This window comes from Centruroides vittatus, unplaced genomic scaffold, assembly GCF_030686945.1.
Source record: "Centruroides vittatus isolate TY-2023 unplaced genomic scaffold, ASM3068694v2 contig_794, whole genome shotgun sequence".
In the NCBI taxonomy this organism is placed as follows: domain Eukaryota; kingdom Metazoa; phylum Arthropoda; class Arachnida; order Scorpiones; family Buthidae; genus Centruroides; species Centruroides vittatus.
In genome coordinates this window covers 464,465-536,553 of record NW_027122512.1, presented here as the reverse complement: position 1 = coordinate 536,553, position 72,089 = coordinate 464,465, and the positions used below count along the sequence as shown (strand labels likewise).

General features: G+C 33.3%; 5 protein-coding genes across 6 annotated transcripts in view; 1 reads left to right on the top strand and 4 right to left on the bottom strand.

Annotated features, from left to right (window-relative positions):
• Positions 1–13,925: 13,925 nt before the first annotated feature.
• On the bottom strand, positions 13,926–28,560 carry LOC136981788 (glycine receptor subunit alpha-4-like). Its single transcript, XM_067278162.1, has 8 exons — positions 28,512–28,560; positions 26,134–26,207; positions 22,317–22,384; positions 22,011–22,237; positions 19,799–19,881; positions 14,279–14,400; positions 14,114–14,164; positions 13,926–14,044 (listed from the first exon to the last, which is right to left on the bottom strand). Exons 1-7 carry the CDS (start codon positions 28,520–28,522, stop codon positions 14,117–14,119), a joined length of 633 nt encoding a protein of 210 aa, XP_067134263.1. The 5' UTR covers positions 28,523–28,560; the 3' UTR covers positions 13,926–14,044; positions 14,114–14,116.
• Positions 28,561–33,755: 5,195 nt separating this feature from the next.
• LOC136981806 (46 kDa FK506-binding nuclear protein-like) lies at positions 33,756–46,678 on the bottom strand. Its single transcript, XM_067278180.1, has 11 exons — positions 46,586–46,678; positions 44,213–44,302; positions 43,980–44,135; positions 41,351–41,470; positions 38,250–38,321; positions 36,881–37,039; positions 36,456–36,811; positions 35,546–35,626; positions 35,338–35,464; positions 34,188–34,236; positions 33,756–34,103 (listed from the first exon to the last, which is right to left on the bottom strand). Exons 1-11 carry the CDS (start codon positions 46,593–46,595, stop codon positions 34,025–34,027), a joined length of 1,299 nt encoding a protein of 432 aa, XP_067134281.1. The 5' UTR covers positions 46,596–46,678; the 3' UTR covers positions 33,756–34,024.
• A 1,665-nt stretch (positions 46,679–48,343) lies between these two features.
• On the top strand, positions 48,344–54,535 carry LOC136981804 (synaptotagmin-4-like). The gene is made up of 5 exons (XM_067278178.1): positions 48,344–48,429; positions 48,733–48,837; positions 52,267–53,057; positions 53,156–53,297; positions 54,149–54,535. The coding sequence occupies exons 2-5, from the start codon at positions 48,831–48,833 to the stop codon at positions 54,460–54,462; spliced, it is 1,254 nt and encodes a 417-aa protein (XP_067134279.1). The 5' UTR covers positions 48,344–48,429; positions 48,733–48,830; the 3' UTR covers positions 54,463–54,535.
• Positions 54,536–56,174: 1,639 nt separating this feature from the next.
• Positions 56,175–62,558, bottom strand: LOC136981803 (programmed cell death protein 7-like). The gene is made up of 9 exons (XM_067278176.1): positions 62,459–62,558; positions 59,071–59,661; positions 58,863–59,006; positions 58,709–58,798; positions 58,511–58,642; positions 57,113–57,251; positions 56,742–56,978; positions 56,589–56,676; positions 56,175–56,403 (listed from the first exon to the last, which is right to left on the bottom strand). Exons 2-9 carry the CDS (start codon positions 59,632–59,634, stop codon positions 56,271–56,273), a joined length of 1,527 nt encoding a protein of 508 aa, XP_067134277.1. The 5' UTR covers positions 59,635–59,661; positions 62,459–62,558; the 3' UTR covers positions 56,175–56,270.
• Positions 62,559–66,444: 3,886 nt separating this feature from the next.
• temp (protein prenyltransferase alpha subunit repeat-containing protein tempura) overlaps positions 66,445–72,089 on the bottom strand; it is a 12,849-nt gene continuing 7,204 nt past the window's right edge. For both annotated transcript variants that reach the window (XM_067278174.1, XM_067278175.1), the window contains exons 4-7: positions 69,333–69,408; positions 69,141–69,245; positions 67,285–67,450; positions 66,445–67,201 (exon numbers count right to left, since the gene is read on the bottom strand). In XM_067278174.1, coding sequence (XP_067134275.1) covers positions 66,635–67,201; positions 67,285–67,450; positions 69,141–69,245; positions 69,333–69,408 — 914 coding nt within the window. In that variant the 3' untranslated portion in view covers positions 66,445–66,634. The remainder of the gene's footprint in view (positions 67,202–67,284; positions 67,451–69,140; positions 69,246–69,332; positions 69,409–72,089) is intronic.

Genomic DNA, 72,089 nt, shown 5'->3' with positions numbered 1-72,089 from the left:
CTTCATTTATATCCAAACAAAGATCAGTTCACGCTAATTGTCAAAAATAAATTATTTTCCAACTTTTCTTTCTTTTCTTTAATACATAATAAATAAATCTGTTTAATAAAGATTAATAATTTTCCATTATAATTATGCAAATTAGATATAAAAAATTCTCCCGCAAACCATGGATGACTCTTACGTCACCTGGATTGAAATTTTCCTGAAAAATACTAAAAATTTTATATCATTATTTTACTAATCCAGTCAAATTTAAATAATATAAAATGTCTAGGTCTGTTTAATAAAGATTAGTAATGTACTATCACTAATATGCAAATTAGATACGACAAAGATCACTGTGGGAAAATTCCCGCCAAGATAAAAATAGCTTTCGGTCACGTGATCACCAAGAAATACGAAGAAATATGTCTACAGTTTAATATTTGTGTACAAATTAATAAATTTTAACTAATGTCATCGTTTAAAATTTAATGTTTCTGTAAAAATTAGTAAACTGTAACAACTTTCATCAAAGACGACAGAATAATTTTCAGCTTATAAAAACTCTACAATAAATGATTATTTCTTCGAAAGAAGTCGATATGCACGAATAAATAATAAATATGTAATAATGCTTTTATCCATTTTAAGTGGATATTGTAAAAATTAAGCTATTTAATTTGTTTGGCTTTTATAATTTAGTTTCCGAATATTTTACTGTGAAATTCCATTTAGTAAACTGAAACAAAGACAAGCTATTAATTATAAACAGGACAATAGAATAATTTTTACGTAAATTGAGTGTAAATACAGAAAAAACGAATTATATCAAAGATGGGACGAATAAGATGACATCCCTCGAACACAGCTCATATACTCATTGTCATTTTCAGCCTGGTTCCCACTTCGACTGTTTTATGTTGGTAAAAAGTTAATTTTTTTAAATAAAAGTACTTTGTTCTTAGTGAAGAAAGATAAAAGTATCAAAATATAATATTCAGAAATAAAAATATTGATGCATGTCCATATTAGAAATGTATATTTTTTCCGATATTAGAAGTAATATCACGAGTAAAATATTAGATATATGAAATACGGCCATAAACAATTTCTTTCTGTCAAATAAATTACGGATTAAACGGGTTTATTTAGAAAAATTCAATCGCGAATAACTGACTTTAAATATACAGAGGATAGAGTACGCTTGTTATGTGATAGTATCTGCGTTTATAAATTAACAGAATTTTCCGTTTTTTTACACATTATTATGCTATAATCTAGGAAACTATGTTCAATACACAAGACATAGTACAGAAAGGGTAAGAAAGGAACGTCAGTCATTGTAACTAATGTATTATTGAAAGTTTCATTCATATAGATAATTAATTTTATCAAGATACATTTTTCCGGAAGAAAATTGTCGATATTTCTCGTAAATATAAGTAAATTTTATTATAATTTAGATAGAAACACATTTTTTTCCCACGCATGGCTTCTGTCTCCTCCCTCTTACTCTTATACTTGGAACATTCCATTTTATAATTTGATGTAATAATAACGTTTAAAATGATTCTAAATAAAATATTGACACTTAAAGTAGGTTAATATATATTGTCACGAGTCTCAGGTGTATTCATAAAAATGTAATAATCGATACAATAATATTTTCTCACATGCTTCATGTGTTAAAGTTTGCAGCTGTAATTGAAGGTAATATATAACACTGCTATAGTCGCGTGATTATTCTACTCCCCCCCTCTTTGTCGCGCAGCGTCTGACAGAATCCATTTTTTATCTTTAAATTGTAAAATTTTTGGCTTCGCTTCAAAAATTATTACATCTTTGTTTTCTTTATTTTTTCTACTTTTAAACGGTGTAAAATATTTTCTTATTGACACAAATGCTTTATTTGTGTCGAATTTAATGCAATTTGACACGTAAAACGCAAAAAATAAACATATCAAATTTCAACTCGCCGTAATTTCTCTCAAGTTTCACCGATCGCCATCGGGTTTGTTTGTAAATGCGGAAGAAATATGACACTTTCGAGTGAAGTCAGTAAAAATTTCGTACTACTGCGAAAAAATTTGTCAATATACCTCGCTATACCCCCTATCGCGAAAGTCAATAAACGTTGATTGTTTTATGACCCTATTTTCAAATGCTTCTTTCTGACTTGTAAATCGACCAATTGACAAAGTTATTATTTTGTTTTACTCATATGAATGTCGTATTTAAAATTTAACAGATATTTTCTTTATATTTCTACACATGAATTTTATTTTTAATTTTGAATATGATATAGTCGTGTGTTAGGCTTAACTCGATTATCTAATATAAAACTTGACATCGCTTAAAATATTATTCAATCTATCAAAATTCTTTGTTGGTAGTATAGATATAAATGTTTTCTGTGCATGAAATGAAGCAATCAAAGAGCCTTTTTATTTTTTTTTGTTTGATGTCACAACTTGATGAAACAAAAATCGATGAATCTTGCCAAGTGTCTTTAAATTCACCAAGTTGTGACATCAAACAAAACAAGTAATAGAAGACACGGTTTCAACAAAATTACGAGACTTTTTAATTGAAAAGGGGTGTGGCGTTTTTGTTTACATTTACTATCTTCGCTTAGTTTTATTGCTTTGATAGTTAAAAACACGGAATAACGGCTTATATGAATGCGTTGCGGTACTAAATTTGTGCTATATAAATAAACAACCCTATTAAATAAAGGTTAACAAAATTTATTTAAATCATTTACGTGAAACAGAAAATATAAAATGAAAAGAATTTAAGTACATACATGAAACATTACCGTCCATAACTGCTAATACAAAAATGCAGTCTAAAAGGAAGAAAAATTAAAAATATATAGAAACATGAAAAGTGCGGTACAATCTGTAACGATATTTTCAACGCAGGATTTGCATTGAAAAAAAAAATAAATAGAAATTCAGTTTTCTTCGGTGCAGTTTTCGCACATAGGTATTACATGTGACAAACATAAAAATTGTTTACATTTCTTACATTTAAACCTTGTATATCGGTTTTTTGCCCTTCCACATAATGCACATCTTCCTCTTTTATTCTGTTTCTACTGAAGTTGTAGATGAGCTGGGTGATGGACATATCCTTTCGGCGCCTTCTAATTTTTCATCTATCGTACAGTATTCTGATATACAATAATTTTGCTAGCAAGATTTAACAAATATGTCCATCATATCCCTCACCGCAGCCAACCTGTCACTTTTAATTCGCCCCTTTCTTAAATTTTTATCGTCGAATCGTAAATTGTACAGTAAAAATCTAAATCTTTTTTCACTCATTACGGTTCTAACAATTTCAAGGCCAGTTCCATCCATTGTCCACAATTCATCGCAATTGCAGCGATTTAGTTTTTTGTAACCTGCAAAGTATAAAATTCCGATAAATGCTTTTATTTCAATTAAATCAGTTAGGTTTGCGTCTCTTTCTCTTCCGTAATTTGGTTGTATTTTTTTAATTTGTTCGTTTCTAAATTTTACTAACATTTCTAAAATATCCTTTCCTATAAATAAATTCCAACAATCCATAATGGAAGTTGCTTTAGCGGCATCGCCTATGGGACCAGGAAGATGCGTTATTATGTCATGCTGCTTTGTTTTTCCTAGTTGCGATGTTGGAAATTTATTCCAGCGGGTATTACAATCACGCCCTATATAATACGCGCTTTCACCTTGTTCAGAAGTTGATGGTATCATAGTCTGTTCCTCATCAAGCTCTTCTTCCTGTTCTGTATCAGTGTCTTCCTCTCTTGTTTCACAGATATCGGATTCACCTTCAGACGATTCGTCATCATATAGAATTCTTTCCGTATCCGTGTCTGAAAGTAAAAAGCGTGCTTGCTCCATATTGATGCAGTCGAAAGCAACGTTGTTTGAACCCTTTCGCTGTTCTAACAAAAGTATAAATGCAAACGAAGTACGCAGTCTTCTATACAAATTTTTAACCACCACGTGACTAAGAGAAATGGTGCTTAAAGAAATCCGACACTGTCGTAAATAAAATGAACAATACAAGCGGCAGCTAGAAGAGGGAGAAGTTATTGCCATTATTTAGACTATATCTCTAATTACTCAGCTGGGAGAGGCGTCTATTGTTATTGTAAAGCTATAGGTTAAAATTTATCAACATATATTACTGCTTGAAACAGTGAATATTTGACACTTTTTTATATTTTTCAATGCTTTATACAATAATAGACTCTCCTTTTCCAGGCTGGCGTCTACAGAACATTTTTGAGTGGAATTCGTCATGCAGCGCATTTTTTTGCATTTTTTGGATAATTTTTTAAATCGCGCTATGTTTAATCTGTTTTTTGTGTTTGATTAACATCATATTACAGTTTACGATTGTTTAATTTATAGTTTGATACATATTTAAAATAATATTAAAATTTTACGTTTACGATCAAAAGAAAAAAAAATTAATTTACAGAAATTCGCGTAAATTTTTGGAAGAATTTTTAAAGATTTACGAGAGCGAACCATGCCTTTGGCATGTAAAAAATAAAGAGTACCAAGATACAAGCAAGAAAGAAGCTGCTTATTTACGTTTAATCGAAAAACTAAAAGAAATACAGCCAAACGCTAATAAAGAAAGTGTTATAAAAAAATAAACACCAGAAGCACATACAGAAAAGAAATTTAAAAAATTAAAGCGTCAATTAAATCAGGAGCAGGAACAGCAGTGAAATTGCTGCTCGCATTACAGTATCTTGTTTTTTTTTATAATTGGTGTAACCAATGATAATAGATTTAAATACGTTTATTCGTCCATTCTTAAATAGTGCCAATCTGTAGGTACTAACTTCAATTCTGAGATCAGGTTTACATGAGAATACGATCCTCTTTTTTTAAACCACTCTTTACACCATAGACTTCTAAGCACATGTTTATTCCTGCGAGTATAATACAATTCGTTGCTAATAAGCGTCCAAGAATAGCCAGTACGTCATCAGATGCAATGGCCGACTGACGAACTGAGAGATTTTTCTCCTCTTCACTTGTTATTTGCCTCAAAATTAACTCGAGACTAAATGTAGAGCTTATTAATTATGTAATGAATTTTCAAATGAGCTAATTTTAAAAGTAAATTAAAAAATAACTTTATTAATGTATACTTTTTATTATATATTTCAATCGAAATTCTGCATTATTTACAGCTAAAATATAACAATTTTCGTTGTCATTGTTTCCAATCTTCCATAAATTGAGGTTAATTAGTATAAAGCCTGGACTCCACATTACCTGAAAACAGAAACTCAGAAACAGAATTCAAACATACAGAGTTTTCGTTTTAACTTGACTCCACTAGCACGTTACGTGGAACTGCGCCATCTGTTGATCAGTTTTGTAATTGTCGTACAGTCAAACATGGACGACGCTATGGATTTTGCCTCGCTTTCTCCGCATTTAATAACAATTTCATATCTTTGAATTATTTACATTTTTTGTCGTATTTCCGAACTTCTTCGATGAATACTGAATAACTGCGATGGATACAAGTGTCGTACTGTACGACACTTGTATGATTGACAGAATACACATCACGTGTCGTAGATGAAACTCTGATTGGCTATGTGTGATATTTATCGATGCTTACTGCACTGTGCCGGCACGTCACTGTTGTGTGTAAATCGACCCTTAACCTCCTTACTTTTATTTTTTGCTTCTATATATACTTACTTTTATTCAGCTGTGTAGTATAGTTTATCCTATTTAGCTCTTGTGCCAATGAAAATAAACGTTGTACACGATCTAATCGAAATTGTTTAAAAGCATTATTGTAGTATTATACTGTCCTAACAGATGGCGCTACTTAATGGCTCAAGATTAATGTATCAATCTGCAGTGAATATCGTGTGTTACAAAAATTTTACACGTCTTTTAAGTATTTTTTACAAAACTGAAATCTATGTTGAAGTTTATATTGCATATAAATAAAAGATTTAATATGTAAATATCTACAGGCCATTCATTGTAATAATTCCAATTTAAAACAAAAAAAAAAAGGCTGACATTTTTAATTAATCAAAACAGAAAATTTGTCACCATTATTTCTAAGATTTACGTCAATCTTCATTGTTTCCAGATATATACTTTATGATATATCCAGACCCAGATCCAGTTATACTTTACGATACAACTATTCATTAAGAGCCGAGTAAATGATATCACTAGGCACTACTAGTTGATTGCTAGTTCTGTCCTTACCGACGAGCTAGTCACGTGGCGTTGTCCTGACTTTCTTTACATGTCTAACGCTTAAACAACAGGCAGTTTGCCATAAATATTCTTCTTGGTGGTTGCAGATTACCCTCCTCTTACATTGCCATAGCCCATTCATTCTTAATCCTACTATACAAGTACAGTACGTACAGTACAACAATACTCTACTGAATACATTCAGCAATCCACCGATCCGAAAATCATGAAGGCTGCCTTCAGAAAACGCAGAACTGACTTATAGTTAAAATCTTATATCACTTTTTAAAATATTTCACTGTATTTGATACAGACATTGTTAAGATTACATGAAAACTAATCCAAATTTCAAGATTTCAGAAACGTTTTCTTTTCTTTCAGTAAAAAATTTAAATTTAAAACATATAAAAGCAGAAAGAGATAAACCACTTGCTGCTTCCTGAGATTCTCTCTTTGCTAATTATATATAAAACCGCTAAAGTGTAAAAATTGTCAAATACAATTTCATTTTATAAATCGAGTTATAGCGACACACAGTTGCTATAACGTTTAAACTTATTTTCTGTATTCGGGAAATTTTTATAGAAATTATCATCATAATACAGATGAAATATTGTTGATCAATTCTTTGTTTACACTACATTTTCCCAACAGACACTTATAGAATGGCATCAACAAACAGTATAATAAATATGTATAGAAATGTCACTGAGAATTGCCAGACATGGATTTCTGGATTGCGGGAACGTACGAGTTGTTAGAACTTTTGTGACATTTTTAAAATAAAAATGTTGATTCACCTTTGTACCCTGCATATATAAATTAACAAATAAAATTGATTTCATGTAAAATAGATCAATTTTCATGTCTTTGTTCATTTTTTAATAAAATTAATATTAAAATTTATTATTCAAAAGTAATAATAACAAAAATTATTTTAAATTATACATATTTTAATTAAAAATAACAACTTTTACATAGAATTCCGATGAGAAATTCACAAAAGAATATCTCAGTACTATTACATTCATTTATAACAATAAGTAGTACCACATAAGTTATGATTACAATCCTAATGCAAACTATTTACATTTAAAAAGGTATCATAAATCGAAAGAAGTATATATGTTACAGTCAAAACCCGTTTTTAGTTAGAACGCGTTTTAACTAGTTGAAACTAGTTTATACTGGATGTCTTTGTTAAAACCCGTTTTGTCTAGTTCAAACTAGTTTTAACTCATTCATTTTCGACTAGCAGCAAATTCTAGTTTTAACTAGACAAAACGAGTTTTAACGAAGACATCCAGTATAAACTAGTTTCAACTAGTTAAAACGCATCCAAACTAAAAACTGGTTTTGACTGCAACATATAGAGTGATTCGGAGTGGGATGGTAAGCGGGGAAAGATGCCTACTTTTTGATACTTTCAAACGGTGACGTCAAATATTGTCATGTGTTTGCAGTGGTGACATTCGAAATAGTTAACAAAGGGTTCGCTAGCAGAAAATTTTTCCCTGACAATCACCGACAAACAAAATGGAAGTTTTGGCTAGAAATAAATACAATACCTTTTCTTGCGATATATCTAATAATCAGTGGCGTATTTGAAACGTAAGGGGCCCTGGGCGAAGACCAGGTAACAATAGTATGTTAGTGCTGTCGACCTTGCTTTTTTTCTTCTTCTTTAGAGAAATTTTTCACCCCGAATGGCACTGCTGATAATAGACAGATGTCATGATCTCTCGAAATACAATATTCTTTTTATTTCGCTGTCCATAGCCCGACACGTGTTCCACAGCCATCTTGTATCATCTCGCGCGCGTGGGATTGTGGGATCTCTCTTATGACTGAATCTAGTTTCGAGAACTCTCTCGAATCGATCGCGATTAAACCTCCTTTCGGTCGAGATTGAAACGGTCGAGAGAGATCGCGCCAAGGCACAGTCCCCGACCTTGCTCACAATCTAGATGGAAATGCTCGGTGCGAACAGGCTAATGGCATTTGGCATCTTACCCGGATAATTAGGGTGAGATGCCTAAAATGCCAGACAGTAAACAAGTCGTCATTGCAAACACAATACACAATTATTTTTCATATACTCCAAAGTTTTATTTGAAAAACATGCTCAAGAATATGATATTTTCGTTAGAGGCCTCCGAAACCAAATTATCGTTATAATTTTCTTCATAAGCAAAAATGTTAGGCATCTTTCCCCTAATCACTACACATAACTTTATTTATTTCCCCCAAACATATTTATGTAACTAAAATTAGTTTTAACTAATGTTAAAAGTTAAAACTAGTTTTATCTAAAATCAAAACATGTACAGCAGTAAATTAACTAGACAAAACGGGTTTTGTCTAGTTAAAACTAGAATTTACTGCTACGGGTTTTAACAAAGACGTCCAGTATAAACTAGTTTCAACTAGTTAAAACGCGTTCTAACTAAAAACGGGTTTTGACTGTAACATATATTAGTGCATGCACATCATTGTCATCCATAATTTTTATTAGTTTACTTTGTTCATGCGAGGTATTAGTGAAAATTGATCAGGACTATTCCATGAAGTTGGCAGGAATAAATGGAAATGAGATCGATAATGGTTAATTGCCGGAATTGCCATAAAAATTAAGATCCGTGAAGAATTCGAATCCGGTTTCTTCCGGATTTTAAATTCATCTGACTTTCCTCGCTTGTATGAATATAAAATTGCTACAAGGTATCCTGGAAGTCATGCACCATAAGCAAATTGTAATGCAATGGGAATTTTTATTTCAGACAATGTCCACATAAGAGAAATACACTACTCGTTGCATGAAGACATACTTCGATGTACGGTTTTCTGAATGACTTGCACCTGTAGAATGGACCGCACGTTGTCCAATCTCACACCGCTGGAGATGGAGATCACTTGAAGTATTTCATTTATAAACATCACTTACTCACTTAAGGACTACAATCATTGGCGTGTCAGGCCGTGGCACATGTCATTTTGGAAGATGTGTGACGTAATTAAATCATCCGCCCAAATTTCTGTGTGCAATAAGACAGCAATCGCATGAACATATCATCTGAATAGTTGTTTAGTGACTTGCGGAAAACCTTTTTTATTCTACGATCTGTACATAATTATAGAAGGTTTATAAAGAATGGCAATTCAAGAATCAGAAATAATTAGAACAATGCGAAATCATTATTGATTCGTCAATGAAAACAACGATTTCAATGGTTTAACACTTTACCGCGGAAACTCAAATAATGCCACCAATAATTGGAAGAAAAGAATAAAAAAACCGTTGGAAATAAGAATCGAGAAAAATAATCAGGAGCATTCAGTGTGGTTTGCAACTTGAAGATTTTCCAAATACCACAAAGTTTTCCTTTCATTTTTTCAATTTTCTCTTCAGAATTTTTTCGTTTTCCTGCCCATTTTTCATTTTTCGTAACTGGACATGGGGAATTACACTGAAAATAATTTTTTAACGAAATTAATTCATATATTTTAAATTAATATACATTTAAAGTGGCCTAAAATTAAGCTGAATAGCGTATTTAAATCTGTACTGAACCTATGTATTTATTTAAAGCACTAATGTAAATTGTTCATAATGGGTTGACAGATAGAGCAACTATTGTAGTTTATATTAATACAGTCGATTTTTCTAATTTGTATTTTATTAATGATAAATTTTTGAAAGTTCTTCCTATGGCATAAAAAATCTGTATTAAGGGCCAAGTAGGCGATAATAGAAGCCACATTTATCGGGTTCATTGTAATTTATTTTAATAATGGAAGAGAAAATCACAATACAACAGAGCAGACAGACTACATTTCAATTATCTATCGTTTACTAATGAGAGTTGACTCTTGTTTATTGTTTTCAGTGAGAATTGGTTATTATAAAATTTACGGAATTAGCTCATATTAGTTAACAACTTAAATATAATGCTGCTATGCTATCGACTAGTTAAAATTAATTTATTTATTATACAATAATTCGAAAAATGCAAAGAAATAAGAAATGTTGACATTATAGAACACAAAAATTTTATTCACATAAAATAATTAATAATTGCCAGCAGAAATTAACGAAATGTAAGTCGATGTTCGGCTTCTCTGCAAGATTCTCCCGCTGAGCGATCAGTTCAAAAAAATTAGTGTTTGCTCCTGGGATTGTGTCAATGATGCAAATTGAGTTTTAATGATGCGAAGTTATTACATGTAATTGTTAGTTTTTTATTTTAGTGTAAATTAATACTATAAATATATTAAACAAAAAATTTAACTTTCATCAAATTCGGGTCTATATTGTTTCTAGGAGTCTGTCGTCTGCAGATGCTCTCCTTAAACAAAAATATTCACGGAGAGGTAAAATGAATAATTGCCCTTTTAGCCTCTCTATTATGCATTCTTGTAAGCAGAAATAAAACAAATTAAAAAGCAATTCCATCTTATAAGTTGCTTTATTTTTTCGTTTTTCTTTGTTGCCGATAAAACAAAGACATTTCTGTAAGTCCGCCTGTGACAAAATGGGTCTTCTATTTTTTCTTCAAGACCTTTGCATTGTATCATTTGCAAGACTTTATAGTGTAGCCAACTTAAAGATAAATTTTTGACGGCTTTTGTTCATGAAGCTGTACGCCATATTTTCATGCCTTGTCTTTATATTTTGTGTAAATTTATTTCTTTATCTTCATCCCAACGTCTGAGGCCATTTATTCTAATAGATTCTTGTATTAGGAAACACCTAACCTAACTGAAATCGATTGATAAGTAATATATTATGCTAACAGATGGCGCTAGATGTATCAATCGATTTGAAAATTATATGAGGTTGAGAATCCATTGATTATTTTTGCAACTTTTGTATGTATCACACACAAAAATATATTCTGTTCTTAACTTCCGAAACCGTGTTTTTATTTTTTCGGATTCACAAACACAAGTCGTGTTACCTATTTCAACACTTGGCGATATTCATCTTTATTTAGTTATCTTCTCTTTCATTTTTATGCACTTTAAATTACATTGATTGAAATTAAATTATATTTTATTAACTTAAATTAAAATTTTATTATATAATTTCTCGCTCGGGTATGGGTCCTACTCAGGCACAGATTGCAAGGCTCAGACAGGAAATATATATGCCCTCCCTCTTGTCAGCCTTGACTGTGACTGAAAACGTCCTCACAGTGAAGAATCCATCTATAAGTTTATTTATATTGTCTGTTATCACATCGTTACTCTAAACGATTTCGAGTGTTTGTAGTGTTTCTGAAGCACTTTGCAATTTAAATGTGAATTTGAAACCCGCTCTTCACCAAAATAGTGAGATCGCGACAAATAGCACAGGCATTTTTATTTTACCTCATTATTAGCAGGGTACAATGAGAACGTACATTAGTGGACAGTTACAAAAAACCCTTAAACTCCGTATGGATAATAACAGAATTAAACAGGTGAAAGTTTTGAAATACCTTGGAACATTTTTCGACCCAAAACTCAGTTGGCACCATCACGTGAATGAAATTAGCAAGAAAACCAGTCAAAGAGCTAACCTACTCAATTAGATTGTTGGAAAACACTGGGGATTAAACTTTACAAACAGCAAATTAATTTATAAGATGGCAATTGAGCCAGCTATTTTATACGCTGTCCCAGTATCGCAAGATGCACTTAATGACACACATGTTTGCAAAAAATGACTGTCGGTACAGAGAAGGGCAGCAATAAAGATTACTCGTGCTTATCGAACAGTCCCTACAGATGCAATACTGGTACTGGCTAGACTAATGCCAATACATATCACAGCAAGAAAAAAATTCTGGAATTGGTTCTGCACTAATATTCGACTACACAGTTATACACAGGAGGGTATTGAAAACGTATTAAAAATAAAATGATTCCAAACAGCTACTCGAATATACCTGATATTATTAAAAAAATATGAGAATTGATAGAACTAGTAATGATATATGCCTCGAACTACACCCAGCAGACATGCACAGCTACGAAATTAGTTTTGATTACAATCCCGAAACAAACAGATACTTTCAGTGAATAGTGTACACGGATGGCTCTAAGCAAGAGTGCGGAGTGGGAGCCGGTGTGTGCATTCATAACAACAGCAATAAGACAATATATCAGGCCAGATTAAAACTTGCTAAACGTTGTAGCATTACGCAAGCCACGTACAAAGCAATTACCCAAATAAAAGATAACTTAAATAAATACAAAGGTAACATAAAACTCCTTATTGACAATAAGGTGGTTCTTCGTGTCTTGGCAAAAACTGAAAACATTACGCTACAGGGCAAAGAAGTTATTAAAGTAGCGCAATATCTCAGTACTACCCGCAATATCCAACCCAGTTGGATACCAGCTCATAATGGGCATAAAGGAAACGAACTGGCCGATTCTTTGGCCAAGATGGCTAGTACTCTCAAGACGCAGGATACATATACCAGGTTACCAAAATCAACACTGAAAAATTCCTTACATGAATGGGCAACTAATTGAATGGCGAGAAGATTGGAATAATTCAACAGCAGGGAGACTTTGCCACCAGTTTACTCCCTCTATTACTACTCGCATCAAGGCTAATTACTGCAAACCTAGATCCGAAACCACCCAATGTTTAACGGGGCAGAGCAATTTTATGGCCTACTTCTACCGCTTTAAGAAGAGAAACACTAATAAATGCCGATGTGACAATAATAGCGTAGGAGATGCCCTACATTTTATATTCCACTGTGAAAAATATGAAAGTCATCTCCTAAGCTATTATTGTAGGTCGGTGGTCAAAATTAGCCACCGACACTACAAAACATTTTTGATAAGAAAAATTTGTGGAAGTGTTTTGAAAGGTTTATTGAAAGCACCAGGGCTCTTCTGCCAGACTTCTACAGGAAAGAAAAAATTCCTGCAGAATGAAAACAAGAACAAGCAAGATGACCAGGAAGACAGTAAAACAACGGAATCGGCCGTGTAAAATTCTTCTGTACATAGTTTACCTGTCTAGTATTAGTTTAGTTTTAGATTCTAGATTTAAAAAAAAAAATGGTATTCCCATTAATTTGTATCGAGTCCTCAGGACGTACCATGTATTCAGTATTATTATATTAATATCATATTAAGCTGATATTTTCATTCTCTCTGCGTATTAAAATTGTAACCAGTTCTTAATATTATTGTAACATTGCAGTGTTCAAGGTTACTTTCTACCTACCCATATGTGATGTAACCGGGCCATTTCTTGTAATTGTTAATATTGAATATCGGTATTGTCAACTTTAGTAATTATAGTTATTAATAATTTCCGATCTAGCGCTCTGAGGTCCTAAGAACTTTTTTCACCTTTAGTTTTCCCCCCTCTTACTTTATACCTCTCCCTTCAGAACCCTTCCTTCAACCTTTTCTTCACCCCTTTCTCTTCCTAGTGGGCTAAGTTTGCAAAAGAAGGCAGCTCCTCCACCTTCTTTATTGTTATTGTTATTATTATTAGCCTTGATTTTCTTTACTCGTACACAAATGTCAGTAATTTGTGCCCATTTCATAATCATTTTGATATACCTCGAAAATAATCAATACATTTTAACTTACTTTATTTTTAATTTCCACAGATTGGTGAGCAAATGCGTATTCTATCAACGAAGCTGTGACGAAAAACAAACAAGCGAAGAGCCAAATATCCACAGCTTTTACATAGTCCACCGGTGGAGTGTACGATCTAGACTGCAGCATTTGAGTGACGATGGTAAGAAGAGAGGTAACCCCGAGTGTAATACGAGCGGGAACTGCATTCACATCTAACCAGAATGATAGCCAGGACAGGGTTACTACTACAGTACTAGGCAAGTAGACGTTGATTATACTACCCGTTAATCGCCGAATGAAAGTAAAGTCCGCATACAGATAACTGTAATTACCTGTAAGCAAAAAGAATTATCTTTGTAAAACTAATAATAATACAGTTTCGTAAGAGATTTGTAAGAAAACTTTCCAGTCGTCCAAACTTCGATTTTGCTACGAGGTTTGGGTACCTTCATCTCGTGTTTCAATGGCTGTATGTCTTCCATTAGTGCAATACCTGGCCCCAAGTCCTTGCATGGACTATCGTCGACATCGCACCATTCCAGACGTACCTTTTCTGCCGTATTTTTTACTAAAAATTGCATAAAAGTGCTTCAATATACAACACAAATATCGTATTTTAAAGTAAAATTTTATGCTATAAATATATTATTGTACTAATTCAACTACATTCTACTATAAAATATTCAATTTGTTGACTTGGTAAGTTTAAATGTATTTTGCCAGGCTTCTGACTTTTCGTGTATTCAAACATAAAACTTTAACAGTAAAAAGTGTACATAAATTCGAAATTATAGTAAAATATACAACTAAATAACAGAATATAATGTAGAAAACTTAAAATAAGTAAGATTAATGGTTTTAAAATAATACTTGACTTTTTCGTATGAAACAAAGAGCTAAATTCGTTTATTAGGCTATTAATATTAAATAATTATTAAGCGATTTGGGAAAAGGTATATCTCCGAGCCGCCATCTCTTGTTGAATATAATACAGCAATTATAAAAAATTAACTAATTCATACAGATAGCAACGTTTCTGCACTGTAAGCAGGAGTTACGGGTTCGATTCGCTCTCCAGGCAGACCTTTTCTTCCAGAATATTTGAAAATTAATTTATTTATAATTGTTATCTTTCAAAAAAGAGATGGAGGTCTCGAGGTCCTAGAATATAAGGTTACCTCATACAGCCGGTTTAGCCACTTCCTGTCAGATTCCGGAAATAAGTCATCGGTAGTCGAGAAATCGCTTTACAACAGTTAGCGAGGGAAGAAAATTTTGGAATTTCACCTATTTTCATTACTTTGTTGAGAGTTTTAGAGTCTTGACCTCTCTACTCTTTTTACCATTATTAAAATAACTTTTTCGAATGCCCACCCCTTATTATTATTGAAAAATATTATTCATTTGAATTGAAAAAAAGTTGTTTTTTCGATTTTTTTTAATTTGTAAAAATTGGTTCCTAAATGGCACCTTTTCCTATGGATAGCCAACTTTACAGGGGCCTCAGGGCCTGAAACGGTGGCTTCTTTGCATAATGTCTCTGTCATGCTGGAAAGCTGCCATTCGTCGTTTAGCTTAAAAATAATTAAACGAAAACATGACAAAACATAAAATGAAAATAAATTTATTGACAAAGACATATTTTAAATAATTACAAATAATAAAAAGAATAAAAAATAATTATAAAATACAATATTATACTATCAAACGTGAATGTACTCTGTATATTTACTGAATGTAGCAAACAATAATAAAATACATTATTATAAATTGGCTATGAATATATACCAAACATAGAAAAAAATAATAAAATACAATATTATTTATATATTTGCTGTGATTATATACCAAATATAAAAAACAATAATGCGACATAAAGTGATACATTTGCACAAATAAATAATATAAAAAAGTGAATAAAAGTCATATAATTACGAATAAAAGTATATATCTTATTATTATTTACAATATCTACAAAATTATTTACAATGATAATAATGAAAGCTTTCAAAAAATACTGTGATATAAGACGTAAGAAAATTTATGGTATAAAAAAGAGTAAATTTTGTTTAAAATTTTTCCACTGTATGGTATATTTTAAAACAGGGTGCTGGACACAAAGGCACATCACAAATTTGACAGTAATACCGGGTTTCCTTTCTTATTCTTTTCCCTGCACCGTCATGCTTAGTTTTACATACGGCACAGCGTCTAGCGGGAAATTTTTTTTGTCGGTCGCCGGAAGAAGATCCGGGAAATGTCTTTCCGTCAGTCTAATCGGACCTGGAGTTCTCGGCTGACCATGTCTGGTAACCCTCGTTTCGGTGTGATATTCCTGTATAATTCTTTCAACGATATTCATTCGAAATTGTAAATGTTCCATTCTGCCACCATTTTTTTATATAATATAAAAGAATTAAAGATACTAATATCTAATAAGTGAAAAAATACTTTTTTGTAAAATTTCTTCCCTCTTTTTCTTGCCACTGGATAATCTCGAAGATGCTGATCCAAAAGGTCAACACCTCCCATTGTGTCGTTATAGTCGACAACAACCTGTGGCTTTATAACTATTTTACCGGCATGAGTTTCTTTGCTAACCACGGCTGGATTGTGGACCGTAGAGAGTAAAATGACGGCTCTTTTGTCTTGCCACTTCATAATCATAACTTTACCTCTCTGCATCGCTACTGTTTCTCTCTTTTTCAATTTTTTATTTTGAATCTCAGCCGGGACCTGTTGTCTGTTCGTCCGCACAGTTCCAAAGAAATCTGTTTGGCAAGTTACCAGATAATCAGCTAGCTAAATGTGGGGAAGAATAAAAATTATCTTGGAGTTAAACTTGGAGTTGAAAGTGGTCCAATACATCCTCTCATCCGGTTTATGAATTATACCTTGCAGTATTATCACACTAAAGAACATATATATTTCCTCTATTGACACAGGGTGCCACTGGCTCCTGGATGTCTGTGGCTTCGTAAGTGCGTATCGATTAGTTTCCGTTGTTACGTGGTTCACCAGTTCGTTATCAAAAATAATTTAAAATAATCTAAAGGTTCTATCACTTGTGTTGTAGAGAACAGACATCCAGGAGTCCCAGTGAACGAAAACCGTGGAGGAGGCGTTGGCTTCGCGCCAATTTCTAGCGGTACCTATATCATATCCATCAGAGCTGCTGGAGTCGTCGATGCTCCGTGTGTAACTCTCTGAACCACCTTCAGACAGTGCCATGTATTCAACGTCACTATCAGACATTCTGCCAATGAGAAAAATCATCTAAAAACCCGTCTTATTCGTCTATGTTACGCGCTAACAATTAGATAATATTCTCCGGAATAAATGGAATTATCATAAACTTACTGGATGAAACAGAAGAATTTGCTGACAGATATCCAAAAAAGGAAACAAAACTGCAGGCACAAAATTGAAACACAACTTGACAGAGCAAGATCAAGACTAAGAGTGAGATATTCTACAATTATTCAAACGAAAAACACAGTAATAAATTTCTTACTTTCTACTTACCTTACAATAAACATTTACAACGGGCAAAGTTTTATTACATGTTTCCCACCTGAGAAATGGTAATTACATGCAGGTGTTCAAAAGTTCTTTTTAAATGCTTTTATACGTGAATAAATTTATAGAAATATAAATAACATATTAGCGTGTGTGATTATTCACTGTAAAATATTTTGTATGTATACAAAAATTTATACATTTCAAGATTTTATAACTTAAAAACAACTTTTTGTGTAAAAATTCAACCAATCTGTTATATGTTACATAGACAGGTCTATTTTCTCACAAAGAAAAAACTGCAGCTTTCTAAACCGACCTAGAGATATAATATGGCTTATTGTTTACAACTTTATTAGCTTGGGAAATTGAATTTTGTAAATCTAGGTCAACACACTTTTGTGCATCGATGATGTATATTTGATTTTGTTCATATGTTATACTGTTATAATAACAGAGCACTATAATAAGCAATTATTACCTTCTTATATGAACGAGTATACATGTATATTTTTTACCTATTACGAAAGTACCATAATATTCCGGAAGTACTTTGTTTTTTAGGAAATCTTATGGCTGGATGATTCTGAAAAAACGTTTATAAACGTAAAACAGTATGAATATACATATAAATTTAGTAAACTCGGGTAAAAATAAATAAGAATAATGATTTATGATTGTTTGTATATGTTTCTAGCTGACGAAGTATCTCCGAGAAGGCGTGGCTTTTTGCATGAAAATTCCCACCCCACAAACCCAAGTCGATGCTTATTCGTTGAAGGATAGTCAATTAGCTGTAATATACCAATTACAGCTCAACAAGCGTGTAAACGAAGGTTTGTTTCATCCAATGAACAAAAGAAGGTTGTTCTATAGCTATAACATGGGAAGGAGGAGTATCGTACAAACTGTAATCAAGTCTGTAGCGATCTAAACTTTGATTTGCTTTTTTGTATGTGTCTTTTGACTGTCTTGATAAATGTTTTGTCACCACCTCCGAACCATAAATATTTCGCGAAATACCGTCCTCTTCCATTGTAAAGCAATTAGAGGGTGAGGAGGCAGATTATTGGCTGATAAAATCGATAGTCAACTTCTTTACACTGTAGTCGGTTACTTTCTGTCTATGTTGATATTAGATCAACGAATCATCCACCTGTGAAAACGGTAGAGCTCAAATTTCCACTAAGTACCATCCCTCTCAGGCTATAGTCTTGGAAATATGTAAACAATCGTTATAAAATTGCTTGTTTCTATCGTTTTTTAGCTCTAATTAGCTAATTTATTGTTCTTAGAGAGTATTTAGATGAGTGAACATTATTTTAGAACTGTGAAGATATAAATTATTTGTAAAAGTGAACATTTCCCCTGGCTGTTACATAATATGAGAAAATATGTAAACAATTGCATGCAAAATTGCGTAGTATAGTCGATTATTGTAAAAATTGCCGAAATAATATAAAAATAATGTTTCTTATACATTATCACTAAGAAAACATTGTGTTGACTTCGACCCTCAGATAACTCATCCACTCCCCTCCTAGCAGAGTAATTAGAAAAGTAGTGTGAAAAATGACAATAACTTCTCACTTGGTGTAGCTAGCAGGCTGTGGTTTGTTTTCTTTTCAAACGAAAGATATGTGTGGCTAATAAATCTACGATATTTTAGCGAATTTCTATAAATAAATACATTTTGTTTCTGTTTAGTTCGGAAATTTAAAATTTTATTATAATTTTAAATTCGTCAATAACAAAATACAAAACTACGGTAAACTGTAGTATGACTTTGCTAGAAAACGAAAAAAAACAGACTGAATGTAGCGCGAATTTGAAGCGAAATACCACATTTGTAACGACACTTGCATCTGTAAACATGCTTTTCTTGCAAAACATCGTGTTTTTGAAAAATCTGTATATGAATATTTTTCATTATCTTATTATCAGAGAAAGATTTTTATCTGTCCTCCATTGCTTGAGCAACACTATCCCCTGGAGTTTGTAATGAAGAGAGAAATAGTATATTGTAAACAATGACATTTCACACCACGAGGCTACACAAGGGTGCAGTTCGTTTAGTACAAAAAAGAATTTTTACACAAGTACAGAACAAACAATTTCTTACATGTAAAAATAGTAATTAATGAAATATTAGCGTGTAATTAAAGCTACGAGCCTCCGGTCGGTAATGTTTTTACCGTAAGGACGTAGTAAGATGTTTCGTTTTCGACTACGAGCGACGTCAAATAAGCAACCAATGAGAAGCGTTTCTTCTCTATGAGGCAACCTTATAATCTAGGATCTTGATGGAGGTCTAGCGGACTATCACCTGCCAAATTGCTTATTAATTATTTCATTTTAATAGTAAATAAAGGAATAGGACTGTTCGTTTGCCATATTAGCACGATTCATAGTCAGTACGTGTTAAATTAATTATTAAATTTACTTACACAAACCAATTTTAAATACACAATCTTGAATATCGACGGGATAACGATGTAAATCCATAGGGCATGCCACACGAAAACTGTACCTATTGGAACAAAAATTATGTACTTATCATTCTGAATAAAACATTTGTTACTTGTTTTTACGTGAAACTTCTTCAAAAGCATTCAAATCGGCCTACTTTTTAGAACAATTTCTCCTCCATTTATAATTTTACATTTGTTAAGACTTCATCTTAGGTGTACAACTCCTAGACAAAAAATTAGAATATTCACCTAACTGAAAGTTTAATACACATTTCCTCGTGAACAATACAGAGTACGAAAATTATTTTCGACACTACATAAACAATATCTATTTATATTTATTATACCCATTAATCAGACAAATTAAATCAAAGGATTTTTGTTACAAATGGAAATGTAATGACGAAAAATAGAATAACAGTTTAACCGTAACAAGAAATTAAGTATTTGTTAAATATGGGTTAAATATAGAAAATACACCAAAATAAACTTAATATTTCGTGGCATTGACGTTCGCCATAATTACTGCTCGCAATCTGTCGGGCACTGTGCGGATTAATGCTTCGCATTCGTTTCTGGTGATGAAGTTCCAATTGTGTCGAATGCACGTCACTTGTTTCTCTTTAGAAATTGATCATCGTTCATTGAGTCGTCGTTTCAAGACTGCCCACAAATTTTCAACGGGGTGTAAATCTAGGAAATTGCTTGGTCAAGGCAGGATTGCAATCTGTCGTTCTTGTAACCAACGTATTGTTGACTTCGCTGTATGAGAGGATGCTCTGGCCTCTTTGGTTCTTCTTTATACACATGGGCCTTGGTCGCCACAGAAGACACAAAACAGGGATTCGTCACCGAAGAGAACGTTATTCCAGTCGGCTACTACCGTTCGCTCCAGTTGCTCTCCATTGTGCATGCAAGTGTTTAACGCTCTTAAAGCGGTTTCGCACGACAATCCTTCTAGAGTTTCTCTCATCGTGCGCAGTCGTTGCTCGTTTATGTCCACATTTTTGGCGTTTATTACTTAAAACTTGAACACGGTTTTGTTGTTTCAGTGCTCTGGAGACTGTTGGCTGCAATCACTTTACATAATTCGCAATTTCTTTTTGTGTTCTTCTTGCTTTGTGCGAGGCTATGATAGTATCTTTAGTTCTGTCACTGATGTCGCGCTTACACTCCGCATTATACTGTTATACTGTGCTGTCCAGCAATATGCAAATTTGCATTACAATTTAATTATTTATGACTGTTTGTCTGGCAGTTTTTGCTAATATTCTAATTTTTTGTCACGGTTAAACTTTTATACTATTTTTTGGTCATTACATTTCCATTTGTAACAAAAAGCCTATGATTAATTTGCCTGATTAACGGGTATAATAAATATAAATAGACATTGTTTTTGTAGCGTCGAAAAAATAATTTTCGTACTCGTTGTTCGTGAGAAAATGTACACTGAACTTTCAGTTAGGTGAATATTCTAATTTTTGTCTAGGAGTTGTAGTATCATGAATGAATGACGGCGAAGGTAAATGTCGTATTCAGAGATTCAAAATAAATAAAACTTAATGATTTTATCTAATTTTAAAATATAAATAAGGCCTGTATTTTTGCCATTGTTACTTTCCCCGCTGTTATATTTAACAGAAAGAAAGTATAGCGATCGGTCAAAACTGACCTTAGGAGATTTTCATTTTCGCATTTTTATAATTATTAATATAAAAGATTTTCATAAAATATCATATCAGAAGGCGCCACAGCAGTTTTAAATGTTGCTGCAGGGAAAGTTACGCAACTCCTTGCTGGATTTTATTATTATTAACGTCTGATAGAAGACCCATGTTGTCTGTCATTACTTCACCTAACATGAAGAATAAATTCTTAGATGTAGCGTTAAAATTTGTTCCTTTTTTCTAAACTTCTTCTATATAACGAATTTTATCTACAACCTTAAACAATAAAAAAAGTTCTTATCTATAATATAATTTAAAGCCTAAGCTTAAGTGCTTCTATGTGGCAAGCAGGCAAGTAACCAAACCACGAAACAAACTATGCTCTTGGTTTGCTTACTTACCTAGCTTTTCGTGTGTCCTGTGCGAAATTTTATTTTTGCCCGCCCTTCTTTTGACATCAACCATGTTACGGTTACTCTTTCACGTGCTACTTATAAGCACGTATTTTATTTCAATTTTACCTTGCGGTTTTTCGTAAGATGAGATCCTTGGTTATTAAAATGAAAGTATTCGGTATGGAATATTGAAAAAGATGGCCCCATTTAGTGTTGTCAAACATCAAATCCGGAATCCACAGAGTGTCATCTGCGGAAGGAGGAAGTACCTTTGACAGTGTTAGATTCAGAACTTCGAGTTTCAATCTAGGATCTGTCCAATACGCATTCAAATAGAAGAATATACGAAAGTCCTGAAAATTAAGAAATATTTCTATATAATTTTATGTATACGCAAATGATAGAAGACAACAGGAATGACGTGTCATTTACCATCGTTTGCTCTCGTATTTCATCCACATCCATGATTTCCATATTGATATAAACTGTAACAGGTTTACCTTAAAGTAAATAGATTAATGTAAATTATGTTAATATTATTTATAAATTGGCGAACAATCCACAGAAATGATAATAAATATTATTCCAAATTAAATTATATTACGTGGGCCTTAAAATTATCTTTTGCGTGCTGCTGTGACAGAGTGGATGAAACCACTCAACACGCAGTTAGTCGCGGGTTCGCTTCTTAATTATGGGACGATCACATAAAGTTTCTCCAAGTTCTCTTGGCGTGTCTAACACCTAAATACAAAGTCCTATCGAGAGGTACTACACTTGGCAATCGCCCATTTGTTGCGTGGCCACATCCCATCAAACCATTCATCTCCGTGGATTTTCAAGTGACGAAGCAACCAGCTACATCTAGATACTATATACACTAATACACGAAACTTTACGCACTCATGTCAGTTTTGTCAATTAATTAGTGAATAAAAAGATTCCACGTTTGGCATTAGGTTACATCGATTAATTGTCACCTGAAGATGTATTATAGATTAATATATTACGTATAATAGTGACGTGTTGAAATGGTAAAAACCGCTACACTAATCTACGCCGATAGCTGGCAGGGCAGCAGCTATTCACATTGCATGTCTTTGATGCTAAGGGGTTTCGGGTACATGTACACTATTTGTTAAATCTGTAAGGTAGCCGACCCGGTGGAGATAGGGGACTTGGAAACCCACTCCTCGGCACCCGTGTTAGGTTGCCGTCTTTTAGATGGGATCATTTAATCCCGCGTTAAGATAAACCGAAAAGAGGGTTAAATGTGGATCGTGACGGAGGACTTAAATGATGACAAGTGTTTTTAACACGAAAATCGTTTATTTGTTAACATTAGTGCTTATATCGTTAATCGACAGTCCTTCACTAATCTAGACGAGAACTTCGGCGTCGGTCGCAGCCCCGGGGCGGACGAGATGAGATCGCTGGACAGACGGACGATCGGGGAAATGGTGCAACGGAGTTCTATCTTGAGCGACGACACAACTCGATACGGATCACGACTGTTATCCGAATAACGAGGAGACTCTTGGCTTAATCCAGAGGAGACTGTTCTTCGACCTCGAAATCCCCATTTTTTTAGTTTTTTTTTTCCTCTATTCGCATTTCGGATTGGTTCCTCGTCCCATTCCTGGCTTCCCGATTGGTCTCTCCTTTGTTGCCAGGTGCAAGACGAAGCCTCTTCGGGTGGCGGGAAAGGTCCGATTCGAGGTGTCTATTTGATACTTCTGTATCGACTCTGCCCGGCAATTGTTTATAAAACACCAACACCTGCACCCATAATTCAGGCCGTTGTTACGCCATTTTTGACGTCTAAGAATTTTAACGATTATTTTCATTTATCAAAAATTTCCTCTTTTATTGTTCGAAAAGGTTTATCTCGGCCAACATTTCATAGACTCGCGAGTCAATGATCTACCTATTTATGAGCGCTCGTGTTAGAGTTAGTCTTCCGCTAAGCCCTTGACAGAAATTTGACACGAAACAGTTCCGAGTCGCGTTGTTTACTTAAGAATTTCGAACGTTACTAAAGTTCGAACCCCGTCTAGGGATCCACACATCACTCCTACCCATTGAATGTCCGGTCGAACTCGACATAATAGATATTTCCATCTTCAATGTTGGGTGCACTATATATGCAATTTATAAATTTAAAATATTATATCGTAAGTCACGCAAAGGTATCATTTATTCTTGCAATTGTATTTAATCAATGTCTGATAATGCCTTTCGAACTAATGGACGTAAACATAGAAATCATAAAATTCATATCGTTTAAAAAACGCAAATAAATTATAACAATTTAATGTATTTATAAAGATTGAAATTACAAATCAATATTTATAATCGTACCAATTATCGTGATGCAAGCGCACGCGAGTAATATTTAATAGTTTCTTTGGGTTTGATGGAACACGTCAACGTAACACACGGTCAATCCAAGGTCAGGACACGCGTGACCTACTTCTCGAGCCGGCATTTTGGGGTATTTTGAGTCGCATGTTTTAAGCAAACTTGTACGAGCAGTCAGTTTCATACGACAATAATTAAACTAAAATTGCATAAATCCACTGATTTCTAGTCAAAAATATAATAATAATTTCGGATGATTATGCAACCCCAATTTTATATAACTTTTCGATCAAATAGTTTAAAAAAAGCAATGATCTATATCAGTGGTGAGCAACCTTTTAAATCAACGGGCCAATTTAAATTTTAAAATTTTTTGGCGGGCCGCACATAAAGTAACACTTATTAATAATTTACAAAACTTTATTTATAATAAACATTAGAATAAAAAAATATAAAATTTTAAAAAAGTAAAGATTTCATATACAAATTTTAATGCAAAATAAAAACAAAAGAAAAGAACAGAAAAACGAATTTACTTGAAATTTTTAATGAGAAATTTGGCACTGTTTTTTCGATACGAGCCGATCAATATCAGCCGGAATTGATGAGGTAGCTACACGTACGCAGCTTTCTAATCGCGCATCACTCAGTCTCGATCGGTGGTCATTTTTGATTAATTTCGTGGTTGAAAATAATTGTTCGCAAACATACGTACTTCCGAACAGAGACATCATTTGCTTTGCATTTTTCGTCAAAAGCGGAAATTTCTCAGGGCTCACGTAAGATTTATAAAAATTTTCGATGTTTACTGAGAAAAATACATTTTTTAAATCGGTATTATTCTGCGTGTCGATCACTTCCATTTGAAAGTCTTCGGGAACTGTATCCACATCGATATTAAATGGCGAGGAAAACATTTTCGTGGAAAATGTTTTCCTCGCCATAAAAATCTAATCAAAAAAGATAATATTAAACATAATTTAATGATATTTTTAACAGAGCTTATCTGAGACATATCTTCTTTCCTGTAAACACACAAGATACAAATGTAATAAAACACTATTTTTGGGGGTCAGCAGAAGTATGCATAAATCAGCTTTTCTTCCATACAGTTTTTTACATTTAAAGTACTTTTCATATCTCTGGCAAAAATATGTAATCTCACTGACAGAAAAGTTGGCTGCCACTTAGCCCGTCTGCAGTTCTGCACCCATTTCGCTTTTCTCTGCTTATCTGCAGGAAATCTAAACAATCGAACGTTGGTAGACTTACTTTTACAATTAGGTGCCACACAATAACCCATTGTTTAACGTTTTGAGTACGTATGCACCCAATAACAGTCCACTCGCGCAAGAACCACGTGTAGTGAGCTCTATCGATAAGTCCTAAAATGGCCGCTGCCGCATAGAATCACGGGAGCGTGTCCTGACCTTATACAGATCTTGTGTCAATCCGCTAAAGAGAGTGCCCCCTGTGAGAAGATTCTATGGAAAACTGATGCCTATTTTAAATGTGCGGTGTCAAGAAAATTCGGAAAACTCCACATGGCAGCCGGTTGTTCGGGGAGCAACCCATGACTAGTGTTATCAGCTTGACCATTGGTGAGCACTTCTTACTGATTCCGATTTACAACTTTGATGGTTTTATATTATTGTGGAATTATTAACAAACAGGTCCGATATGTCGCAGAGACAGGACTCGACACATCCCAGATATGTAAGACTCTATAATCTATGATATGTCGTGACCCATCCTATGTAGGACGGGCTACCTTCTTGGAAAATTAAAATTTTTCTCTCGCAACGAGACGAAGTGTAAAAAATTTCGTTATAACATCTGTTCGGTGTTTGTACCGATTAAAAGGCGATAACTATAAATATTTTCTTACCATCAACAAGTGGAGGCGCGTAATTATCATAATCAGTAGGTATGATATTCATCCAACTGCGATCCAGTTCAACACTAAAAAAAATAATATTAATTAATTACCTTAATTTTGTATTTATAGAGTTAAAAGCTATAATATAATATAATATAATCTGTTATATGTTAGTGTCTCGTCCATATTCATCTTCATTTATCATTCTTCATCCTTCAACTATTCTGGCCGACCCTCAATGGGGCTAGCAAGCGCGAGAGGATAATGAGGAGCGGTGGCGATACTGGATAAGAACTAAACTTTACTTTCATAAATGAACTCAAAAATAACTTTTTTTATTTCTAATGCTAATTAATAAATTTTTACTGCCAAAAAATCAATTCTAAGTGTTAAAATGTCGAGAAAAATTATTGATTTTCTCAACTGTAAAACGTTACCCAATTTGTCCAGAATGTTAGCAGGGGATTTACCTCCGACTCGAAGAAAACTTAAGGGTCCAAAGTGGTTCCTATTCCTATAAATTAATGTCGGTTTTAATAACAATAAATATGTAAATGACTTTTCAATTAACAAGAAACATTTTGCTTGTTTCATTTGCTGTAAAATATCCTTCAAAAAAGGGTCGCTAAAGAACTAGAGAGGGCCACAAAGCAGCTCTCTTAGAGAGCTTATCCAGAGTAAATGCAGGAATAAAATTTCCTGCATTTACTACAATTTTTCTTAATGAACTTCCACGTGAGACTTCCTGATAGACAAAGATTATGCATTGCTTATATAGTTTCATTACAATTATCTGTTATGCGGAACGGAAACTTAAATATTGAAGCTAAATGACAATAACAGAATAAACAGACTTCTGTGGAGGGCTTTGTGAAAATTCTACTATAAATGTAACCTCCTTTACCATTCTTTCCTTTTTTTCGTTTCTCACTTTTTTTAGTTTTATTTTTATTATTTTCTTATTACGAAGGCCCTGATCACGTGCTCGGTTTGCCCGCGCATAAATCTTGCCCTGTTGATAAAACAACAGCGACTCAATATTTCTTTTATAAATTAGCATAGTTCCTTTTCTCACGTATTTTTTTACTTTTAATACCTCGCACCTTTTTGAACACTAATTGAAGTATTTATCAATACGAAACAATAGTTATGTATGTTAGAGCTTTCGTCGACATTGGGTGGATTACATTTAAAATTCATTTTATTTAATACATCATAAAGTTTATGTAATTTAACTCGAGTTTTTGTAACTATATTGATTTAACCTACATTTAAATTAGCATGCAACGAGTTAGGTGCAGCATACGAGTATCGACTGATAGTATCTAAACTGAGGAATTACTGTTTCGATAAACGATATGCAAGAGTAATACAAACGCCTTAACAATGCTACAAATTACACTATTCTATAAAATAATAATATGTTATAGAACAGTTGTTTGCGTGATAATGATACAATAGCTGACGTGTAATTGTTCTCATCACCTCGACACAAAATCGATCAATTATCACCGCTCGCACCTAATCGATATAACCTTATAACTTGACAGTTAAGATTGAATGATAAATAAATTATACACTGTGAAAATAAATTCTAGAAAAATACAAAATGAAAAATCGTTATGGCTTTCTTCCATTCAGGTGAAATTTTATATTAACAAGACAATTGAAGTGTCATAGTAAGGTTGTTGGAAAGACTATCTGCCAGAGACACCTGCATAAATTCACTCGTTAAATACTCTTATCTTTCGATTTTACGAATTCCGTTATAAGTGATTTTAAAAAACAACAGAACAGGTGTCTTGTCCCGAATACTTTTGATAATACTTTCGATTTAGGTATCTAATAACAACGAGAGATTTATGTTGCATACTCGAACATCAAACTTCGATATAAGCGTGTGACACTAGCATTTAATAGTAGTTACTACAAATACCGAATTCGTAAGTTTCGAGGTTCCACCCGGGATGCTTAAAATTGTTCGTGTTTCTCGTGTAACACCCCGTTTACTTTGCCACGTGTTTACAAAAACGATTCGACACTAATCACGCAAAGTGGATTAGTTTTTGAAAATATCGGTTTGAAAAGTTTCCTAAATAATATGTCGTTTATTTCCCTCTTATATTGTGTTCCTGTTCCCATATTATACCGTTATACCGAGGACATTCTGGTAACTTCACATAAGAACTAAAACACTGCAGCATTCAATTATAGTAGCCAATTGTTAGTTAAACAATAGATTACACATACATTTCTTACAATGAAGAACAAACGAAAGCAGTTTTAGTCTTTAAGCATCTTAAATTTACTTCAAGAATTTAATAAACTAATTTATTAATTTTGTTATTAATAATAGAATTTTAAAATAGTTTAAGAAGAAATTTTACCTTTGACCCATGTGGGTTAAGCACAGAACGATGCAAAGCAGCAGCACAATTGTCATCGCTATCAAATGCCACCAAATCACTCGGATTTACCGGCATGCATCGTGACTTTTATTGTACGTTTATTATTGATCAAAACAAAAATATGTTACGCGAGTTGTAATTTGTTTACACGAAGAGTCTTACGCAATAAATTACGCTCACTTTGGACGATAACGCATAAATCAAAGTTAAATGTTTCGCCTCATTACCGATTAAGTTTTTAACCCTTCCATCCCGTGGGCACTAAGGGGGCAATCTTGTAACTGATGTACACAAGTATCGACTCGTTGTGACCCTCAGCCAGAACACATAACACGCCTTATTCCTACACCAAATCATGATACAGGTAAAAACCTGAGGCCCTAACGCGAGGCCTAAAACTGCAGCTCGTTTAGCTTATGTACAAATACGGCCACGAATGTAACCGGCCTGATTTTTCTATTTTAATTGTTCGTGTTAAATTTAAACAACGTTTTTGTTTTGTTTTTAGAGTATACCATTGTATTGTAACAAATCTTTAAGAAAGTTTCCATCTGCAACGATTAAGATTTGTCTGACGATACTGATTTATTTTATACATTAACATTGTCCATTGTATACACGGTGTCCAATAAATCTGGAACCGCGGAAGCTTTGCCCTTTTTCATTTTCTTACAGGTTAAAGCGTGGCATTAAAAAAATCAATTCCGGTTATTTTGATGACGGGGATGCACTGTAAGAAACTGCATCCAGACCCGTGTGTGTGTGATTGGTGGAAAGTTTACATGCGAGGATGATCAGATAGATCTATGTTTCCAGGGGAAAATGATAGTTGAGAGACACAGATCGACATAGCCAAACTCTTCACTTGGAGATCCACAAAGATATTGCGCAGAACAAAGATTCCACAAAGATATAACACAGAACAAATAATGTCACACGCGAGGTAGTAATCGATTTTTATAAAGTGACCTTAGTGTTGCGTGCAAATTCTTGAAAACTCTATAATAATTATCATCAGCTGGGAAATTTATAATTAGAATTTCAAATTATTCTTTAAATATTTTACTCGAGACACGCATTTTTAAAGTTACATCCGAATTAATCCGAATTTGGATGTTTCAGTAGCATTTTTAGCATTAAAATTTTTACAAATTAGAAAATGTAAGAACAGAAGAAGCGTCAATATTTGCCGCTTCCTAAGATTCTCGCTTTGCTCTTGGTGTATACACTCGCTAATCTCTAAAAATTACCAAAAATAAGTTTATTTCATACATCGATATATCACTAATGCGGAATACGTACTGTAATTGCATTAGATATTTCATCATTGTATAATGGCTGATGTTAGAGGAACGGAGATAAACATCTTTTCTCCTAAAACACGGATCAACTTTAGTGAACCCTTTAATACCCATGAATTATTAAATATACGATTTCAACTGTAAACGATTTTATCAACTTTTATCACCATCAAATCCTCAATCTAAGGAAGGAAAGTTTTTCCATTATAGATTTATATCTTCGATTTTCAAGATATAAAATTAAATTGTTTCTTAAAACACACAAACATTACGGTACTTTTTCTTTGTTGTGGTAACGGGGCTCGTCCTGCAAAGCAGTTTCCAGTTGCTGTATTATTTAACATTAAAAATTTGATTTTAATATGAAGTTATTACAATACAAACAATGGCTTCGATCCACTCTATTCAAATTACGCTTTGTTTGCAGACTATAATTACATGTTTATAGTGTTATATCTTCACGCAACTGTACAGTCACCGTTAACAATGAGTAGAAATTGATAAACATCGAGTAAACTCTTGGATATTATGGAAGTTACACAGAAATAACTTCACTTGGCACGTTGCCTCAATACTTAAAATAATTTAAGCATGATTTTATTTACAAAATCACAAAATTAATCTGGTAAGTGTGAATGTATGTCTTTTTAATCCAAACGAATCCGGTAGACTTCCTCACAGCTATCAGGTTAGGTACTCCTTTATTGGAAATTACAAATGCATTTCGGGCCTATGCAGCGTTTAAGCTCCTCTTCTGTGTAATGCTATAGATGTTAAAAATAACAAAACGCGTAGTTAATTTACAAAAAACGCGCGTGTAGATGATCTTCAGGGTGACAATAGTGCAAAGTGAAAATGACACGTAATTGACAAAAGTACAGCGTTCGAGTAAAAATCTGGCAAACACATGGGTAATTGTCGGGTGACGACATTTTAAAGTTTACAGACCAAACTGACGTTACAAACCGTAGGGATACGTTTTTATTTTACTCAAAATAACAGTAATATTATTGTAGGTTATTAGATAACCGTATGTATAATTAATCATTTTGTACAACGTATGGGATACATACCAATATGATATTTACCGATATATAGGCCCTAATTATACAATGAAAGGTCTTTTTTTTTTATTTAAACATGTGTATCCTTTTAAACCAAAATGTTCAATGTCATTCCGAACATTTTGGTTTAAAAGGATACACATGTTTAAATAAAAAAAAAAGACCTTTCATTGTATAATTAGGGCCTATATATCGGTAAATATCATATTGGTATGTATCCCATACGTTGTACAAAATGATTAATTATACATACGGTTATCTAATAACCTACAATAATATTACTGTTATTTTGAGTAAAATAAAAACGTATCCCTACGGTTTGTAACGTCAGTTTGGTCTGTAAACTTTAAAATGTCGTCACCCGACAATTACCCATGTGTTTGCCAGATTTTTACTCGAACGCTGTACTTTTGTCAATTACGTGTCATTTTCACTTTGCACTATTGTCACCCGACACACACCCATATTTGTATTTTAAAAATCTGAAAGGCGCTCCTCTGCCTTCAAACGTATGTAAAGAAAATTTTTTGTGTCTGTGAAGATCATCTACACGCGCGTTTTTTGTAAATTAACTACGCGTTTTGTTATTTTTAACATCTATAGCATTACACAGAAGAGGAGCTTAAACGCTGCATAGGCCCGAAATGCATTTGTAATTTCCAATAAAGGAGTACCTAACCTGATAGCTGTGAGAAAGTCTACCGGATTCATTCGGATTAAAGAGCCATACATTACGTATATACAGCTACATCTGACATTGAGAATAATCTGGTAAACTTGATGTCTTCCCCAAGTCCCATGCTCTTAACCATAACAGGGGTGACTGAGATGGAAAAGTGTCTCGGTCTTTTGCATAAAAATTACAAGATACAAGCTACCAATTGGGCTGTAATTTTCAAATTGTCGAGTGTTCGGAGCAAAACGTGTGCATTGAATTAAAACACATCGTTACAGCCGAATCGGCTCGACATTCGAGTAAATGGAGCTCGGAAACTTGAAGCCATGGCAAAAATCAAGTCCTCCTGAATTGTTTCTTCGATTGTCGTGGAGTCGTGCAGCACGAATTCCTTCCATCTAGCCAAACTGTCAACAAGGGATATTATTTGATCGTTTGCTTGAAGAAACTCGTAGAAAACCACTCATTTGTGGGCAGGAAACTCGTGGATTTTACACCACAATGGAGCACCCGCTGACAATGCTTTTGTGAAGCTTCGGAAGTGGGCCTACTATTTGTGCAAATAAGAAAATTTTTTTTTTGTAATTTTTGTATAGAAGCAAATAATAATACTTGTTGTTATTATAAATTAACGTTGTAAAAAGAAACCGTCAAACAAGAAAAAAAATAGTAAAAACAAAAAATGAATATTACATGTCCATAAAAGGACATGTCTGTAGAAATTTCTGAGAAAGTCATTCTTCTCAGGTTGAAACAATAGATGAATTTGAGTACTTAGATCGAACATCTTCGAGAGGAATCGAATTGTCAGTCGATGTTGACTCATCCAACGACCTGGGTTCTGATCTCGTTACAATGCGTAACGAGGGGGGGATCAATTAGAGAGCGGAGGCAAGTCGACATCGACCTATCGAAATGTTCGATCTGGGACTCAAAGGAAAGTTATAAAACCCGAAAAAAAAGAGGAGATGACGTTCTCGGTCATTAGTTCTCTCGGTTCTTGGCTCTTAGAGCTTTGTCTCGCGATTTTACGACGGGATTTTTTTTTCGTGATCTTCGGCAGTTGGATTACACCTCTTTTGGAAGGTCACCCACTCCCTTGGATTTGTCACCTGTAATCTGAATCGTCCCTGCGTCCGGAACTTTCCCTCGAGAAGCTGAACAGTGCGCCCCGGGGCCATCATACTCCTGTGAAACATCGGAGAACTTTTCTTGTGGACTTTCGATTCCGAGAGGGGGCCCAGAAGACTCGGACGCCGCCGCTGATAAAAGTGTATCGTAGTTGTAAGCACCTTTTGTTATATAAACGGGTTACGAATGAAAACCTGTCTCTTGAGAGTTTCTTTCACTCCCACACGTGGATCGTGACCGCACGACATTCTGACTAACGCAGTCGTTCGGCAAACCTCACACTTTTGTCGTTCGTTAATTTTGGGCCAAAACTTCAATATGGTCCGCGGGTTCCGTATTCATCCGATATGGCACTGTCTTCCCTCCACCAAACTTTTGCTTGCTTCTTACCGTTTTAAGTCGATCGGTGCCATAAAAAAAATTTGTTGCCAGTCCAGAAGGGGTTTGGAAAAAACGACTATAAAGCCTACTTCCACGATGGCACATAAACGTCGACTTAAGTATATTGCAGTGGAAGGGGTTACACTTTGAAGGGACGAAAATAAATTTTCATGAATAAATTCAAATCTTGTTTTATTGAACCATTTACGAAGCACTCACTTAACGCACTATTCTTAAGAAACATACTGTATATATAATATACCTATGAACACTGTAATAAACAGTGCCCTCTGATAGTAAATGTAGTGTCTACTGGAGAAAGATAAGGCTTATTGCAAGCTGATAAAATTGCACTTGATCTTATCTTCTGCTGAAATAAAATGAAAATTGGTATGTTGCATTGGTGTTCAAATAATACAGAAAGTTTTCATATTTATTCCCTAAAGTCATACTCGATTCTCAAAGATTGGATGCAATAGTTGCCCTATAAACGGCAAAGTCGAATGCCAAAATTATTATAGATGGCGGCTGTCTATTAGAGTAAATACAGTATATTGTGATAATGTAGGATTATCTGTAGATTCCTCCAGGTGTATTAAAAGTATATTGTCACCGGAATAAAAAGGTATTTACAGCTGAATTTGCTGTAGCTATTACAAGAACTAAATCATTCATTTTGAAATCCTCAAAATTTATTTAAAAAATAAATCTGAATTTAATATATACAGCATGTTTTAGTAACAATATAACTTTAAAATCAAATTTGGGTACAAAATTCTTCGTGACAATCTGAACTTCCTTGATTTGTTACGACAAAAGACAATTTTAAATAAATCAGTAAACTTTAACAATGAAATTAAATATACTTCACAAAGTAATCTTTGAATGTAAAAATATAAAATCCAAATTTATAAATTCTTGTTTTATAGTTTGCAGACGTTAACTGACCGCTTTCAACTCCACTTCGTAAATTAGCCTGCTGTTGGGAGGGACGGATCCGACCGTTTTGTTTCCAAACCTCAAAAAGTAAAGTAATTATATAAGAATATATATTTCTATTATTGTGACATTCGCATCTTGTAATTATAAATTATATGCTTACCCTTCTGAAGGGGGAACTGTGATTTTTCTCTTCCCTCCAACTCTCATGCCTATTTAAGAAAACAATTGAAATTTATTTTCATATTTAGTAAAGTATAAAACAATATAAATTGTTTTAAAATCCCATATTAATGCTATACATTTATAAAATTAGATCTTAAAAGAAAGAAGTCTGACACCAAGTAGATACAACAACTGAACATCGGTACTTCTGTGGATTCGCATGACCGACGTGCTGGGTACGTGGAGATTTCTGGGTTTTTTTCGCATGTATAACACCTTAGAGGCCAGTTAATCATACAAAATTCTCCAGGGAGGCATCCCCCTTGATAGACTGTTATCTTATTCTATCAATCTAACAGCTGCGGCATCTGATACCAAATCCAAAAAAGTGACCCCGGGATTTGATTTTGGGTGTCTGTCCTATATACGTCAAGTCTCTTCCACACTATTTGATTGTCCCACCATCGGCCTGAGTGAACACTATGTAGAACACCTCTGTATAAAATAAAAAGAAGAGCACAAAACACAAACGAAATGATTATTTCATGATAAAATAATCAATCAAAAGGTATGTTTTACATTACACATTATTGAAATGTGACTATGCAATCGCAAGATACCGAACAAAGTAAGCATCCTGTCCCGAGCGAATCGCCCCGTATATTCAAAGAATTTTTCCATTCGACTACTGGTAACATTGTCGACAAAGCACTGCTTATTTGTATTCGGTAGAACATTTTGGAATAAACACCTTTACTGTCTATTCCCTAAATATTGAACTCCCTTCATTCATCAAATATATGGTATACAGAAATATGCAATAGGTCCACCACCAATTATCTGACACTCTTGGTTCCAAAGCCCTACCAGATTACTTTTGCCAGACCATGAATTACATGCTTCCTTATCGCTAAAGTATTACAGACTGATATAAACTTTACATTTAAAACTAAATATACTTTCTAAAAAGAATGCAAAGTTTAAAAATTGCACAGAGTAATTGACAATTGTAATGTAAATAACCCAAGTGAACACACATTACTCACAATGTCTCCTTTGGACATTGAGTAAATAAATATGGTCCATTGTCACGAAAATGTTAAGTGTTCTCTTATAATTCTGTAATTAAACTGTAGTAATTAATTTACCTTCTATGCCAGAATTCAACCCTTTTACTACATCCTTGTCATTACCGAGACGAAAAGAAAAGGGACGATTCCTGACGGATATAAACTCTTCTCCGTTACTTAAATAGCCTAAGTAACATATGTGCACCTGAAAAAAACACAAAAACCAATTATGTTAATTGTGTGTGCAACAGTTTTCTTCAGTTAACATAATTTATTTAAAACTTACAAGTTTTCCCTTCCTTGCCACGGGACCGTTTCCGACTTCGATATCCACTGTATCTATAACGTTTGATTTTAAATCCTTTCCCTAAATAAATTAAAATATTGGTCATTAACACTTTTTATATTATCTTTTATAAATAATTTCTGATCCTCGACCTTTGCAGGCAAAGATAAGAGAAGACGCGCATCAATACAAATTAATTATAAACGACCAGTAATGTTATCACGTAAAGTTCAAATCTGAATAATCTTATATATTGTCCAAATGTTTTGAAAAAAATCATTTACTCTGTCTATAAAGGGTAGAAACATTCAAAAATGGGAGTCTCTCTCCAGAAAAAAAGCAGTGTGTCCCATTTTTGACAGTGCCCTTTTTCTGTACCCATTGTGAGTTCAGTAAACTCACAATGGAGTGGTTGGGTTATGATGGACCATCCATTAAAAATTCCAGGATTTTTTGACTACCTGGATTTGAACAACCTCCAACATTTCGACTTCACGATGGTAGAATCACTGTACACCTTTCTTAGCAATTTTAAAGTCTCCATAGGTGTTTTACCTAAACACTGACAAAGTTTAATGTTGGAGGTCTTCTTGAAACTCCACTTTTATTACATCGCAGAACAAAGGTAACCATCTCCGGAAAAAACAGCAGCGCTTGCGGTTTAATCACATGACATGGGTGAAATTAACCTGAACACGTAGAAGTGGTTTGGTAGAATCCATTTCATACGCTGTAACTTCAAATATATGCTTTTGTTGTCATGTATTACTGCAGTCCCCGAACTTTTGGATCGTACCACATATAAGACTAAATATGTTTCAAATATTAAAATTCGGAGTTCTGCTTTACAAATAATTCTTAAAACAAACACTATATTAAAGAGCATTTGCATAAGTGACTACAAACTTACTGTATTTTCTTTCACAGCTTTGACCGACAAATTCACCGCATTGCTTTTCCTTTTCTTCTTTTTTGCCGAGGTGAAAATTGCTGGCGTTTCAACAGAACTACTTCTTTTGACAGCTTCCTTTTCTTTTGGTGTTATTTTAGGGATTTTGTTACACGAATTAACGGCCACGGCAGACAATCCGCATACTTCTATTGCATCTTCCTTGTCTGATATTGGTATATTTGATGCATCCTCCTCTGTCATCTCCGAAGTTTTGTTTTTAGGAACAATCTCGTTTTCTTTGTTGAAATCATTTTGGGCATTTTCACTCACTCCATTATCATTTGAATCCAATAGCAATCTATCCTTTTCATTCTCTAAAAAAATGTAATTTTTAATTAATTTCAAGTCAAAGGAAACTTAATTAAATATATTTTTATACAAACCATTTTTGGCCTTTCGTTTACTGACATCTTTTTTTGTTTCCACACACTTCTTATGACTATTCGACTCCGACCTAATGCTCAAACTAGGAGATTGTTTTACTGTTTTTTTCCCCTCTGTAGCTTTCTCTTTATTAGGAAGTTTTCTATCTTTTGCCATATCTTAAGCAAAAAATATAATCTTTGTATTAATTTCTAAAATTTCCAAATCAAATGCTTATTTTCAATGTAACTTAATAGTTAGTTAATTATTATGAAAACAAAGCCCAAATCTAAATAGCATTATCCAGTGTGCAAGAATTGCAAGCTCAATTTCCACTCTGCATCATGTTTCCTCACAGAACCTCAACCCTCTGTTAAAAAATTCTACTACAAAAACCTCATGTTGTCACCACTAAGTGAGGTTATACGCAAGCACTTGCATCTATGGATCCAGTGACTTAAAACGGAACCAAACACCTACAGACTAGTAAATAAGACTACAACGTAGTAGTCGGATATTGAAAAATGGAACTGAATGTACTGGACCAAACCATTTGAAAATTTGAGGATAGACAGAAATGAAATTCATTTCCTCAAAAGCAGCAAGCTCGTCGGCATCCTAATGTGGTCTTCTCCGAAAATTGTTTTGGTCAGTTTAACAACATATGACAATATGCAGGAAGTACCTCAATTGATAATCTTACACGTGAGCCTTACCACAACAATATTAGCTATTGTGGATAATAGAAATAGGAATGACAACACACCTTATACCCAATTCTTCATAAACTATTTGAGGAATTGGGATCAGAATGGATTCAAATCTAGACTTTAGAAGAAGCGTAGCTGCCCGACGAGATTGCTACATTTGCTCACCAGGAAAATCTGGGATAATTGCACATTCAAAGTAGCATTTCTTCTTGCAGATCCATTTATTACTGTTCACAAGAAGACAAACAAACAGAATATCAAGATATAGCTAAAATATTCTTGCAATTTACTTAAAACCTTTAATATAGTTTTGAACATAACAGTTTATAGAGGTAATTTATAGGTATATACAGTAGAGCATCGATTATCCGACCCCCGATTAACCGACTTATCGGTTAACCGCCGCGTTCTAGTCGGAAAAATCAAATGTCCGCTAGTGATGTGGCGCTACAATATTTGGTTATGTCTTGGCTACTTTAATATTATTTTTGTTAAATTTTTGCATGTTTTAACTGGCAGCACTGACTCGACCACGAAAGGGAGGCTAGTATTTAAACCAGGCCTAATACACTATACTAATAATGTATTTTTTCATACTTTTCGGTTATCCGACCAACCCCAGTCCCCAATTAAGTCGGATAATCGATGCTCTACCGTAGTTTCTTAAATAGGAATTTACCTTTCTTCTGTTTGGGTGGCGTATCATCACTGCTCGAAGACGTGCTTTCGACACTTTCACTTTCACTACTAGCTGTTTATAAAATGAAAAAATTAAAGTTTATGCTAAATATTTCAGGAGATAAACTGTAAAATTTGAAACTAAAACCACCAAATTATATTTCTAAGTTGTAACGATAACATATATATTATCTTTATAAATTAAAATAATGTTTTTGAAGTATTGTTCTTAGTTTATTTAACTAAAGATGTGATCTTTCTTACATAATGAAATCTTAGATTATGTCCCAGTATTTTACAGTCTAAGTAACTTTATATAGACAAAAGATAAAGGAAATACTAAGTTGCCAAGTGTAAAGAATTAGAAAGAAACATAAAAATTGTATTACTAAGAATAATCATAAGTACTAACATTAGAGCCTAAAAGAGGGGATAGAAAGAGAAGATTGGCATTGAGTATGACAAGCAGATACTCTTAGATAAAGTCACTCAGACAAAATGTATCCATTAAAATATTTATGGAAAATGAGACGATCAAAGTATAATATATGTTCAGGGAAGGAGGGAAGAGCCAATCTTGACCTGGCTACATTAGGGTGATCAGTGCAAGGTGAATGGCAAAACACTGAATGCAAGATATAATTTATTGAGTTCCCTCGATATTTTCTCGAGGAGAGAAGGAACAGCCATAGCCCTTATCGGGAGACAGTAGTCAACAATGGACTGGAAATTGAAGGAAAAAGAACATAACATGGTTTTCAAAGAAACTAAAACTGTCCTACAGGAATGTTAAAGAATGCCATACCTCATTTAACAATTTTGTTAATATGACCTTTACACGACAGTTTGCTACAAAAGATAATGCCTAATCATTCAAGGAGTTAATGGACACTATTGATAGTAAAAGTAGGTAACTATATATTGCATTTGGTACAAGGGCCTAATGAGCCATGCTATGCCGACCATGTGGTTAAACATTAAAATACATAAAATAAAAATTGCTTGTAAAGGAGTAGCAAGTATAAAATAGAAAATATCAATATGCAATACATTGACATATTAAAGTGTATGCTGTGAATTAAAGTAAAACACATAAGAGCCAATTTATCAATATTTATTCTGAAGTTAGCTTTTTAAAATTGGGTAAACAGTAGATCAAGATCAGTTTGAAGAAAAAAAGGATTGTGACTTAGTATTTTATATCTCTGGCATAGGAAATAACACATTTTAATTTGACTAATTTGCATGCATACGACGAAAAAACAATGACACGTATCATTGTTCGGTATGCTTAATTGCCAAGTGCATTTGCGACGTCTCTGACACACAAAGCCTTGGAAATTTTTAGAAGAAACTTGAGAATACGCTGTGTATAATGTAACTTTAATTTGTAAAACTTGTATACGCATAGGTATGTTTTAAATCAAAATATTTTTATAAATTCTTAAAAACTTATGTATTTTTTATATATGTGTTGTATACTCTTAATATTTTAGTTGACTGAAGAGATGCTTAGGAGCCCGAAACATGTACATTTTAACATGTATCAACTAAATAAAAGATGAGAAAAACCACCAAGTGTGAGAATTATAGCACTTTATTGTGTCCGAAACAATAAAGTCTACAACACGGTTTCAGACTACTAAAAGAAAATCTTCATATCTATTTTAAATAGAGAAATCCAGTACACATCCAATTAAAAAAGCATCTAAGAGATGATTAATGTTATAAAAGCAATTGCTGAAGTCTATGGCCTTCCGTACGTCTTACTATCAGATCTGTTGCTTGGATTTTATGCTAGATTCCCTTTAACTAAGGGAAACAGGAAAATGGGAAACACAAAGGTTATAAAAGTAACCAAAACCAAAACTACCAAGCATTTAAGACACCATCTCGAGAGGTCGGACGCTAGATTACTTGTAACAAGACGACCCACAGTTTATTGACCATTACAAGCACGAGCCGCTATAGTTGCAAAGATAACAGCTCAGTGGAATGTACAGTAGAATATAAAAATACAGGCAAAGTAAAGTTGTATTTAGGCAGCACCTGCTGCCTGCTATAAGAGAGACTGGAAGAGTACACTGAGGATATATAAGTAAAACTGAATCTTGGCTGAGGAAATGGTTGTGGACGAAGTTTTCATCTCTAAAACCTGAACGTCAAACATTGAGCACCGCCATCTTGTATGCCTATAAGTTTGACAATGGTGTTTGGAATGTCACTGGAATCATGCTCAACGTTCCAAACACCATTATCAAACTTCTAGGCATACAAGATGGCGGTGCTCAATGTTTGACATTCAGGTTTTAGAGATGAAAACTTCGGCCACAACCTTCCTACTTTGTCTATTTTCGGACTTAGCAATAATTTTTTTATCTCTATTGTTGTTCTAACAGCTTTCCTTTTTTTGCTGCTTTCTTCACTGCACTTTGTTTGAGCCATTGGATCTTGAGTTTTTGAAAATATTCAGCGCGAGAAACCAAGAACACACGTGACAACTGCACAATGCAGACTGATTAACGACAGCTAGCTGACAGTGTTGCCAACTCAAAATTAAAATTTATAGCTAGACTTTTAATAAAAATATTCAAATCATATTGTTCCCATTAAAATTATTTCATTTTATAGCTAGATGGCATTATAAAAATAGCTAGGCCATTATAATTTAGGTAATTTGCATAGCTAGATTGTTCATAAATCCACTAAATCTATCAAAAAATTAGCTAAATTGGCAACACTAATCTAACACAGCTAGCTTATCAGCGTAGGCGTGCAATTGTAGTGGCACAGCCGGTGCTGGAAATGACAACGAATACAGAAAATACTGACAAACATTGAAGAAAAGAAAGGTCATCAAAACATGACGAATATCGAACATTACAAAGAGATTCCACTGTAAATAGATTGCCAAATACCTGTAATCTATTTATTTCTAATTGTTAAATGTATCGAGAGACGGTAGCCTAACTGCCTATCTATAGACAAACTGTTTTGATTCTAATTATTTAGCCTTAAAATACAGCGTGATAAAATCTAGATTATTTGACTAATTTCTCATTAAATGTTAATAATTTCAAATACGAGTGATTTAAAGCATACAGGGATAAGTCTCCTCGCTGCTAAGGCTGTAGGATTCCTCGAATTCGTCGGTAGAAGATTCGGAACAGTCTTTCTGCAAATAAGTGTCCGTGACCACGAAGCCCGAGAGATGGACGCTTCCTAGAAGTAAAAATAACAATAAGATTAATATGGTAAAATAACTAAACATAACAGAAATATTTCCTTATACTTTCAAAGTTCTATACAATATAGGTTAATAGTAAATACAACTCTTCAAAGTGTTTCTTGCCTTTCACAATACATTCTACACCATTTTAGAGTTTTCCGCTAGGTGGCGTTCGACCGTTCGTGCTCCCGACGAACTCCTCTCAGAGGGGAGCAGCCGGCAGACCACAGAGTGTTTAACATCGCTATTCATTCATTCACGGTAGTTCTTGAACAAAAGAGAAAAAAAAGAAACGTATACCGAACTACAAGCAGCACCACCTAGTGGAAAACTCTAAAATGGCATAAAATGCATTGTGGAAGGCAAGAAATCGTTAATACGATAACTTCTTATTTTCGGTCTCCGGTCCAAAAGTAGGGTATCGTCGAACTCGTCTCAAACCAGAGTTCAAATATATATTCAAAGTCCTGAAATTCCATAGAAAGTAATCTATAGAATATCCTCAGTTTTACTACTTATGCTTTGTTTTGCTACATTTCAACACACATAAGTACACAATGATGTATTTCAATGTTTCTTTGTTGTGTTAATGCTTTACATTCTTACTGTAACTCGACGTTTGCTACCTTGGCAGTGCTCTGTGGAACCAAGGCACTGTAAAGTTTGTATTGAATTGAAATATCATCATCATTTACAATAAAAATTTATTCATTTAGTAATTCACAGACTATGAACTGTTCTTTAGTTAATATTCATAGAGAAGATCCATTCACAACTATTCCTTGGACTTTGTGATAATGATTTTTTTTTAGGAATGTGTTATATTGAGATTTAAATGTATATTAACAAATTAAAGAGTAAAAAGATTCTTTATATATGCCAAGATATAGGAAGGAAAGAAAATATATGACCTGCTCTATTTGTGGCACAGCAAAACAGCAGGTGAGGTGGCAAGTCCTGTATCAATATTGACTTAATTTCCTCAGAAATTTCTCAAGATACTCATTGAAAATCAAACTATGTAAACCTCAGACCTGAAGAAACCTGTGCCATCAAAATTTGATTCCAGATCATTTACACCTGTTATTTTACCACAAGCACCTGATAAGACAGTGTAATGGCAACATCAAACCAGAAATGAAGATGAAAGCACAAGATAAAAGTGAATAGCAAAGATTATTGCAAAGTTGCTAGTCTAATGACCGACCTTACTCAATGCTTAGCAATGCAGTTTTACATCTTTCTACAGAGAAATAAAAGACAAATAGTACAACACTAAAATACGACAGAAGTCCAAGATTAAACATTTTCAGGACCAAACATTAAGTCTTAGTTACAACGAAATCATCAAAGAAAATAGTCAAAGGCTTTCAAATGCCTGAGATTTTCGTTCCAAATCTAAAGGTTGGTACATACTAGGAACTATATTATATAGTAAACATAATGCAGCATTTTATCTGTAAGAAATCTTGAACTCTCAGGTATATTACTTTCTTTGGAGTTGTGTAATCTATTTAAATGTTTGTCAATGATAAAAGAAGGTGCAGAATGGATATGAAACTTGTCACAGAGAATGAAACCTACTTTGCCTAACCTATAGCCAGTGAAAACTATAAAATCCAAGTATTAAAAGTTAAAAATGACCACTGTATTGTTAATTGAGCAAAATCAACATAATAACTGCTGATGAATTTGGATTGTGCACATCATAACAGGATCAAATATGCATAATTTTCCACAACACACATCTGTAAGGGTTGATAAAAAATTAAACACCAATGACAAAATGTATTAAATGCAATTTATTTTATACATAATTGTTCTGTTGTTGAAGTATTTACTCTACTGCCTCACAAACCTCGTGATTAATAAACGTATCTATCAAAAAACCCGACTTGAATTCCAGAGATTTAAATTGAAATAAAACTTTTGGACTAATGTTTTTGATCTAAAAATGGAGATCTTCAGGTCTGAAATGGCACAATTGTGTTCAAAAATGTTACATAACAGCAGCACAACCAATTGTAGAGAACACAATGCATCTCTTTGTCATCATCTGCCTTTCAGTTCTTTCCCTCACCAAAGATATGAAAGATGCATGATGACAAGTCATGTGCAACAAAACAACCCAAATGCACTGGATGCACATGTCAAACCTTTGTAAAGTTTACAGAATCGTGCAAATGTTCATCAATCGACGTGATTACACGTAAAATAAAATGCATTCAATACATTTTATTGTCGTCGACTGATTATTTATTGAGCAAACCCTTATAAATCATCTGACTCGATACAAATGTACATTCTTATAAACCTACATTAAATGTACACAACTGACGAGAAAAACAGAATTCTTGAAATGCATTTTATAACTGTAGTGTTACAAAAGAAATCAGATTAAATATAATCTAAAATTGTACCTTTTTAATCTAAAATTACCAAAATATATATTATTAAAAATTATTAAATATATAAAGGTACTCAGTACTTCAAAAAACTTACCACTTCCCACAACATGGAATCTTATTCGTTCTCCTTTATCAAAAACTAAATCTAAAGGCACACACATGACCTTCCCATATTCCAACGTACACAAAACATAATCCCTTCCTTCGTATTTTAGAATGACAGATGTACACTTTTTATCTTTGCCAACTTCTACACGGATTAAACAACATTGTATTTCAAACCGAGAAAAAAGTCCGACATATTCGGAAAAAATCGAGTTCGCTTACGTTCGGAATTCCATACTAACGAAGCCATCGAGACGTGAAACGGCATCGTCACAGTTTCTCTATGTGGTTTATCGCTACGTATAGTTACACCTGAAAGCATAATACTAAAATATTAATTACATAATTAGTCATTAGTGTAACTTTAGTATAAACTATATTTAATCCAAAATATCAAAACTGTTTAAAGTTCTAGAACAGTCAACCAACCACTTTTTAGTTAGGGCATTCACAGATATCATGCCATCTGTGCAATTACTTTTGCATTTATTTCTCCATTTTTTCTATAATTTAGGCAAAGTTAGACTGCTTTCACACTGCTTACAACGATGTTAAATACGGTGCCCTCGGTAGCTTTGACCCAGCCAACGAGGCCACCATCGGACGACTGGTCATCCAGCAGTACTATGCCAAACTCATGAAGAAGCTAATGGTTAGTGATTGCATCAGGGGTAGTCGTGAAATATACCACCTGATACCATCAGCCCTCTACAACTGTCTGAGCCATATTTTCCTGGACTAGGCTGACTCACTGCCCACATCCCGTTCCTCCATTGCCCGGGTATACTCTATTTTTCTATGTCCCACTACCATCACTTGTGTACAGGCTGTGTGCCCTTGGAACGCATTCATACTTCTTTTCTGTATTCTCATGGCAGGCTCTGAGCCCACGTATACACGTATTGCTTTTCCTATGTAAATATCTCTGACTTGTGCCAGTGGCGTAGCGTGGGTGTCAGCCACCCGGGGCAGAGGAAAATTTCGCTGCCTCCTTAAAATTTCGCCTCCCCTTAAATAAAATATGGGGAATCCCTACAAGTCAGTACAAATGGTGTTGTCAGTCGCTACAATGAGCAAGATGTCATTATTATACATTCATTTAAAGAAAGGGGATTCCCCAGTTTCATCACAGAATAAGTAATGAAAAATTCCTTGCTCATTTCAATCGGTCCGAATCATAGGTGCAACAATAATACAAAATGAAATGGTTCACATTTTTACAAGATATTATTATTTATTGTGAAAAATGCCACGCCTGCCCACCACGCTACGCCACCGACCTGTGCCCATGGAGTGTGGCCGACTAGGCAACTTGCTCTTGTATCTGCATTTCAATGTACATAATTTCTGGCTTGTGCCCTTGGAACACGTCCACTAGTTTTCTAAGACAACAATTCTTGTCCGATCATCATCTGTTTATTTTCGTTTTACCACTTGTACAAATTAATTGATTAATAAAAGGCTTTCAAATCTGATATTCTTAATCATTCATCATTGTAAAACATTTACACTAGTCATCATTGCAGTTTCATCTTAGTCATTCATCAGCTGAGATTCAACATTTGTCATTGTTGTAGCAGTATTGGAAAATCAACATGAATTTCCCACAGTTCTCTTTGAACAAGATGGAGGAATAGCTAATCTCATGTGGTGATAACCTTGGCTCAATGACATGTCCAGGAAAGGCTGTTGATGTCCAAGAATTAAATTCTACAAAAATTATTTTGCATAGTGGTACACTCAAGTTAAACAACAAAGTGAAAAAAATGGATAAAAAGAAAAACAATTTTTCCAAATCAGTGAAATGTTCACAGATGTTGGGGTGTAACAAAAGACACTACTGTGGAAAAGGCCAAAAAAATTGGTAAAGAAATAAATAACAGAGGTAAACAAAAACAGAATTTTGTTTTTTTATTACTGTATTTTCACTACTGTTATTATACTTATAAAATCACTTTCAACTGACCCTATCTTCACGAACGAGATATCCTTTATTAGGGGTTTCCTACCAGAATCCATAAAAGTCAAAATTTTTCAAAATATATAGTAAAATCGCTTAGTGAAAATATTCTATGGTCGAAAATGGGTAAAATTGCAGCTCTAAACGAAGCGGTGGGCCCTTATCAAAACTGCAGATTATGTCCATATGAGTAAGAATGTCATTGTGACCCTTCACAATATATATAGTGGAGTATTAAATATATTATACTATATATGGTCTACAGCTATAAGGTCGCAACTGTATCGTTCAGAGCTGGAATTTCACCCGAAATGCACCATGAAACAAATCATAGACGAAAGAAGAAACGACACCTTCGAACGCTCAACTGCCTTGTCGTCATAGTAAATATCTATTAGTAAAATGATAAAATGTACCTAGAACATCGAGAATATTCGTTACAAATCAGTTTTATGTAAAGATGTTTGCAGTAAACATCCAGAAATGTTTAATTTTTAATTCAAAGTAAATAAGCTTCGTAAATAGAAAACAAGCACTTTTACATTAACGACGCATACATCATAGCAATGTATACTATATAAACAAATATAAAACAATAAATCATTATAATAAATGTAATAAATTACTGAATATACCCCAAAACATCTTCGCAGCTTCCGCAGATACTACGAATTCCAAAATGACAAGACACGTGAAAACCACGTGTCGTTTAAATTTACAAGTTACTATTGCCAGATTACTTCGAAACGTCGGAAGGTTGCCAGATTTTAAATTTTAACGTTTTTTAAAAATCGCAGAAACTTCGCCAAAAGTATAAATTTAAAATATTATTTATATTTAGTAAGTTTAAAATTATTAATTTTAATAAAAGGTGGCGCCTAACGCCAAACCCTAGGGCCAAATTTATTTCTAATCTATAATCATTTATCCAAAATTTAGCCCGATCATTTACGGCAGTCGTACGGCCGGATGGCCGAGCGGTCAAGGTGGCAGCCTACCGCTCTGGGAAACCCGGGATCTAATCCAAACGGGTCGAATAATCCCCAGGAATTTTTCGGGGGTGGTCCGTTCGGATATGTCGGGCCCCGTCCCTCACCACCCGGTCGCCCCATTGTGGGCCTGGCCGAACCCATAATGGGCCTTCTAAAAGAGGCCCTCTTAGTGCCCACAGGGCGGAAAGAATTTAAAAAAAAAAAAAAATGTATTTGTAACATGTCACTTCAAGTTGAACTTTTTCACATGATTTATTATTGTAAAAATCCAGCAACGAGTTGCTTATCTCTTCCGGCAACATTTGTTGGCGCCATCTGTTATTACCATATGTTATTAAAAAGAACATTTAATTATTATAAAATGGCAAAAAGCTTAATTTTGAAAGTAAAGATGAGTTATATTAAAAAAAAAAAAAAAAAAAATTGTAAACGCTAATAAGTAGTGAAATCGTCATTAAGTCAGACCTTAACACGATTCCCATTATCTTCCCGCCCGTTTAACCTTTAACCACCAAAATTTAATAGCATCAATCCCCTAATAAACAAACTTCCCTGCAAAATTTCAGAAATTTACAGTAAAAAACATAGGGGTTATTAAGCTTGAAACAGGGTAAACAAAATCGTGCCACACATACAGAAAAAGCACCGAATTTTTTTGCTTTCCTGGACATTTCAAGATCCCGAGTCGTAAATTGTAAAATTCTTGGGGTGCCATTTTCTAATGATTTCCCTTTGTCGTGTATAACAGCCAGGAAAGTAAAAATTTCATTTTAAATATAAGAATTTTTTCCTGGAGAAGAAAAAACGCGATTTGAAAGAATTCGGCCATAAAAAGAAAGAATTAAATGGAATTTTTTATAGAATTTTGGAGATTAACAGGCGATAAATTAATATCAATTGCAATATTGCAAATAGTTTAAATTATAATAAAAATTAACTGCAATTAAAACGATTTCAAAAATACAATTAGGATGAAATTCATTAGGCTGCTCTGAATTTTGAAGTTGCAAAAGAATTAAATTTTATATTTTAAGCAGAATTTATCGATTTTTAGATAAATCCACAAAGTGCTCCGGGGTGTAGCAAATCTGTTTTTGATTGCTTCCTATTGCAAACAAGGGATTACTATTGTGATCCATTCAATAGATTCGACCATCCGCAATATAAAACCTCGATGATGTTACATATATAATCATTTCGCATCAACGAAGAGGTAAGTTTTAATGTTAAAAACCCAAAATTATTTTATTTTTAATTATAATTAATCATTTCCCTTAATTTATTTTATTGTGCTTTTTCTTGCTTTTTTTTAAAAAAAATAAATCTGTGCTTTATCTAATGACGTTATTAATTATGAAAATTTTTATATTATCATTAATATAATAAAAAATTACAAATTTAGTCAAGTTTAACAGCTGGAGTACCACGTGACAGTCGGAATTAAATCGTCACACGACCGTAATCACGCAGTTTCCCGTGCGACATAGGTTCGTGATAAAATATATTTACTAATTAGAAACTTTTAAAGTAATTTTAATTATTATCTTAATTATTTTGTAATTAATATGTACATATATTTTTTTAAATTATCGTAGTGTGCGACGTCATTTTTAGTTAAGTAGCGCATGCGCTTACATTAAAAAAAGTCTAATTAATTAACAATTAATTACGAATTTGATTACAATTATTAATTTATAAATGACTTAATTTTAAAATTGCGTAATAGTTTATAAAAATTGTGTCGTTTTAATTACGTATATCTGTAAAAAAACAAAACGCATATTTTAAAGTTACGTTGATGACGTCAGGCACGTAATCGGAGAATGAAACCGGAAGTCGAATGTCGTCTGCTTCGTCTTCTTTTCAAAACGGAGTTTAATTTGTCGAAATGAAAGGTAAAAACTCTTCTTTTAAGGTTAAATAACTGTTTTTAATGCTAATTTTAATTATTTTAATCGTTTAAATAAGCTACAAATATAATACAATTCAACATTCCTACACTTTCACTTTTAACTTATTAAACTAGTTAATTATTTAGACAATCCTTCATATAATTGCTTGTTTAAATTATTAAACGTTTAAAAGGTTAATATACAATGTTTACTCGAACATAAAATACAATTTTCTATTAAATTTCTAATTCCATATGAAACTTATGATTCACCCATTTTATAACTGTATAATGAGATATAATTGCAGTAAATACTTCATAAAATGCATTAATTCTCCATAAAAATGTAATAAAAAGCTAAATATTTTCAATCAAAGTAGAAATAATTTGGTAATGAGCTGTCCATTAATCACTATTGAGCCCACCCTGTTGTGTACAATGGTGTGTTTTTGGCAAACTTACCCCCTTTAATTACGTATATAATTGAATAAATGACTAAAAAGTTCTGTTGGTATGTGAGTAGTTAATAGGTTTATAAGAATGACTTCCATATATAAAAAAAAGTCCATATATACAACGCATCGTTCCTCCTTATCGTGTATAATACGCGTACTTTATGCCACTCCTTCTCCTTAACTATACAGGTAATTAATGGACGATTCCAAATTATATTTATGTTTGTAGAAAGAAACTGTGTTAAGGTTGGAAAACAGTCGCTTTATAGTAACACCTACATAAGAGTCCAAACTAAAGTAATATTATTAAAAAGTTTTACTAGAAATTTAGCGGAGATAGTAAAGAATAACCAAGATATCGGATTCTTATATTCTCATCGCTCCCAAAGATTCACAACATTATAAGAAATGTATTTATTTTAACGCATTTCGGCTCAGTAATGACGTAATGCACATGCCCATTTCAGATAAACAGAGTTAAGTTAAATATTTGGCTTATATTTAGCTTATATTTAGTTAAGTTAAATAATTCCTCTTAAGGGTAATAATTCCTCTTAATAATTTCTCTTAAGTTAAATATTTGGCTTATATTTGGCTTAATTAGTTAAATTAAAAATTCCTCTAGGGTGCTTAAGAGAATCGAACATGTTACGGAAGCTAAGAGGTCCAATTTTCCATGCCGATCGTGGATTCGACCGTGCCCACAATGGAACGGCCGAAAGATGACATCGGGACAAATCCCCAAAAAAACTTTCAAATATGTGGTAACATGGATCAGTATTGGATGTAGTACTAAGGGATGTGTGTTTAGAGAGACTCCGTTGTTGGGATCATACTTTCTTACCTCGAGTAAACAAGAAATTTGTAATTGTTATTTATTTATTAAAATAGCACCTATTCAGTTAGTGTAAATATTACAAATATCGTATTTTTAAAATTAAGACGATGTTCTCTCTAACCAAAGACCAACAATAAATGAATACAGTAATTGGGGAAAACTTAACGAAGAAAACAGTAGATATGTTTACAACACTTTTAATACGTCGAAATTTCCATTGAATTAATCTTATCTCGATACACAAACATTTCTTTGCAGTCATATGGAGATGACTGATTAACATACGTGTGTATATATATATTTATCTAATATTACAATTTTCTTAAAATTTCCAATTCTTTTGTAATTTTTATCCTCGAAATATCTTAAACGTATCTAAAATACGTTGCATAATATTTTGCCAGAAAATGAATAATATGGTAAACATTCTGCTTAATTTTTATTATCATCGTAACTATTATAAACACATTCTTCATTGTAATGACTAGTAGTAAGATAGAAAAATAATTATATTGCCGTTAAATAACGTTCAAAAAACGCAATCACGTCCTTAAATCAAAAATTACACTTAACAGTTTATGCAAATTATCATTAAATAACCTTGTAAATACATGGACAGTCCGACAAACAAGACTTTTCGAATTTATGCCGTTATACGTGTAAGAAATTTGACATTATTTTCTTTTAAAAGTCTTCTTACATTACGAAATTAGTTTCCTTTCTTCTGTTTAGTCTTTATCTTCAGAATATCAGTCAAAGGAAATGCAATGATACAAAAGTTCCTCCTTGAATGTACAGATAATTTCAAGTAAATACATATTCATCTTGAATAACAAACATTTTTTCTTCTGTACTTTTTAGTTTTCTGTATCTAAGTATTTAAACATTTTTCTTGCTTTTTAATTTCATTTAACAAAAATAATAATTATTATTATTTCTTACGAATCAAGCAGAAATCTTCGAAATGTGAATGCGTAAATTATTCGCGTTTGCACTATTGTTTTTTACTGTACTCGTTACAACTATAGAAACAATCCGTTTCCTGTGAAACGTGTACTAGATACAACATTAGAAAATATTGATGATAAATTTAATTGTTTATAATACGATACTGTCAAATTCTATTATCATTTTTATTACTTTTTATGTATTTTTTATGTTCGCGATGTAGTTATTAACAGAATCGTCGAAGGTAGAGTTGGGGATTTCCCCCCTCCCGTCCTCGAGTAAACTTTAGGTTTTTTGTTGGTTTTACTAACAAAAAGTAAAATCTTTAAGAGTGCATTTTACTAATAAAGGAACATTCTACGTATTTCATTTCTTCAAAAAGAAAAAAAAAAAAAAAAAAAAAAAAGACAAAAGGGGACAGAAAGGCCCACTCTACTCTGCGCCCATACAAGCGCTCGATGACCCCGTTTATTTATAGAGAAGAGCCTTCTATATTATACTTTCTCTACACAGGCCATATTTACACGTAAGAAGACCATTTAACAGAATTACAAGTTTAAATATTGCCCTATCTATAGGGTGTACGCATACTATACAAAATAATTAAAGTATCTTTTAGCGTGTTATCGCTACGATGGCTTAGTACCAATTTCAAACGCGAATAAAAAGTGGTGCTAAATTCAAATTTGACTATATTTGTATAAAACAATATATCTGTATATACGTATACACGCAAATGTACAAAACACACGCATTATAAGTCTACAAAGATCAAGTATAAACAGATGTACTTTATGCTTACACACGTGTTATGTAAATACACGAATTAGAACAATATATACGGGTATATATTGTTCTAATTCGACTACTTAAGAAGAAATAATATAACAATAGGTATTAATGGGGACAGTAAACAGCGTAGTTAAATTGAGATCAAAAGGTTGTAAATGAAAGCTGTTCGAAAACATTTATTATTAATCATTTAATTTAATGAATTAGTAATATTTTTGTAATTTTTATCCTTGAAAATTGTCAGATGATTAAAATTGCAAAGTATCCGGTATTATCTAATTTCCTTTTACAACAGTTTTTTCCTATCGCGGTTATTTGCACTTAAAAAACGTCTTCATTGATTAAAACAATAACTCAATGATTAAAGTTAAGGATGTTAAATGCCCTTTTATAATTCCAGGCTGGTTGCAGATTTTAATAGCCGTAGGTTCGGCCTTCTTGGCATTTATTATTATTATTTTAATATTCGTCGCCGTGAGGATACGTAATAAAAGGAAGAGAAAGAAGGAGATCGATAATATAAAAAATTCTCATAGGATAATGCTAAAAAGATGCGAAAATCTTCTCTCTACTAACATCTCCAGGCAGAGCGTGCCTAACGATAAAATACCAATTATCAAAACTTCACCACCAAGACCCAATTTCCCCCATTTAGAAGTGCTGAAAAATAACGACCAGTGGGATAGTTCTCTTTCGGAAACCGACGGCGAAGGTGATACACCTCCAAAAAATAAGCTAGACGTCGATTGGTCCGAGAGTGAAAACCTGAGATCGGAATCGCCTAGTCGAACACGAGAAACTCCAACCATCGAGTTCAGTTTGGTTTACGTCGCCAGCAATAATACACTAACGGTACACATCATCCGAGTCACCAATCTGCCCCTGAGATACCGCAAAAACTGTTCTTCCTTCGTCAAAGTCTCCCTCCTGGCCAGAAAGAAATCGTCGCAGCAAACTCAAGTCTTTAAGAAATCCCTCAATCCCGAATACGTTCAGAATTTCACGTTTCCCGGGTACACTTTGGACGAAATCAGAAGATTTACCCTGAGATTATCCGTGTACGTTAAACATTACCGACTCCTTAAAGACAAACTCGTCGGGGAGATTTGGTTCCCGCTAGCTAGATCCACTCTACAACCCGACTGTCCGGCAATATTATCCGAAAACCTGTCTAGCAGATCGTTAAAACAGGTTAGTATAAATACTGGGTGAACATGGGTAAATACATTTCGGAAGCACCCAATATTAAAATCTGGGTGTAATTTACCCGAAAAATTACCTCGTTTCAGAAACGAATGAGTATGTGCAGTGCAGACTTAGGACAACTTTTCGTTATACTCCAATATCAAGCCGCTGCAAACAGATTAAAGGTATTAGTAAGAAAAGCAGAAAATTTACCAAAAGCTACTGGAGTTTCTATTGGTCAACCAGGTGCGTATTCGTATTATTCTATGTTCAAATATTTAATGCAACAAAATTTAATAGAAAGTGTTCCAGAATATAGGCCTACAAATCTTCTAAGAAAGTCTTTTAACACCTAAAACACCAAAACCTTCTAAACTGACAAACAGATCTTAAGATTCTATTTAGATCTTTTAATTATCTAAACCAGTGATTCACAAAGGAGGACGGTAGGGATATTGGAAGACAAGGAGGCAAAACACTTTTTTTCTTAGAATTTACACACACTTCTATAGTGCTCAGCGCCAGGGCTGGACTTATATATAGCTTAGTACTACAAGTCTAACAGATTCTTCCACCAAATAATGATACGTGTAAAAATGTGAGGTCCTAATCTATGTATATGACAAAGGGGGATGCTTACGGAGGAGATTTTCTATGGGAAACTGGTTCCTATTTGGGTGTTACAAACGTAAAGAAAACGTGGAAAATTCCACGTGGCCTGTGTATTGACCAGGTGCAAATCCATTATCAGTGTTCAGTGGTTTTATCCACCTAGCCACTGGATTGTCCTAATCCACAGCTTATTTACCTTATATGCAAATCCGGAATGTTAAGATAGTAAGACTTGTTTGTTTTGAAGGTTTTGTTATTATGACTTTCATAATGCAGGTATTTTTATTCGTTTGCCTCCTTTATACAGACAAGGGAAGTTGAAGATTAATCTACAGAGCTTTAAATTCACCAGATGTTTACTAAGAGTATATTACGAACACTTTCTGTTAAGTGAGCTGCATTGAAATTATGTAAATAAATTTCTTCATTTCTAAAACTTTAATAATAAAAATACATAATGTGCATTATTGAAAACATTTCCATAGAATTCTACATAATTGTGAGTATATTACGAGGTATAGAAGCCATTACCTATAAAGAGACTAGACCCGCTTCGGGAGTGAATCCTGTTTGGAACCAGCCCTTCCTCTTTGATCTACCTTCCAACGAAACTGAAGAGTATTGGTTGCAGTTCCTTATCATGAGAGGGCGCATGTACTCCCGAGACGGAGTTGTAGGTCACGTTTTGGTGGGACCGGGCACTACGCCTACCGGTGAGGCTCACTGGAACGAAGCCATGGAGCCCAAAGCCCTAGATACAGCTAAATGGCATAATATATGCATGGTAGATGACTTTTGACTCACCTGGAGGTTGTTATTATTGTCACATGTGTTTTGTGTTAAGGGAAATAAATCATTTTAAGAAGCTGTCATTGCTATGATTCATTTTAAGTTTTATGTATTTATAAAAGGCATAAATTTATCTCGTCCCGGAAACAAAGTCGATAGCTTTGTTATGCCGTAATTAATTTTATCTGTGCGAGAGAGAATAAATAACCCTCTTACAACAATTTCTTGTATGAAAACAGTATTTTGCCACAAGAAATTCTGTTTATTCATGTAATATCTGTGTGAACTGATCTTGTTAAATGAGTTAAACAGAACAATTCAGAGCAAACATCAATAACTTCAAAATACCTTGTAGCAAAAAGGTACAGGTGACAAAGACAATTACTTGACTTTAAATAATGCCCTCCAGGTATGCAGCCTAGGTGCCAAATCCGTATTGTTAACTATGGTTCCTTTAGTAATAGCTTTATATATTTTCAGTGTTTTCAAATATTTAAGACGAGTAGAAACCACAGTGTGGAGGAGAATGACTCTGTCAAAAAACACATCAATGTCCCTGTCAGAATTTGCGCAAAGGCTGTCAAGACAGTCGTAAATAAACATTTTTTAATGGTGTTTTGGAGTTATTGATACTAAATATATCCAGTTTTTATAGTGATTCTTGTGAACAATAAGCATCAGTCTGGACTGTTGACAAATTATTCAACACAATATTCAATAAAATGTTTTAACAATACACAGTTATTACAAACACTTTTCCTTTTGTATACATGTTTAAGGCCATCAATGTAGATGCACTCCAACAAAAAGAAAGAGCACACATTATCTGTATTCGAGCTTTAAGTATGATTACATCACAAGTCAAATGCATTCAGGAGGAACAGGGTATATGACACTTAAATAAACTGTGTTTGTATTTTTAAAAATATGTACAAGCCTATTTCCTGTGCTACCTATAAAGACATGATTATACTACTATACTGTCTTCTCTGCACCCTACTTCCTCAGATTTAGGTGCAGTAATTAGCACATACAAGGTATTATAGCATTTATATTTGAAATACATTTCTAAGTATATAATGCAAACTCCTTTAAGAAACGAACATTTAAAGGAGATTCTTAGGAACCATTCATTATAATGATGTTCCTTTCTATACCAGATAGATGCTATTATAGCAATGTTAAGCTTCTGAAAGTTCTTTTATGTAAATTTTTCACATTACATTCCTATTTTATGAATTCTTTAATGTGAAGGCTGTACTTTTAAACGTTTTTGAAATATTAAATCATTTTATAGATGTACATAAATGTCAATACATTAATTTTAACATTATTAAATGTTGTGAGTTAAGTATAAATTAACACTGTTTTTTTTTCTATTTGGGAGGATCTAAATTATATTTTAAGTGCAATTTCATTCCACATTTTGGAAAAATAAATGGATGCTATGGATGAATGAATGAAAAGATGATCATCATCCCTCCATCCATAATACACATGATCGACATTGTGGTGTATTATCGATGAATTTGTCAATAAGGATGCTTGTTATCATATATTCATCATTAATTTCAATGATGATAGCCCCTTGATGGTAGTTTTCTATTTAAATTCTGAGAAGAAAAAGTACTACAATTACATTTTCATTAATCTTTCTTCCCAAATAATTCAACAGATTTTCTTATTGAGACTCATCTGTTATGTGCGAGAATATGAAGAACATTTAAACTTTAGAGAATTTTTATTTACATTAAATTAAATTAATATTTACAAGAGTATGACAATTATCTTATCGCGTAACATTAAAACAAACGAAGATTACTCGCCACTTTCCGTCTGGAGAACCGAAGCCCAGACTTCGTTACTTGGACGATCCGGCGTGACCCAGTGGACGGGGATGTTGCTTCCGTTCTTGTCGGACGACACCACCAGATACATGTCCCACTGATGCCTGAGGGAAAAACAATGAAAATTTTTAAATACAGATAATGATTCATTGCTGACTTTAACAATAAACTGTGCAAAACATACTCCAAATAGTACTTTTGGTGTTTTACAAAGTTTGCAACCAACAGAAAATTTTTAGACACAAATATGATGTATTGATAAATGTGTAATCTTGACATTACAACTTACCTTATTTGTAACAATGCATCTAAATTTGACTCCGCTTGAGTATAAAACTGATAAAAATACCACAAAGGGTGACTGGGATCCGTTATATCTAAACATAAAAGTTTATTTATATATCCATACTTATAAAAAGGTTTTAAGAAGTTTTCAACTTACTTGTTTCTCCAAATAAGCATTCTAAAATCTCATTTTGCATCATATTTAATAACTTCTCTTGTCTCTCTTTACGATTCATTTCTTCCTGCTCCCGTTGACCCTCCTGTTCTGTTTCCAGCATCACTTTTAGAGCCTTTTCCTCTGCATTGTAGTCTGTCAGCTGTTTCTGGACAATTTCTCTTAATGTCGCTATTTCATTCTTGAAAGTTTCATCCAATTCTGAACGTACGTGAAAAGCTGTAAAATAACAATGGATTTTTGTTTATCACATTATAACTGACATAATTACATTACTTATAAAGCCTCCATCAATATTCTAAAGAAAACAAGTTTCATATTATAAAATTTATAACACCGTTACGAATGCCGACCTTTTTTCTCGGCATCGTCCTTTCTCGTCTGTCTTAATTTCTCCAGTGCTTTCAGTTTCTCCTGTGTCCGCTTGGCTTCATGAATCTTCTTCCTCACTTCGGACAATATGTTATCCGCATCTTTCTTCAATTCTTCCTCCTGTAACATTAAATTTTATATGTAAGGCATCTAAACAGTCAAGCAAAACTGACAAATTAACAGATTTCTATTGTAATTATTAAATCAAATGCACACTTTTATTTAAATCTTGGTTTCCATTGAAGAAGTGGTGTGTTTTATGTAGTACAAATGGTGGTTTAAGCATTATTGTATAATACATATATCAAGACAAGTTAGAAAAATATAAAACTATTTAAGGCAAAAAAAATGGATAATTAAATGGAACTTCATTGAAATGAAATTTGATTGCCAGAATATACATAAAATTCTCATACAATCTGTGAAAACATATCTGTGGAGGCGACAATGCATCAAACAAAAGTTTATAACGTCATTCCACATCTGCTGCCAGCTCTGTTTCCGCCTTCATACCGTTCTGTGCCAGATGCTCATCCCAGGTGGTATGAATGGAGTATGTAACGCATTACCTAGATTTCTACTGAACTGATTTGAAAAATCAAATTCAAATTTTTTTTCTTTCATTGAATTAAACAAGAATAACTCACAAAAAATTAAATAATCTGAAACGTCTCTCAATTGATCGAAACATATTTTCAGTTAGAAAACACCAGAAATTTTCCTTAGAATGCAAGTGCTCAGCACGCACACTATTTCTATGGAAAGAATAGATATAAAATCTAGTCTTAGATATACTTTAACAATTAGAATTTGCAAATCTGTTTGTTAAAGTATTAAAATATACTTTTATACATTTAAAAAAAAATTATTAATAATAGCAAATTTGTTATACTTGTGTTAAAAATAGGATCGGGTGTCATATAAAAGTTATAAGAATAAAAGAAAAATATGTGTTTAAAATTAATTGAAAATTATATATAATTCTGGCCAAGTTACAATGGCATGTTCTTAGTAAAGAGTGTTAGCAAGTAAATAAAATAGTCTGTTTCATTTGAAACAGGCCGCATCATATGTTTGCTTATCAGTCACGTACCCAATGATAATCACGAAACAACAAACAGAATAAAATAGTAGATGTAATTTAAAAACTTTATACTATATTACATTGCTCAGATTTCAACACATAATTGTATTATCATGCTTACTGCTATTACTAGAAGAATCCAAATATAATTTCAGAAGATTTTCTTTTTATTTTCGGAAATCTGCATTTATTATTTGCGATGCGAACCGAGACTAAGTAATAAAATTGTAATGGCATATTCTATTTTAAATTCTAAAGTGTTAAATTGAATAGTTAATAAAACATCCGACCGCACCCTTTTTTCTTGTAGTACTTTCTCTCGTTCTCTTTCTATCCAGCAGTCGATCTGTCGATCCAGCTCGTCTCTTCTGTTGTTTTCTTCCAGTTTCTCCCTTTTAATTGTTTCTCGCTGTTTTCTCTGTCTCTCCTGTATAAAAACAGAATTAAAATCTTTTCCGATTAGTACGTACTTGACTATTTAACGTATACTCACACGTTTCTTTTTTATTTTCCTCATTTTGTGTGTCAGTCTTTCGATAATTTTTGGTTGAAACAAACTGTCGCTAATCAGGTTTATTTTGTCCTAAAAATTACGATAATGTAAGATACATTTTTAATAAACGAGACAAAATTTAAACAATGCTTACCATAATACCATATGCCACTTTTAATTCGGATTTCCACGCATCTTCTTCCATGTTGGAGGATTTCGCTTTCAAGTTATCTCTTATCTTTGACAGTCTTGCTATTAATGCAAATATTTTGTGTAGTAGATTCTGTACTTCAGGAATCTGAAAATGCTCAGATTTAATTACAAATTTCAAGCAGAAGACCGAATAAATTTCAGTTACTTACGATTATCTCGACTTCTTTACTCGGATGGAATTTTTGTTTTCCTTTAACCGACAGAAACTGTCCTATCCATTCTTTATCCAGCTCTTCTTGGGTTTTACCGAGCTGACAATTGGCATTCACTCCCACATTCAGCGCATTATAATAATTTCCGTATGGCTGATAACTTGTCGGCTGTGGATAATTTGCCGTATTCGCATAATTAGGAGGGGGCACGTATTGCTGCACGGAAGGTAAGGCAGGTTGAGGGAACACGGGAGGGTACCGGGGAGGAGGGACGTCGACGGACGGAAAAGAAGGCGGATACGGACCGTTCCGAGGAGGAGGAGGAGGCATCCGATTAAACGGAGGAAACGACTGATTATACAAGCAAGAGCGAGTGGTCTGATACGGCGTTGGAGGCGGAGGATAAGAGAAATTCTTCTGCACGTCAAACTGCGGAGTCGGTACATTTGCTGGATAATTCTGATTTGTACCAACATTCGAATTCTGATACTGTAAGCCAAACGGAGGACAAGTATTACTCTTCGGAAAATTTGCCTGATTTTGCATTTGTTGCGAATCCATGTTCAATTTTTCAAAATATCTCTTTCTCTGTAAAAATAAATTATATTTTAAATATAAAATTTACTGGGAATTATATTTTGGAGTTATAAATTATACACTATTTTAAAACAAATTAAATATCTATTAGTGTGTGTGTGTGTGTGTGTGTGGAATAATTCGTGGACATGCAGCTCATAAAGACAAAGAACCAGATATTCATGGACATGCAGCTCATAAAGACAAAGAACCAGATATTAACCAAATGCAAGTATACTAATACCCCATTTGCACCGAGCATTTCAATCTAGATTGTGACCAAGGTCGGCGACAATGCCTTGGTGCGACCTCTCTCTACCATTTCAATCTCGATCGACTCAAGAGAGTTCTTGAAACTAAATCCTGTCATAAGAGAGATCCCACAATCTCACGCGCGTGAAAAAATACAAGATGGCCGTGGAACACGTGTCAGGCTATCAACAGAAATAATAAAAATATTTGGAGAGACGACGACATCTGTCTATTATTAGATACATGGCAAGAAAAAGTATTTATTTCTAACCAAAACTTCCATTTTGTGTGTTGGTGTTCGTGATTTACCGAGTAGTTATGCCAGTTTTATCATCGCGTGTAATAGTCAGGTTGTTCTCAAGCGGACTGCCTGTGCAAACAGCACAACATTCGACCGGCAACAGTCACAATCCAGATTGTAGGTAAATCGAGATCGAAGTGAGTCGTGGATTGTGTGCGAACATAGGATAAGGTAGGACGACTCCCTACAATGGCATGATAGAATAAAAAGGAAACATTAACCTATCTGGTAAAGATGAGAACAATTAGATTAAGCCTGAAGAGTATCTGTCATACCAGTCAAGTATCATGTCACACTAGTAGTAAAGATAATGTGTGCACAAAATTTATTTCTGGATGCTCACATTCAACCGACTCCTACACCAATTGACCTTGCCAAAACAAATACCGGGAAACACGCCGACAGATAAATCTTTAGAGGAATTGGAGAAAAAAAATAATATGCCTCACAAATTTTACTACTCGAGTTACCCGGCCTTGCTCGGGAAAAACCCCCCGAAGGGGAATGCAGCCGCACTGCACGCATCCCTAAATTCGCCGTCGGTATCGTACGGTTCGACGGCGAGTACGTCTACGTTTTCACGAGTATCATGACAAATAGCGTTCACGTTATATTTTAAACTACGTTCGTGCTTATGCCAACCTAACAAGACCCAATCCCAAAAATACAATCTGAAATTCTTTACTACTTGTGTTTGTATTAATAATTATTACATGTTCTTTCATAATAAATGTATTTAAAATAAATGCTTTATCAGTAATTTATGCAATTTCATTGATTTATTTTAAAATAAAAATACACAATTTTGAAATTGTAACCTGAAAAAAATTTATCAGCTGAAATAAAAATTTAATGTAGGCTATTATTTTCATTTGCAGTTTTTTTGTTTTGATTTTCTGGGAAGTTGTATTTTAAAAAATAAATTTATTGGTAATTCTGTTTGCCAAATTTTCCAAATTTTGCCTGCTCATCAAATTGATTTTTTCTAGTTTTTTTCCAAACTTTCCAAGACATTTCAAATTGGAGGAAATTTTCTTCCTTCATTTTTCGAGAAATCGTTTTTCTAACTTCATCCTATGCAAGAGAGCCAACTCGTCATTTTGTAAATCATTTCGAATGACCGTTTCGAAAATTTCCCGAATAACTAAACATTTATTTTCTGCGTCGTCTTTTCCCGTACCGACCAATAGCTCTACTTTAATTCCCACGGGACTATTGATTCTAAATGTTTCTTCTGAACCAACGTCAACTTTTATGGAAACAGCTTGATCAAAAAGATACTGTTGAATCTTTTCTGTCAACTAATTTGCTTCAGAGGATTTTATGCGCACTAATTTTAATGAACTTTCTTTTTTCTGCATGACAAATTTATATTCCTCTTCACGTAATACTTCGTAATACGTCGAGAAGGTAAAAACTGCCACGCCACTCCGCGCGGCACCTATTAACATTGACCGTCTTTGCCCTCGAAGCCAATTTTGCGTACCGGTATCGTGGCCTACGCTACGCTACGGGCCCGTGCATCTGGCTTAGAAAAGTGTTTGCATCGAATTTGAACAATAATAAATTACCATAATTATTACCAACAAAATTATTAGAATAGGTTAGGTTAGAACGTGCGTCCCCACTGTTTTCTTTCTTCTGTTTGCTGGAATCAGAGACGAGCCGCCATTTTGGAACCATAGGTAACATTAACTGATCTTTATAATTCATATTTTTATATTTATTTATTAACAATATATAATTAATGTTAAGGAAAAGATGGACGTTTGTGGATCTCAAGTGGTACTTCGACAGTATGCAGTCTACACTTTAAATCTGATGATTACGATGCCTTAAGTGTAAAAAACAATTAATACCTGGCGCAGTTCAAACAGTTTTCCCTCACTATCCTAAGAACAAGCAAAATCAAAAACACAATAGAACACATTATTGTCCGCTAGAGGGCGAGGTGGAGTTCTTTTCGCTAGCTGTTTTCCTTCCATAAGCATGTTTCCGTTAAACGTTTTGTTTCCGTTATTTTTATATTCTTTTATTCGAATACGATTATTTACGCCTTAGTAGATGCACGTGGGAATTACTAGTCGTAGTACGCGTTGTAAAAGGTCGTTATATATGCAAAAATATCGGGACTGTACGTAACGCCTATTAACGTGTCGATGCAGTCCTGTTATACACCTTAAAAACGTGTATAAAATGTAATCTGATAATTAATAACTAATTTTTAATTAAAATAAGCAAATTTTATCACATTACCTTTTCTTTCGTCAGTTTATAACACAATAAGAAAGATCACTCTTTACCTAAGCAAAAACAAACATGGAGCGGCCATCTTTTGCGCATTCGCCCTCTGTCGGTAGAATCCGATTATTAAAATAATTTTTTCTTTTTAATTTCGCTTTTTCTATATAATACATTAATATATGAAACACGTGATATAACAGAGGATCCTAACTTACGAAGATCCAAAATTAAATATAAACTGAATAAATATTCATCGTCTGGTATTTTTCGCCATTCAAAATGCATTAAAATTCTCGTTTGTATACACTACTAATTTCGCGAGAATCTGCATGGAGCATTTTAATAAGGCGACCGTTCTGTATTTACGGTCGCGGTCGCCATTTTACCATTCCAAACGTAAAGAAACCGCGCTTTTAAACAGGTTTCGTATAGAAAACCATTTAATTATAAAGGCAGTTATATTGGTTTTCAGGGTTTTGAGTTTACCGAATTTTTCGCCAATTGTCATTGTTTTAAAAATAGCCTTTGCAGTTCTAAATGTAAATTGTGCAATTTCCGATTATGGAGCTTTGGTTATGGGCTTGCAATTATTAAAATTATAACTATGAGATGCATAATTTTCTTGAGCTCTTTCCTTGGTGTTCTTTGTCCACTCAGATTTGATCCCGGGTGCCTCTAGTGACGGGTTGATGTATCGGCTATCAAATGCACAATTATGAGATTTTATATTTTGTGAGGATAAGAATGAGGAACATACCTCGTATCATTGAGTTTTGGTATTAACTCTTTATGTCTTGGTTTCGCAATGTCTCAAATAGTGAGATACGTGACACGACATATCCGGGCAACCGCTCTCGAAAACTTAACGGAGAATCAAACCCAGACCCCGTATCGACCAAATCGTCCCGACACCTTTACTACCGTTTAAACCGAATCCGGACATAGATTTCCCACGGTGGCAAGCTACCATTTTAACGTGACCATAGGTGAGTGAGTTCTACAAAAATTTTGGGTGGGACGAGATAGATGGGAACAATATTCCAACTAGAATACAAAAATATATAGGTACGTTGCAAACTCCGATTCAGAATGATTGGTCATGGAATAATTTTCCGTTGGCTGCACGAAAGGTAGTTTGATAACAGATAATTCTATTTTAATTTCTTTCCTGTGGCTGGAGCATGACATAAATCGTGCCAAAAACATTAGTTTTCACTAATTACAATAAATACATTGAAATATTTCTAGATTTCTTGACTTTTTATGTATAATCAATGAAAATGTTATATGCTTAAGTGTGAGGCAGACAACATGCCAAAACAAGTAGTCAAACACATTACATCTGTTTATAGTTCTCCCGGAATAAGAACGTAGTCGACGTGATGGATCTCAAATGCATACTGCTCTGCTGCCATAAGTAAGTTATGGCTAAGACAGATCGAGGGTATTAAGAGGGACTTTTAATCTAGCTTGTGTTGGATTTGGCTAGACCCGAGACTCCGGTCTCCGGAATGATAGGCCGACATCTTAACGGCCTGGCTTTTTGGCTGTTGCATAGTCTTCTATTTATCAAAGTAAACTTATAGTTTAACAAGAGTAACGATACAAAAAAGAAAATGTCGTGCCCTCTATATGTTTACTTATTGAGCATATTAATTTAGTAAAGTATGGCATACAAATGTTAAATCATAAATGTGCAAGTGGAGGATTATTATTATGTTGGGTTTAGTGAGTTATACTCTGTTGATACAGGTGGCTATGTACTATGCCGGACAAGAGTCAAGACATAGTAACCAAAACAAGACAAAAATTAAATAAGTGTGTCAGTGTGTGTGTCTGTATTCAGGAATTTCCTAGTAATACGACTTGTATTCAATATAGTGGCCTTCTGTAGTGTGATGTATGTCTTTCTATTCAACTGTAATGTTCCCAGACTTTTGTGTAGTGTGTGTGGTATGACACCTGTAGAGGAGAGAACAACAGGTAGAATAAACACCCTATCCATCCTCCACATATGCCTTCTTTCCTGGACAAGTTCTGTGTACTTGCTGATTATTATTATTATTACTTAATTTAACACAAGTAAAGTGAATTGATGGAATAAGGCAATTCAACACCTCCTGGGGGTGTTTCCCAGAGTACTTTTTGACAAGTAAAATGATGTAGTAAGACATTTTGGCTCCTATTTAGGTGTTAAAACATGTGAAGAAAGCCCAAAAACCTCGCAACCAACTACGAACGTTTGGTAATTTTATCTACTCGACCACTGGCCGAAACAAATGCGTAAGTGTAAAAGATGTATTGTAAAATCCTGTGCTTATTCAACAATATTTAGTTTTTGATGCACCAGCAGTTCCAAATAAAAGCAATTTAGAGAAACCATTTTAAATATCAAATTAAATAAACTTTTATCTCAAATTCAACTGTTTTTAATATAAGTAAACTTTGCAAGGGATTACAAGTACAAAATATCTAAATACCTCTTACTTTATGCATCTATATATACAGAATTTATGTACATTTGGTGAACAAACAAACAGTATAATTCAACAAACCATTAAAATCACAAGAATAAAACTAATACTTTTTCTCTTTATATATAGAATTTTAAACTAATAAATCACACGAAACAAAATTACTTACTGTACATAATACGTCACAATCCAATCTTTCTTTGGGTTTCGATCGACCCTTAAAACTATTGCTAATTGAAAGAAACTCTAAATAAATTACATCTAGTTAATGTGCATAGGGACTAATTGCTCTGGAAGTTTCGGAGTAAGATTCGGAAAGTTTGTATTCTAACGTTCCAAGATTCTAAAGTATAATAAATGTAAATGTTGACGGAATTGTTCGAGATGCCCGACGTGATGCGGCCCTTGTTAAAACCTAATGTTCTCGATAATATTTCTAAACTATTGTCTCTAAATACGGGTATGCCACCAATTTTCCGGCGGTTCTTTTAGTTCTAATAGGAATTTCCGACACTGTCGGACTCGTTTGGCAATGCGCACGGGTAGCATCGTGTTTAGTTCACATTCGTTTGGATTGTCTAAAGTGGGAAATTTCACTATTGGATTTTTGGTACATTTTACTTACGTTTAACTCTAACTTTGGTTTCTAAAGTGGAGGAGATGATACATGTAAACATTGCTACTCATTTAATGTACACTTTATTTAAGTTTCTAGCCCACGGAAAGTATACGATTAGTGGTCTGGGATGTACCGTTGCATTATTCTTATACGACTCCGGTTGCTCGTGGAACCGGGATGCCGGAATATTGGCAGTCATCCGTCGTAACTTCGGCAATTCCGACTTTAACGAAACGACTATTGTCGACATGTTGTAATTGTACACTACGCATATTACTTCTGTTCTTTAGAATAAAATCTACAGATCTAGAAGTATCTTAAGAGATTATATTCAAAGTTTTAATATGAAAAATACAACAAAAAATACTATATATATATATATATATATATATATATAACATTTATATATAATACTTTTCTATTAAAATCAGCTTTTATAAAAAGCACATATATGTATATAAGCAGCCACCAACGGAAACGGATGTCTTATAACAACTTGTCATAAGTATTGTTTGAAATGTAAGAAACACCCAGAAATTATTTTACGAAATACAAACATACTGAATTTACAGTTAAATGCTTGTGAAGTAATTAAAAAATGGTAGATAAAAGGCAAAAAAATGAAGAAAAGTAAGTAACTTACCTACGGACAACTCGAATCCTTAACTAATTATTATTGCTATTTTGTAAAGTCGAATTAAGTTTCTTGATTCTATAATATCTTTTATTGTATTTTTTCGCTGGTTCTTTTAACAGCGAAAAATACAATACTTTCAATTAAATTCTCATTAATTTTTAATTTACTAATCTTGGTTTTTTAGTCTACGAGAGAAAAAAATGTTATATATATATATATAAAACAGTTTATATTTATACTGTTTTAAAAATAATTATTATTATTATTAATTTTAATACATGTTTTATTTAAAAAATGGCTTTTTTGAATCACTTATTGTAACTTTATAACACTAGAAAATATCACATAGGGTCTTAACTTCAAATTTAATTTGTGTAAAATGTTCTCAATTAATTATCACCTGAGTAAAAAGAAGTCTTAATGAGCAATGTTTGTCTTGTCCTGTTAAAACGTAAGCATTAAGAGAGAGGAAACGACGATGACAGGACTTTACGCAGCCATTCTAGATGCCTCGTCGCCAAGTGGTGCTGCCAATCCTTTTGATTTATCGACAGTAAGCATTTCTTAACGAAACTATCCTCCTCTTCCACGTAGAATTTAAATTCCGTCTGAAATTCCAGTTTAGTTTTTTTCACCCTGCCGCCGTCCACGCAGACGACGCACTTGGGCGTTACGGAATTCGGCACGGAATGAGAGCGGCGGCACAGGGCGTGGATGACAAAACGACGGTGGCACCACAACGCCTCGTGTCCGGGATACGAAATTATCAGGTCAGAATTTAGAACCAGTTCCTGTTGTAACAGCAGCCACGTCTCGTTTGTGACGACCAAACCATGTTTGTCGCTTCCTTTATCCTGTACGTTTTCACTAGTAGATTCTTGAGATTTGGATAGAGAAGAGCTCTGGTGATTGCCAGTTTCTTTTAAACAAGTGGTTATGAGGAACTGTCGATAATGAAATCCGCTGTGGTCGGAAATGTGATTACATACCCACGATTCCGTGTTTTTTAATTCTTCGACAGCTATCTGAAATTACGAAACTTTAAAATTTAAATCTTTCCTTAGAAAGAAAAGAAAAATCAAATTACTAAAAGTAATTGTATATTTACATTTTTTTTATCTACTATTAATTCTTGAATAACCCAAATTCTATGACTCCATGCATAATAATTATTAGGATAACGTTCGGCAGCTCTCGAACAGACTTCGAATTCGTATTTAATCGTTTTAATTGATAAAAATTGCTTTTCTCTTAGCCTTTGGAGCAGTAATTTCCTAAAATTAATAATGATTTGAAAATTATCATCATACTATTTTAATTACTTTCGATTAACATGCATAAAATGCATGCACACACACACGCACGCGCACATGTATCGTGTAAATCAATGGTTTCCAACCATTGATTTACATGAACGTGGATGCCATTACATGCTTCAGCACACATGGATGCCATGAAATACATGCATATTTTTCATTTGGTTTAATATCTATGTATCAGGCTTCAGGATGTTTAGTATATAAATGATTAAATTCCTAATAAAGAACAAAACAGCCTCTAGTTTGATTGATGGGAATAGACTATCATAATAATCATATGCTGTAAAAATATCTTTGGTAGAGGGTGTAAAACAGAATAATCAGTTTTGAATCTACAGAAGTTAAATACTTACACAGGATATACTCTAAATTGACTGTGCGTGCAAATGTCTCCTCTATCGGAAGTCTGATCTTCCGACGAGGAAGAGTAGGGAATATGATTAAATTGGTCGAGTACATAGATATTTTTTACTATATCAGTTACACATGTAAGTTCTTATCTACCATAAAAGGATGAAAGAACAAAAAGGGCTCTGCCAACATCTGCCTCACTATCTCTTCGAGCTTTGGCATACTTTGTATGCGTAAAAGGCAGTATTCAAAAAATACTGCCATTTTAACTAAAGAAACACAACTGCTCTCTCAGCTTAGGTTATTATAACCTAATTATATATTCTCATTTTCTCTAAACATATTAAACTCATTAACTCCCACGATGCCCTAGAACTACATATAGCATAGAGTTGGTTGATAGATGGTTTGGATATCTCCACTTGTAAGATGATCTTAGATGGGTTTACTTAAGCATGTATGCCACTGTTATATAACATAAAAACTTTTTACAAAATATTTTTATGCATTTTTTTTCCTTAAATTTCTATTAAAAACTTTTAAACCAAGTAAACAAAGTGTTGATTAAATTTTAAAATATAAAGAAATTATCCAATGAAAATTCCTTCACTTTACTATAACTTCCTAATTATTCCTATTTCATAATTACAGGTACTCCTCATGTGTTATAGTACACTATTAGCCTATTATAGTATTATAAGACTATTATAGTACGCTTAGTGCACATGTCACCGTTCTCCACTGACCGACATTCAAGCCGAGAAAGGGGATTCCCCGAATTGCAGGCCGAAACTCGATTGGTCGTAAGTGTGAGTGGTCGTTAAGCAGATAGGTCGAAAAATGAGGAGCACCTATATTATGAGGTCCCAATTTTAACTTTTACTGTAAGATAATTATAAGAATGGAAGAAAGACTGACAACGACATACTGGAACCTGAACATTGCTTCTAATAATAATCATTTCTAACTCTCTCTCTATGCAAATCAGTCAAAACTGTATTGTATAAGGTATATAGTGTATGTGGGGGAGTGCAAGTCCTCTCCTAGATGATCGATTAAATCTTTGCTTTACTAATGATCGGTTGTCGAGCATAGACACTGCCTATGTCACAACACAAAAATCTTTAAAGAAAGGAATGACGTTACTTTACGCGAGGTTTGTCAAACTGCTGCCGCTCGGGCCGAGGCAACATCGCAAACCAAACGTGGCAAGTAAAATCTCGTTGCTTTAATAAATAGGAGCTTAAATATTTATCATTCGGTATTAATTTATTTGTCACCAAACAACTGTTACCTATGAGAAAACACGTCCAGACACTTTGGTTTTCGGCTCAGTACCAATTCAGAAAACTTTAATTCTTCTTCTATATTCTGAACTCCACTAAATACAAGGTCTTTCCTGATTCAAAAAGAAAACAAAACAACAATGTAAAATTTAAAGTATAAAAATTTGGACAATTTTTATCAATTACATTAAAGTACTAACCGAATATTCCACGCCGTCTGTACGTCGGGATTGATTAAAAGTATAGCTCGCGTCCAACTCAATATAACTGCTGTATCTGAAAATAGTCATTATGCTAATCGGTTACCGTTAACGGATATATTTCATCGTCATTAATTTTTAAATTAATCTTAACTGCTATTGGGCGTGGCAAAATTGTTATGTTAAAATAAATCTACATGCAATTAATTCAACATTTAGATTTGTATATTTTCAGATAAATAATTTAATCTGGCCTTGCTTCACAATATTGTGCAAGTACTTTCGGATAATTTATCTAGACTAGATGCCGTGTTGAGTAATACTGTATATTATTATTTTTATCATTTAAATTTCCTTAAATATTTTCCATAAATAATATACCAAAATTCATTTTTAAATCCATTAATACCATTTAACAATTTAGCCTTAATTTCCTGGCTAAAAGTCTTAATTGTAATTGGTTTAGTTAACTGTATACCTATGTATGTTTAGAGGCCATTTTTGCACATTTGTCAAGTTAAATTGGTTTTAATTGGTTGCAGCCTAATTTAAATTATAAATCATCTGACCGCATCTAGAAATTTAATTATATAAAATAATAGGTAAAGCAAAGTTGCCATCACTTAGTTAATATGACAGTTTCTGGTATTTTAATTTGAATTTTTCTTTATTATTTACATGAAAAGAAACATGGATGTACTGATAATAGGTACAAGTAACATGAAAGATAATGTAGTTGTATAGATAAAATGTCGAAATCAATTAAAGATTAGTTACACGATAAAATAAAAGTATTGAAGATTATCTCCTTTAGTAAATTCCAATTTAATCATTAATTTTGAAAAAAAAATTCATTTATTTAATTAAAGATGATTAGAATGGACAGTCTTTTTATAGGGTGGGCCATACATTGCTTTAATTTTGCTTAAATTCAAGCAAAATTTCATAATTTATTAAAAAGTAAAGTAACTTCTTATTGATAGTTTGAATATTTGTTAAATTAATAGCAAATGGCCGACAAAAATTAATTCGGCAGGATCTCGGGTATCTTTCTTTAAACGAACGGGTGGTTAAATGTTACATTTTCGAGTATAATTCGTTTATTGATAAAACAAACCCCTTACCGAAGTGTATTGTGATTATTTCATAATCATCTTTCAACACAATGCATTATAGATAATTACTTTATGTTGTAATAAGAAGAACTACACTTTATCTAAGATAATATTTGATTAATTACAACTATTATTATTTACATTGATAGCTTTATTTCCTATTGTCTAAAATGTTTCTAAATTTATTTCAGTTTGATATTTGTTTTCATTTTATACGAGATATCGAACAATTACTTTCTGTTGTTAAATAAGTTATCGATTTTAATAAAAAATCATTCTTTATGCAAAAAATAATCAAAAGTTTTGGGCATATAAATTCACTCTGTGTCAATAAATCAGCTTTCAAATTATTTAAAATAATAACTTTGCTTGAGTAATTTTTTTTATGCATCAAAGAAGAGGATTATAATATTTTAAGTTAAATGTCACTACTTTAAGAATAATCTACACATGATAAATGATTGTAAAGTACTCAAATTTATTGTTTAAACTGCATTAAAATTTTATATGCAATTATATGCTTTTATTTCTATTATTATTCATTTAAGAACAAGTGTTATAAATGTCTAAAAGGAATTAAAATACTTTGTATTCCAGCATTATCGGGAAAACAGATTTATTTGTATGAAAATCATTCTATAGTGAGCAATATATTACCGAAAATTATGGTACAATGGATGTAAATTTTACGAACTTTTAAACATAAAATTGCGAGGAAGAATCCAACTTTTGTTTTATTTATTGTAATTTTATTTTGTTTATCTAGGTTTATTTCATAGTTAAGTATGGAAGGACTACTTTGCACTCCTGATCGCAATATCTTAGCTATAATAAATTGGACAATGCCTTTACCTAAGTGACTGTCACACAGTCGGTAAACTCCATGCAACCGGCTCATTGGTCAGGTGAAAACTTGCAACCAAATACTGTTGTTTGGTTGTAGATTCATGCCTGACTGGCCGCAGACAGTATTTGGACATTTGATAATAAATGAAACAAAGTAGAGTTCGTCATGTAAATTTAATAACAACAATCTGTACAAAATGCTGATAGCAGAAACACATTTAAAACTTTCATGGCATCAATCTACTGTTTCTTAACCGGCGTTCTCTGATTTCACCGAGAAACAAGTCGAATGGAAAGAGGAAAACATAAAACTTGTATTTGCTGCATGCAGGATTTCATTTGATCAAAACTGTCTTTTTAAATTTACACTTAAAATCTTACAATATGTTGCATTAAAATTGATAGAAATAACTGCTCAAAAATTATTAACACCAAATATGGTCTTTTAATCATAAACATTTTGTATAAATTAAAATCAAAACAATATGACTTTATTAATATAGCCATAATAACTAGTTTGCTATTATCTCATATTTTAATTTTAAAAAATATTACATACAAGAAATGTCTTCAGACAATATTCATCTGAAACAGTCTCATAAAAGTGTAATTTGACAGATTTTCCGGCAAAGCTTTATCATTTACCTGTTGTAGAACAAGGACAAGAAAGTGTCCATTGTTAGCAGTTAGTAGTGCCAGAGAGTTACACTGGACACAAGACTCCATAGCCAAAACTTTATCCAAAAATGAAACTTTCAACAATATTTTGTGTGTAGTAAGAAACCTCAAATTTTGA

Coding starts and splice junctions, on each gene's coding strand:
- LOC136981806 (XM_067278180.1), bottom strand. Junction 44,136..44,212: donor GTTAGTATGGAATTCCGAAC/GTAAGCGAACTC, acceptor TAATCCGTGTAG/AAGTTGGCAAAGATAAAAAG. Junction 38,322..41,350: donor CAGCGAGGAGACTTATCCCT/GTATGCTTTAAA, acceptor TTTTATAAACAG/CTAGTAGTGAAAGTGAAAGT.
- LOC136981788 (XM_067278162.1), bottom strand. Junction 22,385..26,133: donor CGCGCCTCCACTTGTTGATG/GTAAGAAAATAT, acceptor ATTTACTTTAAG/GTAAACCTGTTACAGTTTAT. Junction 19,882..22,010: donor ATCTTACGAAAAACCGCAAG/GTAAAATTGAAA, acceptor TTGTTCCAATAG/GTACAGTTTTCGTGTGGCAT.
- LOC136981803 (XM_067278176.1), bottom strand. CDS start 59,634: ATGGATTCGCAACAAATGCAAAATCAGGCAAATTTTCCGAAGAGTAAT. Junction 58,799..58,862: donor AAGTGGCATATGGTATTATG/GTAAGCATTGTT, acceptor CGTAATTTTTAG/GACAAAATAAACCTGATTAG. Junction 56,677..56,741: donor ATGCTTATTTGGAGAAACAA/GTAAGTTGAAAA, acceptor TTTTATGTTTAG/ATATAACGGATCCCAGTCAC.
- LOC136981804 (XM_067278178.1), top strand. Junction 53,058..53,155: donor CTAGCAGATCGTTAAAACAG/GTTAGTATAAAT, acceptor ACCTCGTTTCAG/AAACGAATGAGTATGTGCAG. Junction 53,298..54,148: donor AGTTTCTATTGGTCAACCAG/GTGCGTATTCGT, acceptor ACATTTCCATAG/AATTCTACATAATTGTGAGT.